The sequence below is a fragment of the Anser brachyrhynchus genome (genome assembly GCF_964034855.1).
Source record: "Anser brachyrhynchus genome assembly, chromosome: 1".
In the NCBI taxonomy this organism is placed as follows: domain Eukaryota; kingdom Metazoa; phylum Chordata; class Aves; order Anseriformes; family Anatidae; genus Anser; species Anser brachyrhynchus.
The window spans coordinates 141,721,062-141,793,150 of record NC_137694.1 but is presented as its reverse complement, the minus strand read 5'-3'; the positions used below and the strand labels follow the sequence as shown (position 1 = coordinate 141,793,150).

General features: G+C 42.2%; 2 long non-coding RNA genes across 2 annotated transcripts; both read right to left on the bottom strand.

The window, feature by feature from the left end:
* Positions 1-32,212: 32,212 nt before the first annotated feature.
* LOC308189558 lies at positions 32,213-50,596 on the bottom strand. The gene is made up of 3 exons (XR_013946435.1): positions 50,530-50,596; positions 36,882-37,038; positions 32,213-33,425 (listed from the first exon to the last, which is right to left on the bottom strand). It is a non-coding gene; the product is annotated as an uncharacterized lncRNA (long non-coding RNA).
* A 10,171-nt stretch (positions 50,597-60,767) lies between these two features.
* On the bottom strand, positions 60,768-63,331 carry LOC308189551. The gene is made up of 3 exons (XR_013946432.1): positions 63,184-63,331; positions 62,932-63,047; positions 60,768-62,832 (listed from the first exon to the last, which is right to left on the bottom strand). It is a non-coding gene; the product is annotated as an uncharacterized lncRNA (long non-coding RNA).
* Positions 63,332-72,089: the final 8,758 nt, after the last annotated feature.

Sequence of the window (72,089 nt, the reverse complement as noted above, 5' to 3'; positions counted from 1 at the left end):
CCTTCATCTTCCTCAGGTCCCAGATAAATGCTTATTTCTGCAACTGTAGGAATAGACGGGAAAAAAGTGCAAAGAAAAGACGGGAAAAAGTGCATCTCATTTTATTCCTTAAAATGAGATGAGGAAGCAAGCCTATTGCAAGCCATTTTCATGTTGTCTGCATCATTAAAAGATGCAAAGAAACTGGAGCTTTGCTTGCCATCACTTGCTTTCCTTTTCCTGGGTGATACTGTTAGGTTCTTGAGATTACTTGTCCTGTATAGCAGTTTTTCCTTCAAATTAGATTATAATACTAAACAGATGGTTGAGGCAAAGGCTTATTGCTGGACTGCAAGACGAGGATGTTTAATGGGTCATGCCAGTGTCTGAGGTAGAAGGCAAATACAAGGTCCAACTAAAAGTGAGACCATCTAGCAACAAAGGGTAGTCAGAGCTGGCTGTTAGTCAGGTTACACATCCTGGTTTGCAATTTGCTGAACTGTTCTAAGAAACTTCATGGAGACAAAAATAATAGGGTTATAGAGGAAGTCTTCCAAACACACAAAATGTGATAAAGGAGGTTTTCCTGCACAGAAGTTAAGCTAATGAGTTTGAATTTGGACAATCTGTATTTAAGAGTGACATCTAATTCCACATGGGGTCCCACAGCCAGTTTTGTGAGGTTGATAGAAACTGTGCCACAGTCTGATACGTTTCAAATACACCTCGAGACTCAAACTCCCATACCTGTAGGTTAATTTCTTACCAACAGCTCTTACTGAAGAGCAGACAGTTAACCAGGCAGCTTTTGTGAGGGCAGGGGGGAAGGAGGAGCTACTCCAGCCTCCCAGAATATTCAAAGCCCTTAACATGGATGTGAAGTATTAGGAGAACAGAGCCAGAGAGTAAGTGAGGATGGGGATTATTTAATAGGCACATCAGCAGCTTTCCTGCCTCAGCATCATGTTTCATGAAAATTCAAAAAAACCCTTATCACTCTCCCCCATGAAAATTCAAAAAAAAAGTTATTTTATTAAAAAATTATTTTACAAAAATTCAAAAAAACCCTTATCACTCTCCCCCATCTCTGGCAATTAACTAGCCCACACAGATGAAATTCAGGTAGTGTTCCTCTCCTCTTTCTATGTATGTTCCAAAACCACAACAGTACACTTCTAATTATGGAATTCAGATATCATACAAAAAACAGTACAAGTAGAAAGGTAGAAAAAAGAAGGATGGATAAAAGTTCGGGTTATTCAGCAGGATGATCTAGGTTGCCAAGATAGGACAGAGATATTTGTTGACGTTTTGTCTCTAATGCCCTCTATTCATTCTTGTCCTGGCTGTAACTAATCATTGTCTGTGTGGAAATCTCTTGGGATATAGTCACATTATTATTTTTCTGCAAAACACTCAGAGGATATAAGGTGGTATTCATGAGCTGTTTAGGTTATGGGAAGGTTTTTCCCAAGTGTTCTTTGGAAACTTAGGAACATCCCACCTAACTGCAGATATAAAAGACTTTTAACCATGATACCAAGGTTTTAATTGCTCATGCAAGAAAGATAGACTTGAGATATTTTATAGCAACACAAGGAATTTGTATCAGTCCTGTTGCTCTCTTCTGTCTGTCACTCAGACAGTGAGTCTGGAGACTAACTGTTCCTGTTTTGGTGCCTAAAATTAGCTGGAGTAAGCTCCCTTTGGATACTATCTGGATGACTTAATGTTGAATCAGTTTTTCTGGACTTTATTTGTTTTTCCCCTCCAGGACCAAGCCCATTGTTTCTTTCCTTGCCCTTTTTCCCCTCTCTATATGCGGCATGCGGATAGGTGTGCATGTTTTATTCATATCCCGGTGTTACCCTCCTTCCAGTACCATTCCTCCCTTTCTTTTTTTCTCCAGGCCTCAAGTCAGCGTACAATATCAAGTGTGTCTGTTGTTTATTGATTTATGCAGTGTTCTGAGACTACTCTACAGAAGCCTTTCACATGCAGGGAACACTTCATTTATAACTAAAATACGGGGACCTCTCAGCTGGAACACAACAGCCATATAACACCGGCAGTAACACAACTCAACAGCTCTCAGAGAGAAACTGAAGAATACCATATCTAATTGAAGCAACAAGGGATTTTTAACTACTGTGGGGAGAATGTAATTGCTTATGCTGGAAACTGGCCAGGACACTAGGGTTAACATTTCTCCTCTTACAAAACACATACTGGGACCTTTAAATGACTAACACTAATTATCATTACCCCAAATAACATTGCTTAAACCACCTTTTACTACCACATCACACCATCAACTTTATTATTATTAATGCATCTTTCAGACTGCTCTTTTTGCAGTCTGCTACACAACAAAAAAAGTCGGAGAATGCTAATAAAGCTATACCCAAATTGCTTTAAATCAGAAGATTGAGCAGGAAAAAGTCCAAAATGTATACAACTCTCAGTTTCAGATAGTTTTTATTTGTAGTAAAATTTAAAACTGTCAGTGATTATAACTTGAAAAGAAAAGTAGTGCAAGTTGGCTTGTGAATTTAACTCTACAGTCCTGAGTTTGTGAAGAAAAAAAAAAAAAATCAGAGACAAATCTCTCCCCTAATACATTGTACAGTGGCTGAAAAAAAAAATCTTGTAAACCTTGGGGATGAGGTATTGAACCTTGTGACCTTCTGAATTTTATCAGTTAGTTCCCTAGCTCTTCCTACCCGTGTATGAAGAAAGGAGTTTGTGCTCTTCTCAGGATTGCTTATAACCAGAGGAGACTTTGCTTTTTAGCTAAGTTTATCCATTTAAAATTACATGGCCAAAATGGCTGCATTTTTGTTAACTACCAGTCAGGTTCAATTGAGGGAAATTTGACTCACATCATGTGAGATTGAAAAGTAATCGCTAATGGCACACAGCAGATGCCTTTAACTGTATGTTTTTTATGTTTCTCCATTAAGCATCGTTTAATGGTATATCGCATATTTTTAGATTTAATTAAAAAAATTGCAGCTCTTGAGGTCCAAAATATCTGTCAGTTATTTAGAATAACAGCCTATGCAGGAAAGAGCTGCCCAAAAGCATAATCAATGCCGACAGAGATGTTGAAGCATATAACATCACCACATTCAACTCCACAATTCCTACGACTTTCACCTAAAGCTTCAGTGTTCGATACCTCTGGCTGCAGGCTCCAGAGCTGATGTGATGGGGCTTCTGTCAGACCCGGGGCGGGAAGGGCAAAGTTCACTGCCCCGCTGTGATGGGGGACCCTCGCTGCCTCATGCGCCATAGCAATTCTAGCTTTTAAAACCTTTTAAGGCCTGATTTGGGGGGGACACCATCAAGTAACTTCATTTTGTCCACAGGCAGTGCTTCAGGGTCTGTCAGGGAACCAAGCTGCATGCTCACAGTTAGCAACACTGCTCTGTGTATGGTTTATTCAACTTGGGTTTGATTGCCAGGCTGGTCCGGGGCTTCTGCAGGAAAAGATGCTCGACACGAAGCACGCAAGTGTACGTGTAGGCTTTAATAGTGCCACTCACATGCATGAAGTTTCGTGTGTCTGTAACCAGCTGAAGGAACAAGGCCTTGAGTTTTAGTTCTGCAAGGATGTCAGTAAAGGCTTCTGCTCAACCAAGGGACTGGAAGTCAGGGTGCTGGCAGCCCCTCCAGTGAGTCACCACCACAACTTCACCAGTCACGTCCCCCAGCCCAGTCCCTGCCCCTAAGAGGAGCACAGTAAAAGCTCGCATCTTCCTCGCACACAGGGAAAGCAACTCCCAGGGGGTTGTTTTTATTTGCATTGATCACATTGCATCTTCCCCCTGAAAGGGTCTCAGCCTACGGTATTGTCTCATGTCCTCACAGACTTTCTAAGTTGTGGGCTTGCTTTTTTTTTTGTTTTTCTTGTGTGTGTGTGTTTTCATAAATGATTTCCTTCATTTCTGCAGAGCTAAGGGAGCTCTGTGGTGAATAATAGTACTGCATTTGCAGAATTTATATTGCCACCATTTAGATCTGGGGGAAAAATGGATGTTCCATTCTGCTGAAGATTCTGAAATCTGATTTTCTTCTGAAGAGGAATGAACTTGAATGTTTTAAGGCTTCACAAAGTCTTTGTGAAAGAAGTACTTCGGAAAAAATATTTTAGATAAATACGGTTCAACAGAGTGCAATATCTTATGTCAATGCTTACTTGTTTTTCTGTGTTAAAATATATATAAAGAAATTATATAAATATCTATATATAAAAGGTAAACCTAATTGGAGGGTAAACACATTTATGCATTTAATGAGGCATTTTTATTAATGAATGCAATAAACATGAGTAAAATATAACATTGCGTAATCCACAAATAAGTGTCCCCATCAGAGTTTCTTTATCCAGCTCCCTTAGGAAAGATGTTGAAGCCAATAAATAATCTTAGCCTCAAACCCACAGCTTGCCTGAGCTTGTGGAGATGAGAGGCTGTTCAAAGCCCATTCTTTTACCAGTTAAGCTGAACCTGACTTGGAATTCCCTAAGACCCCACATCCATTGTGTCTCGGGGACATGGTGCCAAGCATGGCAACCTCATCTTTTCAGGCTGGGCTTCGTATAACCAGCTGGCACCTCTCCCCGAGCTGGCACGCCACCGGGGCATACTGCTGGTGGCCATGGAGGTTGCTTTCCTGCCTCCCACAAAATGCCCACCTTCTATGTTATACGACCGTGTGAAAGATGCATTCGAGAGGCCGTGTGGCTTACACCGTGAAATTCACCTAGCATATATCCCTGTATCTCAAAAAAAAAGGTGAGTTTTCAGAAGAACACAGATGTTTGGCCACTGATTTGCGCTGCTGCCTGTGATTCCAGTGCATTTGATGGGGACCAGCTGAAGTTACTCTAGCAGCTGATTCGTGCTGTCCCTGGCTGTTTGGAGCTTGCTTTCTGACTGACATGCTAGTAATTTTATATTGTTTTTCAATTGGATTTGTCTGGCAGTAGGATATTATGTCAAAAATGTCTTTAAAAACATGCTGCAAAGCTTCTATTGCACAAGTTGGGATCAGGTTGCTTTGATGCCTGAGAAAGGTGGGCTAAGTAACCTCATCTGAGTGCCTGAAGTCTCCAGGAAGCAGGTCGTGGTCCTAGTAAATACCAACCACTGTATGCTGGGTTAAGGCCGAGACATTAATTCCTTACTGTTCAGCGTAGATTTTATTTGATCTAAATCCCTATCTAGAAAATATCAGAAATAATTTTCTCTATAATAAAATAGTAGAAGGCATCAAGCGATCCCTAGACACTAGCGCAACAAGAAAAAGAGAAGAAACATTAAAACAACCTATACGCAATAAGTCACACAATGCAAAGTGTACGATGTCTCTGTATATAAACTAAGACATTTAATTACTGACTGAGTAGATTACACTGAATTGCAAAAGTCATCAATACTTGTGGAGATAAATCGTGGCTTAGTTCTCTGCAATAACAGCTATAGAAATAAGGTGATGAAACCCACCTGCATTATTAGATCTTACGACATTTGTCATCAGAGGTGGCTGTTTGTTATTCTAAATGAATCATTAACCTGACATCTCCACCAATACAAAATGTAAATGTTCAGGGGAATCTCATTTTTAAAAGCTATTTACAGCCTTAAATTCCTTTCAATTTCCAAGGGTTTTTTTGTCATTATTATAAAGTGCCGGACAGAGCATGCATACTCAAGAAGCGTGCAGAGCCAGGAGGCAGTATCACAGATACCATTCCTCCCGGAGGGTGGTTGCTTCAAGCTGAGGAATCCCAGTAACCAAATGAACATAACCCAGCCATTCAGAAACCTCAGGCTTTGCCGGGATTTCTCTCCCTTCCCCACCTCATTTTTATATTTGAAGTTTTGCAGACAGGATATTTACATTTCCAGCTGATTCCTGGTGTGGAGGTAATTTGGGCAGCGGGATAAATGATTGCTCTGTGTATAGAGATGTGTGTCGCAAAATGAGCTGACTATCTTCTCAGCAAAACCTTACACAAAGGCGATTTCTCTACTGTGAGGAAAAGTATGTTTTGACCAGATAGCTGTCTTGCTGTAAAATGAGGAGGTGGGGACATAGCACCGTGGGTCTGTGGGACACATGTAGAGGAAATCAGCCCCCTGGGTGAGGGCTGCCTTTGTCAGGCTCCATCTGGGTAGGTTCTCCCCGTACCTCAGCATCACCACGATTTCACCACAGGAGAGCCAGCTTCAGCTACTTCTCTCTGTATATGCTGTCATCTTTTCTGGCAGGGGAAACACAGCTGAAGTTGCATTCCTCTAATCCACTAACCATAGTGTGGCTACATGTATTTTAAATCTTTCATCCATAGCTTGTCTGTAGGCTTTCCTCTCTAACTTCTTTCACGGAAGAGTGATCTCCATGCTCTTGCTGCTGCCTCCTGCGCTCCATAACTGGGCTGAGGTTTTAAGGTTTTTGCATATGAACTGTATATTTTCCAGGCATTCACCTGGAAGTCACTCAGCAAAGTGCTTTTTACTATCCTATTTTCAGCTGTTATTCATTCACGTTTTCATTTTGCTGCTCCTAATAACTTTGGAGATCAATACATATTTTGTAACGTTGCCTCATTGTCTGCTCTTAAGAATCAGCAGGCAAAGGTTACAGACCTCTTTAAAACAAGTAGGTCCAGGAAACTTTCTGCCAAAGGCTCAGCATGGAAGAATCAGCTGCAAAAGCCTTTTGACTGCAATGCCACCATCTGCAGACAGTGCCAGCATCTGGGGCGGTCTGGCAGCCCAGTGACCCAAGAGAGCACAGAGGTCTCCTTGCGGGCTGGGTGGGGATTTAGCAAGGAAGAATACATTTTGCAATGAGTCTGTATGGGACCCTGCAGTGGCTGTGATATGTGCTTTTGGTGTCTCTGAAGGGGAGCAGAAGACCGCTGGGCAGTGCGGAGTATACCCAGCTCTCACTGCCTGACCTGAGACATGGAAGAGGCATGGGCTTTTCCCTTTGCCATCACCACAGGTTGTCCTGTGGGGCAGGGATGGGGGACTGGAAAAGGACAACACTGAGTGCTTGTAGCTTTATTCCCATAACTGTTTAAGAAAATGGGAAATGGTCATCGGGAACAAAAAGGCTCTCCGGTTGTTTCAGTTCATGTTAGAGGGAAAATAGCCACTACACAGAAAGGGGCTGGGAAGGAGCTCTGCTCCTCTAACTCCCTCCAGCAAATTCACCTCTGTACCTCTGCTTCATGAATAAATTGATGTTGTAATAAAACCCATCTGTCTGTGTCATCGGTTTCTTATCCAAGCAGAAAACATATTGCAAAGACCCAAATTCAGCTATTGTTTTGTTTATAGAACAATAATACGGATCACGGCTGTAATTTTGTGTCCGAGGGTAGGTAGAGCATGCCAATTAGCTCATGCTACTTTGGGACTGGGATATGCAAGCATCTCTTGGGCAAAAATCCTACAGATCTCCTTGGTGAGGAAATGCCAGTGCCCTCAGTGAAAAATAGGTGGCAGGTAGTGTGAATCTTGCTTTCTTCAGACAGCTAGAAAGGGCAGAGTCAACACATTCATATCCATAACACCAGGTAGTTTCTGCACGGCTTTGTCAACAGTGACTTCATCTTTTATTCCAGCTAGTGTCTGGCACCTATAAGGGACAGTCATTTCTGCCTAAATTGCTCCTGTTTGGTTACATAGCTTGGATTACAAGTACGCAAGTACACACACAACTTGTTTCTCTCTCTCTTTTTTTTTTTTTTTTTTTTTTTTAGAACTTACAGGAAGTCTACCCACTCACGCTTTAGAAGTACTGACGGTATTTTTTTTTTTTTCGTCACATCATAGATTGAAGATCAGAAGGTACCAGTGTGATTATCTAGTCTGGCTTTTTGTGTAACACAAGTCAGAGAAACTCAGATGCTGTTTCCTTATGAGGCTCCAAGCGTCTGTTCTATACATGAGATGTTTTTTAGAAACAAATTAAATTAAGGATCACACATGATGAAGAATCCATCAGAGCACTTGTTAATTTGTTCTATAGTTAATTCCCCTAATGCTTAAAAATGTGTCTTATTTACAGCTTGAATTTATCTAGTTCCCATTTAAAGGAACTGGAAATCAGCATGTTTTTTCCTCCTGCAGTATGGAATAGTTGTCTACAGGAAATCTTTCTCCTGTAAAGATACTTGTAGATCATGAACAACACCTCTTGGCCTCTTAAATAATCTTAATAAATAGAGCTCTCTGAGTATCTCACTAAGTTTTATGAACAACAAATTACTTTTGTGGCCCATTTCCGAGCTTTTTCCCATTTTTCAACATCATCCTCCCAATGCATATATAGAGTCCAGACATATTGGCTACATCTAGAGTAGTAAATTAAACAGGAAATGTTTCTGGGCACTTGAACTTGGTTGCCCCTAGTGTGAAATTGTTAGCATGGGCTCTGGTGTGGTTTTGGCCTGGATCAATGAGACAGATTGGCCTGGGCCAGACAATGTCTCAGCACGGTTTGGGGTTAGCGCAAGCCAGCTGCCATTCCCAGTGGGCAGCTTGTTGCAGCCACTGTGGTTTAGAAATTAAGATAGTTTGCAGGCATGGACACAGACCATTTCACGCCAGCCATCCTCAGTGCAAGTGGCTCCTTATAATTTACGAGTAGAGACATGGGCAGTCAGCCCTCTGCAGTGGCCTTACTAGGTTGTATTTTGGGAAGGGAATACCACCTTGCCGTTCCTTTTTTGTTCTGTATTGTTCATTTCTCCATATCTGCACTCCTCAGTATCCAGTTGCCTTTGAAGCTTGTGATTTTATTATCTACCATGGTCTCCAAATGATTTTGTTGCCCAAGGATATCAGGATGTGGGATCTTTCTCTTACAATAGGAGGTAACAGGGGTAAATTTTTCATTTTAGAAGACATTTTGGGGGGATTTGACTACATATGATATTTATGAATGTCTGTAAGTTTTCCTAAACAAATATTCTGCTCTCATCACAATATATCACCATTTTTATGGGGATCTATTTTAGAATTACTTCCAGAAAGTAGTACTAACAAAAAAAGATAATGAGAAACATTACACCAAGAAAAGATCTATTTGGTAACTCCTAGGAACCCTAACATTTGTGTAGGGCAGTGTTTTGCCCTTTGCATTTAATGTTTGAGATGTAGCAGATTCCCTACAGTTAACCCCTTCCTTTGACTACACCGATACCACATAGACTCATGTCATGATCAGACCATGATCAAAGGGCTAGAGCATCTCTCCTATGAAGACAGGCTGAGGGGGTTGGGGTTGTTCAACCCGTAGAAGAGAAGGCTCTGGCTAGTCCCTGGCACGGGCTGCCCAGAGAAGCTGTGGGTGCCCCATCCCTGGAGGTGTTCAAGGCCAGGCTGGATGGGGCTTTGGGCAACCTGGTCTGGTGGGAGGTGTCCCTGCCCAGGGCAGGGTTGGAACTGGGTGGTCTTTAAGGTCCCTTCCAACCCAAACCATTCTGTGATTCTCTGATTCTATGGCTGTGGGTCTCAGCTTGGCTGAAGGTGCTCACGTCAGTGATTTCCAGCCCAGTATCTCTGGAGAGCTTGTCAGCAGCACCGCTTGAGCCATTGCCCGAAGATGGGCTGAATGAGGCAGCACTGCTTAAATGGTTGCTTTCCTCTAGCGCGAGGATAGTCGCATGTCTGTCTTGTGATGGTCTGTCCCAGGAGGAACTATTTGAATTGCCTTTTCTGTGTGGCTGGGAAGGGAAGAAAATAAAACTTTTGAATAAGGACACTATGTAATAGAAATAAGCTGAATCTGGCCAGCCCTGGATTTCAACCCTCTGGGAGACTTTCTCGATCTCTCTGTGCCTTGGGAGAAAAGTATGTGGATTGAAAATCCTCCTGCATTTGTAGATGGGTATTTTTAGTGATAATCCAAACACATTTTATCCTTCCAGTTGCAGAAAAAAAATGCATTCCCAGCCTGAAGCATTTTTTCACTGGTACTTTAAAGATCCAAGCTACATTTTCATCATTCATCATCTCTTGGAAGGTGCTTTTGTTGCAGCTTCACACTATTCCATAACTGGTTAAGTCAATGCATATTTCTTATAATCTCCTGATAGTTTTCAAGCTAGGATGTAGGATCTTCTGAGGTTCTTAATGGCTATAAAATTTGTTCACCTCAGCAATGAATTAACTCGGCAATATGTTGTCACATCTCCTGTTAATGCCAGACCATACAATGATCTGTGGGATCAAGATCAAAGTGGGTATGCCTGGGGACAAAGTTGGTGCTCAAATTAACCTATTTTTACTTCACATTGGATTACAAAAGCTTATGGAATTGGTCCACTGACTGTTGGCAACTTTAAAAAATGTTAACCACTGATTTTATTACTTACAAACTCATCACCATACCATAAAACATCTTTGTGCAATGTCTCTGTCTGTATCTAACCTGGATTATTGTTGATTTATGAGGATAATCACGACAGATTGGGGTGCGTATGGAGAGGGAAGTGTTCAGATAGCAAGGTTGCAGAGTGTAAAGAAGTTTCCTCTTCGTAACTGGCAGTGGTGCAGCATCTGCAGTGCAGGGATCACATCAGAGATCCTTATATTTCTTTTGCTGCTGGCAGAAGCCCTGTTCCTCCAGGATGGGGAGGGGTTACACTGGTGATCGTTGAGGAGGGATGGTCTGACCTGCCTGCCCTGACAAGAGCTGAGCTGCAGCTGATACAGGGACATTGCAGGAAATGTCAAAAAGACCTCCAAAGTGGGGGGATCCTGAGCTCGTTAGGGTTTGAGAAGCCTTGCCATAGATACCAGACATGTATTTCTGTGGGTTTCCTTACCTCAAGCTGCAGGACTTTTCTATCCTCTTCCTCATTCCACTTCTTTCTTTCTTTTTCTCCCCCGCAGGCTGGCAGGCTTTTGATTCCAAAGGTTGCTTTTTTTTTTTTTTTTTTTTTTTCCTTTAAATATATTTCTTTTCTTTCTGTTCCCCACCTATGCTGCCTGCTCTCTCCACCCCTTCCCTTCTCACTGAAAGAAAAACACAGCACAGGGCGTGCGGTTTAGAGGTATGGAGCTCCACTCCAAGTCGGTGCTCGGAGGTTCACAAGGGCCTGGTGCCTGCAGCAGGCAAGGGGCGTGCTGAGGGGGTGTCCCAAGGGCAGAACAAGCAGCCCCACGACACTTCTTCAGGAGAGCATTTTTGGGCTGATGAAGCGTTCCGGCAGAAGGGATTGAAATGGGCCAGGTTTTCAAGCTACTTTTGGGTGATAAAGGATTCAGACAGGCTCTGGGAGATTTGCAGAAGGAATTGGCATTGCTGGGTGTACTGAGCAGAGCTTGGTATGCTACCGAGAGAGGAGCACCTCAGGATTTATTGTGCATGTCTGCAGACATCCAGGAGGGCACCTGAAAGCCCACCTAGGAGCTTCTAAAACAGCGCCTCATTGTCAGCAAGCACGCAGCCCCCTCCAACCAAACCAGGGGAGGTGGTGCTCACGTAGTGCCAGCAAGCGATGGCCTTTTCTTGATGGTACATTTTTGTTTCCTACTCGTGAAGCTGTGAGAGGAAAATGCATCACCATAACGAGGTGTGATGTACCACTCATGTTGCCCAGGGAGCAACTCGCCCCTGTATATGGCTCACCTCGCACCCCGGAGGGGCTGCGGCTCCGCAGAGCCAGCCTTGCGAGAGCAAAGCCTGCGGGCGGGGGTGGTGGGGAGGTGGCAGAGTTTGAACAATTAAATAGCACCATCTGCAGGCTCTGCACGCCCCGTGGTCCATGTCTGAAGATGTTCATGGAGGTGCCGATGGGTTGGTAGCTGTTTTGCTCATGTTCACGTGGGTATTTTATCCCTGGTGCAGGCAGTGAATGTGGCCACGGAGTCATCGCCTGAGAGTAGGCTCAGCTGGGGGGTGTTTGGCTGAGACCTTGCAGGCAAAGCACAGCTGAAGGTGGAATTTTTGAAGGAGAAATCTTCTCTGGGATAGCCATTCACTGGCAAACATCAGTAGGGGCTTTTTTGGCTTCCTTTGCCCAGAGGTCCCAGGAGTGCGGTGCCGTCACATCGGGGATGCTGCCTGAGCTGCCCCTTCCCAGAAAAACACCTTGAGGGGAAATGTGTCCGGCAGGAGGTGGGAATCATCCCCTGGCTGGGAATGTACTCTCAGACTCACTTTTCTACCAAAAAAGAAAAAAAGAAAAAGAAAAAAGCACTTCTGCACTTCACAGGTGAGAGAGAGCAGGAAAGCAAGAAAGCAAGTGAGTGACAAACTGATGTTTTAACGTTGATAACTTTCCCTTTAAATCACAAACTTCTTTTATTTTTAAGCCTTCTGCTGCTGGCACATTAAAATGTCTGCTGTATCCCTGACTACTCTTAAATCATCAGCACTAGGTTGTGAACATTTTTCTGCTGATACTTTTCTTTTACTAATAATATCTCTGCTGTCTTACAGGAATCTTGCTAAAAGAACCATGACTGATCCCTCCTCCCCCCCCCCCCTTTTTTAGTAATGCTTCAGGTCTATCTCTTTATTCTCAAAAAAAGCACTTTCCTGAAATTCACTGCGGGAATTTTGTCTGCCACCCAGCTGCATCTTTCTGACAAACAGGCAGAATAAAGGCAAGTTTAGAGTGTCCTGAGGGTGTAATGCCAATACTTACCTTAAAAAAAAATAAAAAAATCCCAAACCCACCAAAACCAAACGCTTTTAAAAAGTTGAGTACTTTAGAAAAAGCTGGATGAAGCAAGGTTCTGTGCAGAAGAAGAGAAACACCTACAGCTGAAGGTTAAAGACACTTTGCTTCGCCCAGCCTGCCCTCCCACCCGCCGTGGGGACAGGGGACACCCGCAGGGATCCTCGGTGGCAGCAGAGCCTCTGCCTACAGTGAGGGCAGCTCTGGGGCTCGCTGCTGAGATCTCCAAACTCCTCCTTGTGTCAGCGCTGACACCCTGTGACCAAGGTCACAACAGTCTGGGTCTTCCCTAAAGGACGGTAATAATGCCCAATTCAAGGGACGTGGAGGTGGCATGGTGACTGGTGGGTGACCTGCTGCCAGCAGAGACAGCTGGACCTTAGCTGCTCTCTGGGTACTGCCCTGAGGCCTCAAGCACTCCCAGGACTTCCCAGCTCAGCTACATGTGATTGCAACCCTCCGGTCCACAGCAATACATAAGCCACAGAGCTGTCCTTCCCTAGCACCCTGGGAGTTGTATGCTCTGAGGATGCATTATCGTCTGAGCCTGCGACCTTGTACAGTCAGGCAAATCAGAATTATTGCTGCACATAATGAAAATATCTCAGAGTAAGCTCCATCTCTAACGACCTTCTTGCATGAAATCTAAACGAAGGCCTTGTAGCAAAAGCTGAAAAATAAATTGCACGCAATAATAATGGCATTCCAGCTTGGCTGGGAAGCAAAGAAAGCATTAATGCTATTGTGCAGGACTCTGGTGTGACCTTCTGTGGGACACGGGACGCAGCCATGGCCACCGAGGCTCGAGTAGGAGGAACTCCAGCAGAGAAAGGGAGCCATGCAGGGGCTGGAAATGCTGCCGTGCTGGTGGGGAGGCAGCATGACCACAGGAACCTGCCCTGTGTGCCTTCACTGTACAGAAAGGAAGAGAGAAGGGAGGCTTGCAGACTATAAATAAAGCAAAGCAGAGGAAAAGCTCTTGTTAGAACTGAAGAGCAGTGTGGCACGCTAACTAATGTGATTAATTCAGTTTTTAATAAAATTTTGAATGGAAATAACCAGAATAGATTTAATCTCTGGAGCAGTGGGACGGTGTGGCAGCCCTCAGTTACAGGGCAGTGCCAGTGGTACTCGAGGTGTTTCTCGTCATCTATCCCCAGCAGCCACGACAGGGATTCCTGCTCCTGGGTCCCATAATTTACCATTTACTAGCACACTTTAGGACAGACAACATCTTCCACATCTTCATCCAGGGATGGACATTCGCTTGACTGCCTGGTCCCAGCACAGTGTTGTTTCTGAGAGCCCTGTGAGGCTGAAGGGAATCCCCTTTGAGTCCCCCACATTGAGCTTTGTGGCCTTCCTCATATGAAGCTCACTGGGGAGCGTCCTTCTGGAGACCGTCACCGTCCGTGGAGCTGGAAGAGGGTACGCAGCAGCAAGCTCTGTGCATGTAAGGCTGTTGTTTCCCTGGGACATTGCTGCTGCCCACTGCCCTCCTGCCAGGTACTGTCACTCAGGGCAAACACAGCTCTACCACCGGCACCCCGACTCGGGCGTTCATCAGTCTTCGTGGGGAGACTGCAACCAGCAGCCTGGTGTAGCCAAGGAGTAGTGACTTATTCCCTCCTTCTCCTGGCGTAGGACATCTGGACTTCCCTTGCTGTGCCAAAAGCGTCTGACTCACTTCTCAGGGCAGTGCAGGCCTGTGACGACTGCTGTGGGAGTTAAGAGATGAACTCCCAGTGTGCGGCCTGGGTATGCAGATGGGCCATTAGCGTTTCCTTATTTGTTCCTCAGAAATGAAGACCTGACCTCTGAGCACAGTGCCGATCGCTGAGATCTGCGGCAGGTTCTCTCAGTCCGTGATGTACTATGTTTTTCTGGAGGAAGGGAAACATCCAAGAGTTGGATGTTTGTGTACTGGGCTGGGCGGACGCAGGCCAGCTCAGGCCCCGAAGGTGACAGCAGTGTTAGAGTGGTGCTCCCAGCAGGTCTGGCTGGCGTCGATGTAGCTCCATTTTAACCTGGCTTTCCAGAGTGGAGCTGGCTCAGGCTCAGACAGCTTGCAGACCACACAAAGGCAGCCTCGGTCTGTCTGCATCCATCTGAGCCTATATATAGCCACAGAACAGAAACCTACGTGAACAGGGAGTCTAACGCTCATGTCACCACCCTCCCCACAATGAATACGTGCTATGGAGAGGTCTCACACAGGAAACAAACCTTGCTGGTGAAGCTAATCAACATTGCTAATGCAAGTCAACAAAGTACGCTTTGTTTATCAGAAATTTGCACAACAGCATGTCTGTTTTCCAGTTAGGATCCTTCAAAACAGGCCCTAAATAGCTGAAGAGGAAAAGGCTTGCTCCTCAGAAAGGGATATTTTGCTTCTTGCAACGCCATTAAGAGTTGCTGGAAAAGATTGTTGCCCATTTGGAAATAAAAATATCGTGACCAGAATGTGATAAAAACAGAAATAGCACTGAGTTGCAGGAGGGTTAAACCAAGATGAGGGGATTTTGCAGCATGCTTTTGCAGAAAAACAGCAAACTTTACAGCAAACTTTTACAGCAAAATGATTAGAAATGAAATAGAGTAGAGATTTTTCTAAAACGGACCTCAATCTCTGCTGAATATTTAAAAGGCAAAGGCTGTGAAATTCAAGCACCTCCAAAGTGTATGGTTGGGTTCTGCCTTCAGAAATGCCCAATGGCAAATTCTTTTTCTTTTGTAGTTTATGAGCTGTGATGGCGCTTTAGACATTGCCAAATACAATATTGCAAGAGTGTAGAATTGCATGTTCTGTGACTTAAAAGACTGGGAAGGCTGAAAATATTAGCATTTATTTCCTGTTGCACCTGAAGGAATACAAGCCTCTGCATTCATGGGGCTGGCACAGAAACAGGGAGGGACTCAGACTCCTAAACCCTACATGATTTTGGAAAAAAAAAAAAAAAGAGGCACTATTTCAGTCCTTGTTTGTTTTAGAGAAAAGAGAGGACTGAGGTACCTGTAAGAGGGTTGGTTTGCTATAGGTCAGCCTCCACACCCTGAGCAGCTGCTCAACTGTGGAAAGGTCTAAAGCCTATCACAGCTTTGGGTCTGCTCATGCAGAGACGTGGCCCAGCCTGAGGCCCTCCAGGGGGACCCCCAAGAGATTCAGTCCCCAGGGAGGGAAGGGAAAGAGCAGTGGACTGCAGCCTCTGATCCTGTATATCCATTTTACATTAAATGAAGGGAAAACAGAAGCATTATGGGAATATGTACCAACTCCAAGGCCTTCTCCTCCCACAGACATGCCCCAAACAACTGAGAGGTTGGCTGAGAGAGGCTGAGGCGGGGCTGTGAGCCAGATTTCTCCCTCTTGGAGAGATGCTCCAGCCTCTTCCTCCTCCCCTCCCAGGCAGTCCTAAGAACATGGTGAGCATGGTTCTGTTTGTTTTCATTTCATTTTTAAAGAAAATATTTGTGCCTGCCCCATGGCCTTGTTAAGCTCAAACCTTTCAGCAGTCTTCCTTCATACGCCTGAGTCCCAGAGAGAGGATGGCTTTTCAGATGCAAGGTTGTGCTTAATATCACCTGTTTGCTAGCTCTGCACCACAGCTTGTTCAGCACATGGGCTTTTTGGGTTGCTGGTTTGAGGTGGATGCCAGCCTCAGTGAATGCCTGCATCTGGATTTCTCTCACAGGGAACGAGGTGCCAAGAAGTTGGATTTAGCAACTCATGCTTAGCGGATACAGGAGTCTTAGCTGATAGGGCCTTCAGCTCTTGTTTTGGGCTGTAAAAGACCACAAGGAACAAAATGGCAGCAAAACAAATTATACATAGAGAGGAATTTAGCAGGTCTATGTGGGAGGCAGGTACTGGGAAACTCAGGCATTTGAACTGGACCGTATGTGAATAAATGTCATCCACATTCTTTGCCATATCTGGCATGTTCTGGTGCCAGAATATCAGGTGGTCTTTTTCTTATAGCATAAGACTTGAATGTCTACCGGGAATTAGCTGAAGTTAGTCATGTTGCTCAGTGCACAACAGGAAGGCTCAGTGGGATTTTAACGACAGGACAATGGAAAAAAAAATTAGAAAAAAGAATGGACTGAGTTACAAGCAAAAAGCAAAGAAACCAGATAGCAGAAGGCAAGAAGCCAGGACAAACTACAGGGGCAGATATTAAGGTTACAGAAGGTGATATTGATAAGTACATTGTTGTAAGGCATGTATGTATTGGATAAGGGAAGACATGGCTGCTATGCCACAAAACCTATGCCACAAAAAGGAGTGCAGTACTAAGTTCTAAATGCACTGAGGCATTTAAATTCATAATTATTTGGGCAACACTGATTTTAATGGATTTAGGGCACTTTGCAGAGGGCTGAAACCCACCTACTTCTGTGGACATAGCCACAAACCAGGCTATGTAATTAATACATGTACGGTGAGCAAGTACAAAGTCTGTGCACTATATGTAAGTGTGAAGAAAGATGTGATGCTTCACACGTGCAGTGTACAAGTCTGAAAGCCCACTGAAAGCATACAGTTTTAAGCACACTTTGAGAGAGGTGAAATTCACTGCAGAAGCAAAGAAGCCACAAAGGTATCAGTTCCCATTTGAAAGCTATGCTCGCATACCTCTCTGGTGCTCACATTGGTGTAGGCTGTCCTTACTGCCTGCAGAGCAGGACCAAATAATCTCAAGAGGACACTGATATCTGGGGACACGTCAGGTTATCAATATGGGTGCAAGGTTGGTTCTTGTGTGATTAAGCATGGTTTTTCTTTGCCTACAAAAACCTGAGTTAAAAAATACACATTTTCATTAGAGGAGCAAAATGGAAGTATTGTACCTGAAAGGTTCCTACATGAAGTTGCACGACATATGAGCATGGCCTGGTCAGAGAGGTGCACCTCTTTGGAGGAGGATAAAACTAATGGCCAGATGCTGCTGTGTGTTTCTAGCTGTTCCCTGAAGAAACACTGGAGATGGGGGTGAAGGACAGCAAGCAGGGTAAGGATACCAGAATCTGAGAGACACCATCTGGAAGCTGGCAAAACAGCAGCCCCTTTTCAGCGACAATGAATTATGCAAGATTGACTGACTGTATGAAAAAAAAAATAGAAAAAAAAAAAAAGACATGCCTATCAGTCAGGACAGTTCAACACCCACCTAGGGATGGCTGCTTTTCATTAGCTGCTAGTGGTGACACAGATAGCAGTCTCAGTGGAAGAATTAGACGGGGGAGAGGGCTGCAGCTGGCTGTCTTGTGAATCCTGTCAATACTGAATGCAAAGGAGGAACAAGCAGGATTTTGAAAACAAACTTTTGGCAGAAGAAATGTTAGATTCATGTGATGTGAGGCTTCACTGAAAGAGGAGCTGGTATGGGTTGGAGAGACTCCAATTAATCCATAGGGAAAATAGCCTTCTGCTAGCATGATTAGAGGGAAAAGGCTTAGAGTGAAGACGTGGGGGGAAGATATTGCCTCAAAAGATAAATGTGAAGAGGATGTTAAAACACCAGTGTTAATGTTATATACAGGACAACAGAAGGAAATGAAATCGGCTCTTGAAAACACAAGCTGTTTTGGGTTTTAGCTGTCCTTCTTCCAGAGAGGCCCAAGGGGATGTGGAGAGCCCAGGTAAACAGGTTACTGCACAAAGCCAAGCCTCTCAGGTCCAAGTTCATGGTTCAGACATCTCATGGGTTGTCACTGTTGAGAAGTTTTTCATCAGGTCAGTATAATTGAGAAATCATTCCAATAAACATCTTCTAAGCTGTTATAACACAGGTTGCTTGCTGTTTTCAGCAAAGAATCCATGGACCAGGAGTTATGGGTGGACATTTTATGCCCAGGGTAAGACACTCTATGCTCAGACCTCTGGCACAGTTAGGTTCACGTTGAGAGCTTGGACTTCTGCAGCACAGTCCTTGAATGAAAGACTTGTGTCTTTTTATCTTGGAAAACGGAAAATTTTTGTTTTCAGAAGATATACTGAAAATCTGCATTTCCCAAACACAATGTTCTCTTCCACCAACATTTTTTTAAGGTTCAGACATCTGCCTTACACAAGGGAGACTGCAAAATGTCTCATGGAAGGGCTGAGTCATAGAAATTCAAACCAGATCAAAACAAATCTCAGCTAGATCTCCAGCTCCCCTTAGTTCTTCAAAGAGGGCTCTTTCTGCTTTGTTACCTCTCTTCCTTCTGGATGGCCCTGGGAAGACCAGCTCTTGTCCACTTACCGTGGAACATTTCCCAGCCTGTTTTCTGAGCCAGGAGCCAAAACCGATACCATCCAAAACTTCAAGTACGCTTGAGATGTTTAAAGCACAAATCAGGCTCATTTACCCTGTCAGATGAAGTGTATTTAATCAGCACGGGGTCTTTCATGGTTAGCTGTGTTTCATAATAAGGTAGTGGTATGGGATGACAGGGCGCATATACCAAGCTGGGCTTGTTCTAGCAATGCTGTTGACATTGGCAGGCATGGGAGGAACCATTAAAATATTTGGGCAGTGCAGGCATGCTTCTCTGAAGCTGTTGCTGTAGCATTTGTGGTACATTTAGCACAATTTGGGAAGCAGCGTACTAAAGGAATATGAAACGAAATTCTGTGCACAGCTAGGTCATGAATAGTTAATGCAGACGGGTGGAGAATGGCAATTCTGTTTCACGGAGGAGTTTGATATTTGCTTTCATTCACATTTAGAAGCAAAACTAAACACCCTGCAATTCTCCACTCGGTGTTACAAGGAGATCAGGTTCTGGCTGGGCTGCACAGCAAGCTGTTTGGGAAACACTGACCCCGACAGTCCTGCTGCCAGGAGGTTCAAGACTTCACATTCTGAGGACTGACAACTTTATTTTTGCCTGGCTGTTTAAACAGTAATAAATAAATAAATAAATGAAAATCACGAGAATGGTTTAGCTAGCCCAATATTCTTCTATTTTGATGGTCCACTGCACATGCCTTGGAAGATAAGAGCAAGGCAAACGTCGTACCTCCTCAGTACTCTCCTAGGCTTCAGTAATCCCAGAATTAGGAACCTTGTGCACCAGAAGTGGCATCCTTTTCCAGGTGGTCCTCGGTGCATTTGTCCTGGTGATTTTTAAATCATGCTAACATTTAGCTTCTACAAGGTTTTCTGTAGCTGAATCGCAGCTTTTGTGGTGAACCATTTACCTCTGCTTGTGTTGAACTCAGTGCTGCCTGCAATGCTAGAATAGCAACTGTGCTGGTGGGAGAGGAGAAAACCTGCTGGTGTGTGACACGGTGCAGAGGCCGGTCTCAGAGCTGGGTGCGTCATCTCCACGTTACATACTTTGGGCAGTCTATGGTTCATTACTGAATATGAAAAGGAGTATATTGTAATTTGAATCTGTGAGCTGTTTTTCTACAGAAAAACACAGAAAACACAGAACGTGTATTGTTTTTACCATTTTTACATTCTTGTGGCGCAGGCAACAAAAGTAAAACCATGCCAAGGTAAAAGAGAATAAGAAAGAGTATAGGGAAAGGGAAGAGAAATGGAAGGGAAGGGAAGGGAAGGGACATGGAAAAACAGCATACATTAAAATAATAAAAAAAATCTACATTCAAAGCATTCAAACAACAGTTTACATGAAGTTATCCTGTTGACGATGTATACGCAGAGCATCGAAGAGTTATCTGAAAATTTCCACTGACTGTTTTTTTGTTTTGTTTTGGTTTGGTTTTGATCACATCACTAACCAGTTCCTGTACCACCAGAAACTGCACCAAATATTTCTTTGCCCTCACATAAACGTGTGTTCTCTGGTTAATTCACAGGCAAGGGAACACTGCGGGTGGCTGGGTGAAATCCTGGCTTTGCTGGAAGCATGTGGAAAGTGCCGGGCTGGACTGGTGTGGAGGGGGAAGCTCTAGAGATCATCTCTTCCCTGTCACTTTTAACAGGAGGTCACTGTTGTTTCCCTGAGGCATTTGAAAATCACAGTCTGCTGCTTCCAAGATAATGGGACTGGCTCACTAAGGTTTTTAAAATTATTTTTGTTCTGTTGTTTTTTTCTAACGTGCAAGTGCTTTCTGGACATCTGTCGTGTGCTTACTTAACATATTTTAGCTTTACTCTGCAGTTACAAGGCCTAGAAAAGGAGGCCCTGTCCAAATAGCACCCGAGAGCCTCCACCTCTCTCTGGCATATCAGACCCTAAGACAAGCAGAGAATAAGTCTGTGATAAACTTGTGTTTTACCTCTGCTGTGTCCTCTGTGTGTGTTCAGACGGAGCAGATACGCATTCCCTTGGCCACATGGTCCAGGAGGGATGCTGGTTACCTCCCGGTGCACTGGGCCCTACAAACCCTCCCAGCTTCCTACCCGGGCTCCTGCCTGTGGCAGAAGAGGCCGTGCAGGGCTGTGCCCAGGCAGCTAAGGCCGTGTCTGGCTGCCAGGAGGCAGCCAGGACACTGCTGAGCCCTCGGCTGTGGGAAGGGAATGCTCTGCTTGAGCATGGATGTCAGACATACGGACATGCAGGATTTGGCTTTTGGGCAGAGGGTGTGCATGACTCCAGAGCAAAGACTCTTAACCAGCAGATCTCCAAAGTGAGATGATGAAGCTATTTCTAATCCTTTTTTTAATTTTTTTTTTTTTGAGGAATATGATGAAGCAATTTTTACCACATAGACAACGAGCCAGCATCTTACTGCAAAGTCCCGTTATGAATCAGTAATCTACATCAGAAACAGTATAGATGTGCCAAAACCTTTATCAAGAAGATGAAAATTAGACCTGATGCTCTGCGACATTTCATCTTACCTCTTCACAACAGGTCCATTTTCCTACTCTGGCTGGGTGTAGAAAAATAAAGTTTGATTGTAGGAACAGCTTGGCTGAGTGGGGAGGGAGGTTATTGAACTGCTTGTTGGTAGTTATTTTTTTGGCTGAAGTGGATGTAAAAGTTAATCTGCGGCAAAAGGTCTCACAGCAGGAGCATGTTTGTGAAAATCACTGGTACCAATTAATTACTGAAATTCTTGTTGCAGCATAATTTTTCTTCTCAGAGTGAAGGAAGAAAAACAGTTGCTGCATTCACCATAGACTCATACATATTTGGGAATGTGCTGGATTTTTTTTTTTTTTTAGTTAAAACTATAACCAGCTCACTGCTACAAAATAAAAGAAATGTAATAAAAAGGACAGCAATACAGGGAAGTGTATTCTGGACAATGAAATTGAGTGGTTGCTAACAACTGAATTGATCAATGACAAGGAAAAAGGTGTCAATAAAATAGCTCATTACTTCTGAGTTGACAGGGAAATCTTGATTAAATAACAATTCCCTATTTAAGCAAGCAAAGAAATAGATCAATACCATTGGCAAAAAATACACTTTCTTTATCAGGAAAGAAAAGATGTGTCAGATGTTATTTCTAAATACATTGCACAATGCCCATGCAGCTGGAACAATATACACAGCTGTAAAAGAAGAGATTTTTTTTTTTTGAGATGAGTTACTTTTCTGGGTGCCAACTGCTGTCTCTTTGAAGAGTCTATATGGTCACACACGGCGATTTATAGAATCATAGAATCACAGAATATTCCGAGTTGGGAGGGACCCATAAGGATCATCAAGTCCAACTCCTGGCACCACACAAGTCTACCCAAAAGTTTAGACCATGTGAATAAGTCCACAGTCCAATCGCTTCTTAAATTCGGACAGGCTTGGTGCAGTGACTACTTCACTGGGGAGCCTGTTCCAGTGTGTGACCACCCTCTCGGTGAAGAACCTCTTCCTGATGTCCAACCTAAACTTCCCCTGCCTCAGCTTAACACCATTCCCGCGGGTCCTGTCACTGGTGATTATGGAGAATAGGTCACCTGCCTCTCCACTCCCCCTCGCAAGGAAGTTGTAGACTCTGATGAGGTCCCCCCTCAGCCTCCTCTTCTCCAGGCTGAACAGGCCCAGTGACCTCAGCCGCTCCTCATATGTCTTCCCCTCTAGGCCCTTCACCACCTTCGTTGCCCTGCTCTGGACACTCTCCAACAGTTTAATGTCCTATTTGTACCATGATGCCCTGAACTGCACACAGTACTCGAGGTGAGGCTGCACCAGCACAGAGTAGAGCGGGACAATCACCTCACTCGACCGACTAGCAACGCCGTGCTTGATGCACCCCAGGGTACGGTTGGCCCTCCTGGCTGCCAGGGCACGCTGCTGGCTCTTATTCAACTTGCTGTCAACCACAGCCCCCAGAGCCCTCTCTGCGGGGCTGCTCTCCAGCGTCTCATCGCCCAGTCTGTACATATAGCCAGGGTTGCCCTGTCCCAGGTGCAGGACCTGGCACTTGCTTTTGTTAAACCTCATGTGGTTGGTGATCGCCCAGCTCTCCAATCTGTCCAGGTCTCTCTGCAAGGCCTTTCCACCCTCATCCGAGTCCACAACTCCTCCAAGTTTGGTGTCGTTGGCAAATTTGCTCAAAACACCTTCTAGTCCTACATCCAAATCGTTTATAAAAACATTGAAGAGGACTGGCCCTAAAATGGAGCCTTGAGGGACCCCACTAGTGACCATTCGCCAGCCAGATGTGGCCCCATTTACCACAACCCTTTGAGCCCTGCCCGTCAGCCAATTGCTCACCCATCGTATGATGTATTTGTTAAGTTGTATGCTGGACATTTTGTCCAGTAGGATCCTATGGGAAACTGTGTCAAAAGCTTTGCTGAAGTCCAAAAAGATCACATCAGCTGGTTTCCCTTGATTGACTAGATGGGTGATCTTATCATAAAAGGAGAGTTAGGAGAGTTCATTAATATGCTGCCCTCATCCTTCTTCTTGTCAGCTTCTCCACCACCGTTGTTCTCTCTAAATTGAATGATGCTGCAATGAATGTTCTCTCTATGTTACAGTATGTACCTGTAATTTGAGTACATAGCCTTGGGCAATATCCCGGTGGGCTGAAAAGTCCTGCCGTACTTGCCTTTTGATGAATGCTTCAGCAGTGTTGGCTTAGGGTATATATATGTAAGCATAACTCATTGTTACTTGTGAAGCTAGGGAAAGCGTGCTTTCAAGGATGGTTTCAGAAGTCCAAAGTGTGGGGGTTTCCTTTTGCTTTGGGTTAGTTTTGTGGACATGGAAACCAATGATGCTACCTTTTTTTTTTTTTTTTTGTATGAAACAGAATTTCTAGAAAAGATGAATTAGCTTCAATAACTCTGCTGCATAGGCTGAAGAGGAGCTCTGGAGGCCTCAGTAGGCAAGTGCCCAGGCAGGTGAGCCAACTGGGAGTCTCCAGCTCCTTGTCTTAGCAAGAAAGGCAGGAGACAGAGAAACAAGCAATTAACTTGGCAGGACTCAGCACTGAGCCTTTCTGCTTTGCAAGGAATGTCCCAGCAGAGTCTTTTATGGACTCTTGGAACTCAACCATCTCCTTGAAATGTTTTTGGGTGTTTAGGAGACTCAGCTATTCCCTGCCCACAGGAGGGACTTCAGATTTCCTTCAGCTAAGTGAGATCAGCCCCCCGTGGCTCTTGAGATAAAGCAGGAATGATGCAGCTGAGGAGGCATATATTAGAGACACATTAATGACATCATATACAATAAATCAATGCTGGAAAGGATGGTTTGCTGTATGTATTAGAAAAATTATAGGGAGTGCATCTGAGATTTCAAGATAAAGTAATCTGAAAAGAAATCAATCTATACATGATTTAATGGTGGCCTCTCATCTATAAAGCTATAAATAGAAATATTAAAAAGGGAATGACAACAGGAGCCAGTGGAGCTAGCAGAAGCTCAGGGATCCGTGGTGTTGTGGAAGGGTGAAGGCTCTTCAAGAAAACCTTTCAGTAATACCTGTGGACACTATGGAAGACAATAGGATTTAGAAAATGTCAACGAGATTAAAAGAAAATGCTCAGCCACTTTCCTGAAGAGAAGAGGGTGCTCAAGGTTAAGTGTATACCTGCAAGGTTTGCTCATCCGAGGCTTTAAATCTCTCCCCAATGTGCTTCCCTCTCCAAAGACCATAAACATTACAGATTGAGAGAGTATTCGCTATTTCCTTTAGATGGATTAACTCAGGCTAAACTTCAAGGCTGATCCTTCATGATGACACAGGGATCTCTAGAGAGCCTTGATTGCTTACACTGCAGCAAACCAGCAATCAAGGCTCTCTCTCTCTGTCTCTCTGTCTCTCTCTCTCATCATCTCCTTTTAATTTATTAAAACAAAGTCCTGCCTATTCTTCCCATCTCTTCCCCACCACGATGATCCTCAAAGCCCTGGCCTTTTAAAAGAGGGGCAGTTAATTATCGGTGGTCGTTCACCCTCCTGCTGAGTCCTTAGCTTAGCTCTCGTGTCTGTGTGTTGTCTAAAACTCAATACTTTAATAAAATATTAAAAATAAGCCATTAATAATGCCAGTAATAGCAAAATCACTACCGTGAATTCATAATCAGTACTATTTCTCTAATAATCTCAGAGCAGAAATACTTTAGGTTGAGAATGATCCTGCTTCCATGGAAATCAGTGGCAAGCCCACAAGCGGTTGCTAGTCTGGTCTATGGAAACAGGGTCTTACTTCTTTTAGGAACAAGGGGAGCACTGCTACTGGGATACCTCTGACAGCTGGAAAAGCTGTTTCACAGCACGTATCTGCTGGCAAATTTCAACCAAATAAGCAGGTAATTTTCCATTTATTATTATTATTATTATTATTATTATTATTACTATTACTATTACTATTACTATTATTATCATAAATGTCTGTTGCCAGAAGTAGTGAATGGAAAAAATACTTGTCCCACCTGCTTGTGTTAGGTATTCTCAGTAGTGTTACTGCTTAGCTGCTATGTGGACAAGACCAACTTGCTGCATTTCACCTCTGTTGAGGTGAAGCTGTGGAAAGCTCCTGTTTTGTTAGGAGAGGCTGTCCACAGCGTAGACAAGATCGAGGGATTCCTACACAGAGCCTTGTGTATTCACCCTTGTTAGGAGATCTTTTCTATTACATACTCCTTCCTATCCTTTTGTTATGTGTGATCCTTCTGCTAAAAGTCCTTCCGGGGGGAGCAGCAGAGTGACTAGGATTAAGTGTTATATAAACCGAATGTATGCACACTGAAATAGCTAAGGAGAGAAGAGGAAGATCATGCATTCTCCGGTTCTAAAAGCTTCACTCCGTGTAGTGGCTTGGTTTTGAAATGCATTTTCTATACGCCTAATTGAAAGAAACATTTTATTAATTTCTGCCATTAGATGATGCTTGCATTCTATCAGGATTACCAGGGAAACAGATAGCTGTAATAGCTCAGAAGGGTATGCATCACATTCTTCAGAAATGTCGATTACAGAAATATTTAATCTCTTGGTTCTCCTTGTATTATGATTAATATTTACTCTTCTTTGCTAGTACACACACACATATATATAATTATAATCTTGGAAACTACATCTTTGTTCAAGAATATGTCTACATTTTTAGGAAAAGCAATGCTTGCTGCTGAAAAAAAAATGAAAACACAGCAATTTTCTCCATTTTCCTAATAATATTGAGAAAAGAAACAACTTTGAATGCAGCTCACTGTGTTAACTTGCAAGTTTACTTTAAGACTGATTTTGTTTTAAAAGCAAATAAGTAGTAAAGTAACTTTGACAGAGCCTCTTTCTCAAAATCTTATTTTTCCAGAGGAGCTGATCAGCCCCTTCATCTCTTTAAACAAAACGAGGCCTCTCTGAAGCCTTTTTAGGCTTTTTGCAATTCATTAGACGCAGTTGCCTAACAGTAGTACTGAAATGCTATAAGCCAGCGTTATAAGCAGATAACTTGAAAAGGAATAAAAGAAGAAAAATAAAAAATAAAAAATAAAAGAAGAAAAATAAAAGCAAGGGTAAAATAAATCAGAAATTATAAAGCAAAGCTCTAGGGATGGGGCTGTAGCTGCACACTGACTTGAGCTCCTGGCTACTATGGCTTTCTCAAGTTTTCCTCTGCAAGGGGGCTGCAGGCCACAGGAAAAGGAAGTTGTGATAGATCTTGCTACTAGACTTTGGTAGGGCTTTGGTAGCCCCTTGAGCTTTCTATATGCAGCTGCAGAGCCTGCAGGCTGGGTCATTTGCCCTGGCCTGGCTGTGGACATGATGGCCACCATCCCAAGAGCCCTTGGAGAACTGTGGTGGTGGAGGGCAAGAGGCGTGCACTGCGAGTCACCGCGTGGGTTTAGGCCCAGGGAGTTGGTGGCAAGGGGAGTGTGGTTTATGGAGCCTGAAGGCAGAGGCCATAAATGGAGCACGGGCAGAGCTCTCAGTCCAAGCTAATTGCACTTGTCCTCCCCCAAAATCAACAGAAAGAAACAGGCACCTGTGAAAGGATTCACACATTCCAAGAGAGGTGCCTAGGTCAGGTCCAGGGGATCGCTGTCTGAAAATGCCCACTCTTCAGAGGCAGTCTGATGTGACTAGATGAGATTTAGACCTTCAACTCTTAGGCAGCGAAGAGAGATTACATGAATCTTCCTGTAGTTCTCCATGGGTGGCCTCGTGGTCTGCTACTGCTAATAAGAAAACGTGGTCCAGATGAGCTACCATGTGGTGAGAGCAAAGCTGGCCTGAAAACTGTGGATCTAGGGTAGTGAACATTGACTCCTTGACACTGTAAGCACAAATCTCCAGTACCCCAGATGGGGTCTGCCCTGGAACTGGTTTCATTTAATATTTCCTATAAAGCTTTAAAAGATGTGAGAAAGAGTAAGCAAGCTGGGAGACTACGCCACGTTAGGGGGCTGCAGGGGTAGGGAAGAGGGAATAGCAAACACGCTGGAGGTTTGGATCATACTTCAGAGTGTTCTTGACAAACTGAACAATTGAACAAATTGGTCTGAAATAAGTGGGATGCTACTCAATAAGGAGAGGTGAAAAGTTCTGCACTTCAATGGGAATAATCAACTAACTGCCAAAATAGAAGACAAAGCACAGCTGGCTACAGAAAAGGAAATGAGATTTCAATGAAATGCTACCTGGACGTGATTCTTACAACATTACACTGCTGTGAAAAAAGCAAACATTCTTTTGGGTGTATAAGCAGGCAATGTTACATATAAAACAAGAGAGGTGATTTTTCCTTTGCTTCAGTCTTTCGTCTTTCTCAGAAAGCAGACTGTATCCAGCTTTTCTATACCTTTTCAAGAAAACTGTGGATAAAAAAAAAGGAAAAGATTTTGGAGGAAGACAAGAGAGATCAGGTCAAACATGTGATATATGTGATATGTGAAGAAAGACTGAAGGAACCTTAGTGGTTTTCAGTATAAGGAAGATTGACTGGCTGGAGATGTCAAAATAGCCTCCAAACATGTGAATGTAGCTGCAGAAAATGAAAGATATAGCTGTGGACAGGACAAAAATAAGAGGGTTAAACATCAGGAGAGGAGATTGATTTTAGAAAAAAAAAAAAGGTATTCTAACAATCATGCTAAAGAGTATGTTTTTTAGGGAGGTATGGATTGCACATCAAATAATATCTTAAAAAATAAATTAGCCTAAGAACTGTCTGGAAAAATACAGACTCCTCCAGTGGGTTAGTCAGGACATATAATTTGAGCCCACGGCCCTCTATTAACTATACAATGAACCAGGAGAGACTGGGCGCCTGTCCCAGTCATCCCACATTATATGCTTAAACTTAGGCACCGCAGTGCCCCCAATAACAGCATAAACCAAGAGAATTTTTCGGCATAGTGTTACACCCCATACTTAGTACTCTGCACCCTGGCAGGAGTGTACCCTGTTCAGAATGATTGCATCTGGAAAGTCTGCAGCATTAGTCTGCTTCATTAATCTGGTGTAGCAATCAAAAAAGAAACCATAAAAGAGTGATGTGCAGTAAAGGGAATGCAAGTCTGAATCCCCCAGCTGGAAAGGACACTGGGGCTGGCAAGCAACTTGCGCGTGAAGCCAGACTTCCCCTGAAATAGAAAATCCAAGACAATCCAAGGGAATCTCATAGAAGAATAAGATTAAATTTAGTTGAATACTCCAAGAATATTTCCAGCACAACACATATACAGCCTCAGTGAACTCAGTCACCTGTAAACCCTGATGCTTAATCCCTTTCTCAGAGTTGAAATTAAATTCAATTTAGCTCTATTTTGTGCAGAATGAGGAAATGATGGTTTGCTTGTAGACAAGCCTTTTGCTGGTATTTAACCGTTAAGGTCTTTTCTACTCATGGGATGTCCCTCAACTCCATCAGCCTTAGGCCACCAGCACAGATGCATCAACACAAAGCTGGTGGTAGAGGAGTAACCAGAAGTTTGCATTGGTGGGGCTCTTTTCTCCTTTCTTGGAGGGAAGAAATCACAGCAGCATAAATCAAGTTCTCCCAGCCTCTTCCCTGATAAAATCCTTGTGAGAACAACACATGATTTCCTGGTTCCAAGGACATATTTGTTTTCATGGATCTGTCTCATGACCAAGTCACAAGTCAGGACAGGAAATGGTGGAAATGCATTTTAAATGTAATGCAGCACGGACTGAGGACTGAGCACGAGGTGTGCTCAGCTCAGCTTGCCACTCGGCGTGTCTGCCTCTTGTCTGCCTCAGCAGCATCTCTCCAGTGTGGTGAGCTTCATCCAAACGCTTCATCCAAACGATTCCCACAGCACTCACCACAAAAGGCAGTGTTTTAATAAATCTTACCTGCCTGGACAGCCTTTCTTCAGGTGCGTTCAATATTGATCCAGTCAAATACAGAGGAGCTCAAAAGGGAGTGAAAGGACACCCATTGCCTCTGGTTTTAAGACACTTTCAGGGTATTTTTGGCACTTTTGAAACGAATTTTATGAATCATCTACTGAATTTGGTTTAAAGCATGTTCTCTTTTCTGTGGCCTATGCTTGCCTGAAAGCTCAGTTTAAAATGAGAAAGGAGAGAAAAAAATGTACTAATTTTTGTTTTGGGCATTTTAGGAGATCACTTTAAAAAGGTGCGTGCTGCAGGCAGCCAGCCTTGGTGGCACCACGAGCTACACAGAACTGGCTGGATGCAGTGGCCAGTGGCTGTGGGAGCATTTCAGTGTCGCCACCTCGATTCCCTCTGGCCCTCGAGACCACCAGGCCTGGGGGCCTGAGGCAGCACCAGGCCTGCCCAGACCAGTGCACTGGGGTCAGAAAGCCTCATGGGAACTGGTCACGGTGGTAGGCCACGATTTGCTGTCCAGAGGATGGCACTGCCTGTCCTCCTCACCTCCACTTTAGGGCAGCAGCGTTGCATGTCTCCTAGTTTGGCCAGAAGGGCCTGGGACTTAATTTGTGTTCTGGAGTCAATCCTGATGTGACATTATTTCTGTTGCAAAACACTACCTGACTTTTACGGTCTGAATGATGTACTACAGAGAACTACTTGCTTTCGGCAAGGCTTTGATTTGAACAAAGTTTCCTTACAAACCCAGCACACTGTTACCCAGAGATCACCACAGGACTGATATCCCAGGAAGGCAGGACCCAGGAGATGGTTTCTAACCTAAGAATTGCTACAGATAATGTCAGCATTGACATTCACCATAATATTATCTATATCTATATCTATATCTATATCTATATCTATATCTATATCTATAACATTAATATAACATTATTTTTTTTTCCAAATGGATATGAACAGAGCGTGCACAGAGAATGATAGGGCATGGCATTTGACTGTAACATGTGGACAACAGAAAGTTTGGGAGCGTTGCTCTGGGTGGGATCAACTGAGCATCAACTGCACCGTGGCTCACAAGCCCACTTTCTTGCCAGGCTGCTCCCTCCCTGCCTCCCTACTTCTGGGTGTAAGCAACACCCCACTCTCCCACCCCATCCCTCAGCTGGGCATGTCTGCTGGGCCGGGCACCACGGCTGGGGACCACCAGCCCACCTGCTGTCCCATTCCTCAGCCAGTCCAGCTCTCCTCTTGCATTTCCAAGATGCAAAGAGTTTGCATAGGGGGTATTTTCAATCCTCAGCAGAGGGCAAGCCTGGTGGAGCCTCAAGCCCAGTCTAGATACTACCTGGTTAGAAACATTTATGGAATATGAAGATTTGTTGTTGATAGCTTGTAAGTGCGCACACCAGAATGGTAATTTTCTTTCCTACTTATGGATAATATTTTAAAGTTATTTTACACAAAAAAAAAGATGCTAATTTGTTTATAAATGCACACTCCTTTTTATTTATAAAACGGGCATCAATTCCTTCAGAAGAGGTCTTACAGCGTAGGCTGTTCCTGCCGTTTGTTGTTTTTGTGATGAGAAAATGTGCAGTAATCTTATGCTTGCTTTTAAGAACTTCTATTTTTTTTTTCCATTTTAATTTTCTATTATTTTTTGCTACTTAATTCTGCTCCTGCTAGTCAGATCCTCCATCTAACTATGTGTAATGCAACAGTAGCTCACTAATTTGCAGTAATGATTAAAAACTCTTCTGAAAATAATTAAATTTGCAAATTAACAAGTGGATAAACAAAAGGAAATGTGTAATCAGTCAAAAGGTTTGAGCAGCTCATTTATGTTGTCATCAGCGATTTGCTATTTATGACAATGCTCTGTATTCTAGCCGTTGTACTAAGGCAATTCTTCATGGTATACTACCTAGTCCATGCTCTGTAGCTAGAAGAAATGATGCTATTAATAGAAGACTGCAGTACCTTCCATTAAATCTTAGCTGAGAGGTGGGGAGAGGCTGCCAACTTTTGTTGCAGATTATAAAGTGTGCAGTCTAGCAAGTGCATATTAGCTAGATGCAAGTGCAAATATATTCCCATCTACGCCGAGCCCATTAAAATGTACAGACATTTACTTTTTTGCTGTTTCTGCTGCCATAACAGAGAAATAAACATGAGTCATTTGAGGAAGCCATAGCAATGGTAAAGACTTCTATCTGTACTGTCACAGCGATCTGTGGTAATAATTGTCATTAAACAAGCCTAATTGCAGATTTCTGTCTTTGAGCAGCAGCGGCATCTTAAGTGTGCTTCAGCTAATGATATAAATGAAGGCAGATTATGGCCAAAATGGACTGCCTTTGCCGAGCTACCTTTCCCGTCATGCAGGGACGGGCAACAGTGCCGAGTCCCTGCACAGTGGTGGCAAGGCCTGCCCAATGCAGATGTCCTGGAGGTCTCGGTATGGTGGTGAGGGGACACCACAACGGCAGCACTACCACCTCTCTGCCAACAGCCAGAAGCCACTGCTCATGGGTGCCCTCCAGCCATGTCAATGCTCCTCCTGCAGTGGATCCTCTTTCTGCTCCACGAGCTGACTACAGCCATTGCCATCAGCATTGCCAAAGTCACTTCTGGCATCGTATGGGTGTGGGGCATCGCACCAAGTGGGGTCGAGCTGCAGCAGCCGTAGGGCTGGGCTCGTTTATCACCACTGTTCAGTGACTTGACAGTGCCCTGAAAACTCACCTTGCAATCATCTCCTGAAGGTTTGAGCAAGCTTCAAAGGCAGTTAAAGGACTGCAGAACAGCACACATTAGCTGTCTTTTGCTGAAACACAAAGGGATGAGAATACATGGGGTAAATTATGTGCAAACCCCCCTGAGTTTATTTATGTATGGCTTTTAAGTTGGGAAGCAGCTCTTTTGTGTCAGGTGCTGCACAAACTCATAGAAGACTTAAAATCTGTTTTTGTAAACAGTTTCTATTTTCGTACCATAAAAATTGATTCAGGTAATCTATAAAATACAGGTACATATTTTCTAAATATTTTTTTTTTCCTGAATAAACTATTAGATTTATTACTCAGTTTACATTTATGGGTTAATCCCTTACCAGGGTTGAAAAGTTTTGTTGTTTTAAATCCATCCTCTAGCAACTATTGTCACTTTATTTTTACCTGGGATACTTTACTCTTTCTGAAATAATGACGCTGACAGCCGTTATCCACTCAGCATCCAGGTCACTACTCCACTGTCCCTCTCTCCTCCTCCTTGTGCACCATTCCCTTCCAGGTGAAGGTATCACAGAAGCACCAGTTAATGCTCTGACTTTGAAGTAGGTCCTGCTGTGAGCAGGGGTTAGATCAGATGACCTGAGGAAGCCCCTTCTAACTTAAATTGGTCTATGATCCTTTGATTAAGGGACTCCCCTCTCCCTGGAAGCAGTAAGTCTGTAATCGCAGGCACAGATGTCTCAGCTCCTGCATTCAGGATCGCAGTTGACTTTTGCAGCTGTGCCTGTTGGCTGCAGACGTTTTTGACTGAGATCTGGCAGTTGTAAGCTCACGTCAATGCTGCTATCCAGGGCCCATCCACTGGAGAGTGGACAGGTCTCATTGCTGGGAACACGGGAGTCTTGGAAACTTCTAGCTGTTAAAGTAATAAAACGTGCCATGATAGATCCACCAAAGGACTATAGGACCAGCAAGGGGAGGACCTGTCTCCTACCTACACTGCTGAGAGGTTGGGTGACTGGCTGTGGCATGCTTCGCACTGAAACTCTTGGTGGAAGAGCGTGCTGGTGAACCCACCCTGAGGAATCTCCAGTCATATCATCGCTTTTGTAGTCAGAGATTCAAACACAACTGAACAGATACAAAAACTTTCCTAATTTATTTATTTATTTATTTTTAAATGAGTTTGTTATACAGAACTGCTGTTCAGTATGTTCAATGTTACCAACATTGTTTTAATACATTGACAAAACCTGTGAGACTTTGGGCTTGATCACTTTGCTGAGGAGGTGGAGGAAGCCTTTAAACCTCTGGCCCTATGAGGAAGAATAATAATAATAATAAAAAAATGTTGGGTACTCACTGCTCTGCAATTTTAAATAAGGTTAATATTTTGCTAACTGCTTATTCCTTATCTTTGCATATGAGAAAGGTTAATGGGATCATTGCAAGATCAAATGTTTATATGGCAGTGGATTAACCTTTACTACTAACTCAGTTTCTTGCAAATGTAAACTGTATTCAGTATGGATACCTGCTAACCACGCTATGGCAATATGGACAACAGTTCAAGCCTTCATTAACTGTGTGCTAAATTACAGTGATAATCATGTAATTTTCAATCATTTCAATCCCTCTATATTGCTCATTACAACACAAGCATAAATGGCACATTCAAACTTCAAAAAACTCAAGTGAGAAATAAGAATTACCATTTAAACCCACCCTGTGAAGTTGACCTTGATATAATTTTATTCTGCTTTCCACTAAGAGTATTATAACTATCTGGGGAGGCAAAGAGTTTCAGCTTAAAAATATGATTTAGATGTGCCACCTTTATTTCTTATTTAGGCTGGCTTTTTTCTTTGGATTGTCTCCAAAATATATGCCACAAGGCCAAGTTTTGCTGGAGACTTTTCTGCCCTTTTCCTGCTTCTGCATGTATCTGAAGTACACTGTGGCAGTTTGGTGTTTTATTACTGCTAAAATGCATATCTAGAATGGGACCGGCCACCAAGAAATGTATCATCCTACAGCTGAAAAGTACTCGGAGTAGATGGCAGGGGAACACCAACATAGCGCTCACGTGCAGTTGGCCCTCCTCTGTATTTCACTGAACTCCGATTGCTGCACTTGTTTGCTGCAGTCATGGGGAAGAAGCCTGGATGTATTGATCAGGGCTTGAGGCTGTTCTCTGTTACGTCAAGTTTATGAGATTACAATCTTTTGATCTTTGTGAATGTGCTGTGTGGTTATGGACTGCACTTTTAGAGAGCTCTTTTGGAAGTTCAGCCCATTACTTTTCTCCGTATTTTCATTAAAATGTATACTTGGTTTAGAATTAGGGAGGAGAAGAACAGGATTTAGATAAGAAATAAATAAAGAATAATCTTTACAAGGGCTTTGTTCCACAGTGCCTCTATCCAGTCTCTTTTCTGGACACCCATGCTCAAAGTATTACCCCAGAACATAGTCCTGGAGAACAGATGTTGCTGAAGATGTGGTGGAATTAGACAGGAGGAATCTGTTTCCTTGGCTGTTTGAAAGGCATTTCTGGTGTGGCTGAACCTAAACACAAAAGTCACAAAATGGCTTGCATACATTTTTGTGGTCAGTTGTTAAATAGTTTTATACTGATGTGAAGGTGGATGTATTGGCCAGTGTCTGTTTACAAACTTTGGATTATCAGTGTTATGTTTTTAACTCTTTCATATGCCAGAAAAAAGAATAATATATATATATAATTTCCTTCCTTTACATAAATAAAATGAAGAAAAAAAACAAAAGGATATGGTCTTGTTCACTTCCAAAAAACTGTAATGAGAATGAAGCCAACAGGGTAAAAGTAGTTGAAAAACAATGCTCACCAGCATCAGAAATGCCATGTTGGTTACCTTTTTGGCTAAAGTCTAGACACAGAAAAGTAAGTACAACTCATGAAATTTTAAAACTGTTGTGCAACTTCAGTCAGGTACTATATTCTACAACTTCCAGTGTTATTCAAGAGCCTTACTTCAGCTCCATTTGTTCATTGCCAAGTGTTAAGACATATTTTTATCAGATGAAAACTGTCACTGCATGAAGCACCTAGGGAACATACCAAGGAGGCTAAAGGGAAGAACCTGCATGTGTATTTATGTAGTTCATCATTCTCAGCTCTGCATCTGATGTCAGGGCAAATATTTAGCTGTGGATTGTACTAACTGACAATACTGGGATTTCTCCAGAGGAAAGGTATTTCTCAGTGAAGATGCCAAAAACAGTTCACGAATGAGCCTAAAGAAAACCTTGCCCTTGTGTTTCCTTAGTGTGCTTACAAGACTCTGCATTTGCAAGAGGCTTAGGACTCAGATTCTTTCTTGGCTTCAGATTAGTTGCAACCTTGAAAAGGTTAAGTTCCCACAGCAGAAGACCCACTGGGGATTTTTTCGTGCTCTTCAGGGATAATATATGGCCTCACTATCCTGTAATAACCCAAGAAAAGTTGCAAACACTACCGATATCATATTTCCAGAGAAATATTTCAAGCAGAAGCTGGTAAGAGTTGAGATATTCCTTAGCTCCTCAAATTCTTTGTTTCCACTGTTTTGACTCCCTGTAAAAGTATTGTCTTCTACATAGCCTTCATCATTATTATGGCGTTTCATCATACCACAGAAACAGCTGGCTAAAGATGTAATTTTAAGGCTCTAACTAGCCTTTAATGTATCTTAGACATAAATTAAGGATTACATCAAAGGTACCATTACTGATTTTGAATATGAATCCATGCTCTTTGAGAAGCTCTGCAGTGCTTAGAGCATTTGAGGAGATGGGCTTGTTGTATGTTAGACTTCCTAAAGAATAAGGTTGTATTGCTGGCGATGTTCAATTGCTAGAGTGTAGAAGGTCATTGCCTTGTTTGTATGTGTGTATTAACCAACATCTGAAGATGTGTAAGGTCACATAATCATGAGGGTGGAAATAATGGAGTGCTGTTGGTCACAGCAGTTGACAAAATGGGCACTGTTGTGTGAGCACTGGGGAACCACCCAGAATATTAATGGAGTACAACCTGACCCAACTACAGGTGGTGTGAACATAGAAAGAGGAGCCTACGCTGGGCCTGAGAACTCATCAAAAATTTTCTTCCACTCACCTGGCTAACTCAGGTTTGGCTCAGGCATCTACTCTTTATCCATCCTTCATCTTGTCCAGCTACATAATCATCTTAGGACAATTGTATTTGTATCATTTCATAGAGATAATAAAACGTCTGAGTTATCTCCATATAAGAGGGAGTCAAGCTCATATTATTACTACTGCTTTTAAGACTTTGAGAATGACCACAGAGATAACTGGCTAACCTTCAAGTCTGGCTCTTCTCTACCATCTACTAGGACAGGTTTATAATCTTTCATTTAATATGGAGTCTGTACTGGGAAGGCTACACAGAAGAGTTTCTTAAATGCTCTCCAAAGGATATTCATGGGCACTTAACCACAGAACAAAGACTTGGTCAGCAGATATTGCCTCACCTCAGTTTAAAAAAACATATGTCAAGTATTGCTTCAGATTTCATTAACTTTTGTAGACATTTCATTACTCTGTATATAAGGAGATTTGCAGTAGGAAAGCAATCTATTCTAGATGACTTTCTGCTTTGGGAATTTCTGATCCTAGAGCTCCTTTTTTCCTACAAAGACCACAAGAGAAAGCTGGAAAACACAAAAGATAACAGTCTAGTAAGAAATAGTCTTAGCATATCCTTCTTCTTCTCTCTCCTTACTTACCATTCCCTCTCACCACTTCTGATGGTGTCCAGAGCAGGGAGATACTGGATTTTCCTATCTGTCCAGGATGGGTGAAATCTGTTTAAATCTACTCTCTTCTGTATTTCTTCTCACTCTTCTGATTTGGAAGTGGCAGTTTGTGACAGCTGCTAGCATCCTGCAAGAGAAATAGGATTTATACCAGTTGAGAATTCTTTCAGGTAGTTTGCTGCTCTTATTATACCTAGGTCTTGAGCTTGACTTTTTTTTTTTTTCAGAAAAACAGATGAAGAAGGTCTTTCTGTAGTACTTTTTTTTTTTTTTTTAATAAGAAAGCTCACTTTTAAAGTTTTTTTTTTTTTAATTATTTTTCATTTTTGTTTTACTTTTGCAAAAATATTTACTGGTTATTTTCCACACAGTATCCACTTTAAATATATTTTATGAACATAGGTCAAAATCTCAAAATCATGACTATTTAAAATAAGATATAAAACCCCAGAATCTTCATAGGTATAAATGACTTGCTCCATAGCCTCTTTAAAGCTGCTGAAAATCATTGGACATCTCCTCTTTGACTTGAAACCAAAGTCCCCCCAGGTCAGAGCATTTCAGGTTTGAATATGGTTTCCTTGCCAGAGTGCTTATGTACGTCTCTGCTGCTTAAACCCTATGGGCACCTGGCAGGGCACAAGTTCCCTTTGGAGGCCAGCACGGTACTGCATGTGCACAAAGACTTCCACACAAAGACTCAGTGGCCATTTAGCTTTTAAAATGTGGGTAGATGAAGAAGAGTCATTCCTTAGTTTTCATATAAGATACACCAGTTTCTCATTACAGGAGTCAAATTCCTGACAGTGTGCCCCAGCCCTGCTGTCTATAAGTTTTCCTAACCACTGCAACTTCATGTTTCTAGCTAGACCCTTGTGGAGATGCTCATGCCCTGAGACAGTTCTGATATCTAAGAGACACTAGGGTGGGATTTTCTTAGAATTATAACGAAGGTCAGTGTTTAGCCCACAGAAATGAGACCATGGTACATAAGTTCCCTAGGTAACTGAAAATAGCCTGTGTTTGAGTAGCCTACAGAACTGAGATCCACATAAAATGCAAAATCAAAGGGATTCTTGCTATCTACTGATTTCCTTCACTCTACAAATGCACTGGTGCACTTTCCCACCAAACTATTCATCAATACAAGAGTATTTTATCACAGGTCACACATATGCAGAGCTTTCCATGCTGCTTTGAATAATCCTTTTATCATAGTGTTTTACTGGGAAAATTAAAAAAGTGAGATGGCTGATGAAAAAGCTTAATTGATTCTTAGAAATATCTGCTGATTAAGCTTGTGTTGTTTTGCAGTTGATGTGATATGTCAGGACAGCAGCATTCTTGACTAATAGTAGCAGCTGTAGCTCACAGAAAGCGTTTATTATTGTGGAAGGATCAAGGCTAGGCTGCATGATAGCCAGTGGGTTTGGGGGATTACATTAGGGTGATAAAACGTAACAATTCACAAGGAAAGTAGGAAAAAGGGAACCATTTATCCTCTAGAGACGGCCACACAGAAGGAATGAGGAAATTCAGCATTCACGTGATTTCAGAAACAGGGGGTAATTCCTGGAATCACAGGATCAGGGGTCACCTGGTCCAACCTCCTGCTCCAACAGGATAAGCTATGGGATCAGACCAGACCACTCAGGGATTGTTCCAGCTGAGTGTTGACAACCTTCAGAGAGGGAGACTGCGCCTCTTTGGATAGCCTGTTCTGCTACCCAACCATCCTCGAAGAGTTTTCCCTACTAGCCCGTCTGAAACTCTCACATTTCACTCATGCATATTTATATCTCATTCTCTCTCCTTACACCACTGTGAGGGGTCTGGCTCCATCTCCTCAATGACCCCTCACAGGCACTGTGGCGGGCTGGTAGGTGCCCCTGAAGACATCTCAGCTCCAGGCTGACCCAGCCCAGCCCCCTCAGTCTCTCATCATGGGACAAATGCTCCAGCCCCCACTGCTCTAGGGGCCCTCCATGAGCTCCCTCCAGTTTGCCCATGTCTCTTCTGCATTGTGGGGCCCAAAACTGGATGCAGGATCTAGATATGGTCTGATGAGTGCCAGGTGGAGAGAGACAATCATTTTCCTCTATCTAATGGCCATGCCTCTGTCCACACAGTCATGAGCTGATGGCTGCCTTCGGTGCCAGGTCAGACCATGGGTTCACATTCAGCTTGCTGCCTGCCACCACCCCAGGGCTTCTCATTAGGGGTCTCATTTCATTAGACCCCTACCTTGCAGGTGTTGATCTTTCCCACTGACTTGGGTGGAATAGAAATTTTCATCCTAACATGTGTTCCTCATAAAAGGTTAACTTAGTACCCTCGACTTCACTAGGATGACTCACGAGTCACGAGTTACTCATGTGCATAAATGTTTTCAAGATCACGCCTGGAGCATGTACCTGGGTTTGGAAGACTTTTGATTGACAAATTTATTCTGTTCTCTTTCCTTTAAATATTCATTTGTTAACTTAAAAATCTACTTATTCATACATTACTCATTAAAATATGAATAAAGTTAGTTATAAAAGGTCTAACCTAAAAAAAAAAAAAAAAACACCCTCTTTTTTCTCAATTCTGCTGCAAGCTCTTAGGAAGAGTGTTATTCCCATTATATTTGAGGGATGCTAATGATTAACAAGGTTCATTATTAGTGGTGTATGCTGATATTTTAGCACTTTGAAGATGAAAAATCTTGGCTTTTCATCAAAATGATTAAACTGTTATCTCTGTCCACTTCAAAATTCTTCTTTATAAAAGATCATTTATTAGTAATAGAGGATTAAGCTGCCTGGGAATGATGCAAAGACATGTTAATTTTCATTGCTTAATACAGCAAATTCTATTTTTCTCATTTTTTTTTCTTAAATTTCTATCAAGGTCTCTCTATAATTCACTTCAGCTGGTAGCTAATTCACCTCATTTATTGCATCTTCACAAGCGCATCCTCCCACCAAGCACTGCAAAAAGCTTAATATGCTGGGTCATCTTTGTGAGAACCTTTCAGAGTTTGATGATTTCTTGATCTATTGAAGCAAAATTTGCTGACAGAGAACGATTCCAGCTTTCAGATAAATTTACCCTGGGAATCTTTTGCATTAGTAAAGAAATGTGGGACTTGGCTTTTTTTTTTTCTTTTTTTTTTTTTCCCCCAGATAGCTTTCTTTGACTGGAGATATACTTTACCTTCTAAAATGAGGTCCAGGTACAGGATGGGCTTCATTTTTGCTTGTTTTTTAAAAAAGGACCATTTCCTTCCTTTTTTCCCCTCTTCCTCTTCTCAAAGAGTTTAACAGGAAATTAGAAAATTCGGGAAGTAAAGGGACTTTTACTGAATCCCGGAGCATGGAAAAAACACCCAGTGGTATCTCGTCAGAGAAGTTAGCCAGAAACAGACACTAGATTATGGAAATAGCCCTTCCCTTCCCTTCCCTTCCCTTCCCTTCCCTTCCCTTCCCTTCCCTTCCCTTCCCTTCCCTTCCCTTCCCTTCCCTTCCCTTCCCTTCCCTTCCCTTCCCTTCCCTTCCCTTCCCTTCCCTTCCCTTCCCTTCCCTTCCCTTCCCTTCCCTTCCCTTCCCTTCCCTTCCCTTCCCTTCCCTTCCCTTCCCTTCCCTTCCCTTCCCTTCCCTTCCCTTCCCTTCCCTTCCCTTCCCTTCCCTTCCCTTCCCTTCCCTTCCCCTTCTCATATTTGTGTTCCTGCACCGTGCTTTTTTTTTCTGAGCCGTACACTGAACTGCAACCAATGTCAGAGCTGGAACAGATAATTATTCTTATGCATCCTAGTCCAGAGAGCAGAATGAGAAATAAAGTATTGCGAAGAGAAGGAAGGAAATGGAAGGAAGTTAAAGGCTATGGAAAACATTTCTTAAAGTAGAAAGAACTGAAATAACCTTGTTTTTCTACATATTTTACAGAAGAGGCACATAAGGTGATTTGTATGATTGCATGTCAATTAAATATAGCCATGTTACCCACTGTTACACAGTGAGGGAAAATTAATAATCCATATAAAAATTAAAATGTAAATCTTCATGACTTTTCTTACATGTGAAGTGCAAAGAAGGGTAATGTCGCGTCCATGAAATCTATTTGCAGATCATGACTACTCATTTAGCTCTTTAAGCACCTGCCTATCAACAACACCTTCACAGTGAGAACGTAAATTACTAGCTGTGATGTCCTACACGAGATAAAGCGTAGTGCACAGGTGCACTTTGAAGCATGGGGTCTGATGTCTGATGTTTCTGTATATGACAAAAGTTGGCCTCCTCAATCCTCTTCTGTTTGGGGAGGAGAATGCAAGCAGGGAAGCTGTAATCCTGACTATGAGTCTGATATGTGGATGCTTCATTGTACTGTCACGTTTCTTCTCCAGCTATGCCTGAGCTGAAGATATGTGATGAGGCACCTTCCTCTGCCCCTTTCTTAGCATTGCTTAGGGTTCCTCTTTATATACATACATATATATATATATATATTTGTGTTTTTTGATCAATCTCACTTAAGCTTTCTTGAGCCATCCACCTTTAAAACTGAGGCTCCCACTTTCTCTGTGGTGTTGTGGAAGGGAAGATAAAATCTACACGGATTTTCACATGGGTTTTTCTGCTGTTTGAGGGCTTTCTGCAGGAATGAAAAGTGCAGCCATTAAAATTTCATGATGCACTTCCAAGAAAAAATGTTCTCTGTTTAGTAAAATAATTAAAAGCCTGCATGGTCTCTGCAGTAAGTGGCTATGGAGGGATGAATGAGAGTGCAGCAGAGGAAATGTGCTTGCTTTAATCAGCATTACATCAACCAAGTGGGATCCATGCAGGAGAACTGCTAAAAATCTATCATTCAATAGAGCTGCACCATTTCTAGACCCTTGGGGAGAGCTCAGTACTACTTTGCATTTCAGACACACTGTGGTTGGGTCAGACCAGAGTAAATCTAAACCATATCCCTCCCCAGGGTGCTTATATCATTCTAAATAAATAAAAACTTCCTGCAACTGAGTATAATATATCAGAAAGCCGCCCCCTGCTCTGTCAGCCTTCAAGGTATTTCTGTCAGCCACTGTGCTATTTTAAGCTCCTATATAGGTGGCAATTGCTTGGCTTGGCACTGCACCTCAGCGACACGAATGCAGCATTTCAGCAGCAAACGCTGGAGAAAAGGAGTGCAAGGCAGCTATAGCGCTCTATTCTTCCGTACAGAGAAAATGATTTATTTTTAGATCCTTTAGCAATTCTCGCCTCTAGACCTCTCTGCTCCTTTGAATGCAGACAGGTTACTTTGGGGATAAGACTGTATGTGGTGGGAGCCAGAATCATACTGGTGGCCTTGGGGAGGCTCGCAACAGCAACAGATGCCACCATCAGATGCACCTCAGATGTGTCTGAGGATGCTTGAAAATGGAAGAAGAGGTTTGTCATCCAGCCCTGAAGCTCCCCAAGGTTCTTGGATGTAGTCCTGAGGCTATCTAGCTTCTACCGTGGCCTACTACAATGTTCAGCTGCCTGCTTTCTAACTTTGCCTATTGCTGTGTTCAGACTAATGACAGACAACGTGTTCCAGGGCTTATGTATCAAACTCTGCAATTATTCACCACAAGAGCTGCTTCCAAATGTCTTATGGATGCTACTGTGACAGTGTACAGCACAATGAATTTCTCATGCAAAAGTACTGCGTGTGTTTAAAACATGGGTGTGGAGAAGGGAAATACAGAAGAAGCCAAATTCCCAGCTCTGCACACGCCCTGCTGGAAAAACAATCACTTCAAAAAGCTGACCAGAGCTGCTATGAGAGGCATTTAGCTTGCTTAACTTGCAGAAAATCTATGCCTTCCTTGTGCAGGATGGAAAATATTCTGCTCTTTTTGTAAGCGTTCCCAGCTTGCCTACAAATAGGACATGAACCTGCAAAGGTCTTTGCTTCTGATGTCAGTAATAACTTTTAAGCAATCTAATGGTTAAATTTTGGTTCAACACATGAGCAGTCCTATTAAAGTACATATCCACATAAAGTAAAACTAATGATTAAGTACAGTTGTGCTCGACACTGTTATAACAAGAATCAGTCTGGTGATGTTTCAGATTTCAAGTAACAGGTTAGGAAAGGTTTTGGTATTTTATTTTTAATTTTTTTTTTTTTTTTGGGGGGGGGGGTGGCATCTTTCTAGTTATCGTTCTGGGTGCCAAGGCATGCTCTCTTCTGCACTTTCCTTGGTAAACTTTACAAGGTTTACATTTCCTGAAGGAGTTTTTTTCCAGTCACATTCTCATGTCACAGCCTAAAATTTCTGTTTTGGGCTCAGAAGCAAAATTCACAGTAATTGGACTGCAGCAGAACATGATGAAGATTTTAGGTCTGCTTCCCCTCTCTGTCACTAAGAACTCTTCCTCACCTGGCTTCAGCAATCTCTGCATCCCACGCTGCTTGTGGGATGCTAATTACACGCTGTTTTCCTGACCCTCATGAGGAGGGTCTAAAAAGGATCACCTATTCCAGTCATTGGTGAAAGCTGTGGGTGCTATATGGTCTGTACAGTCACACTGTTATGCTTAAAAAAACTGCATGGACAGATTCTGGGATGAGATTTTCCCTACAGATTTTACAGCAAAGTCTGTGACAGTTGTTGCATGGATCTTTGTGTGCAGCGAACTGTTTGTCTGAAGGGGAAGGAAATTTTCCACAAAATGTGTTGGTATAGTATACGGAGCACTTATTTATTATTAGCTATTGGAACTTTAAATTAGGCATCTATTTTCAATGCTGCCCCTGGCTATGTTCCCACTGCTGGCATAAGATACAGCTCTAACATAATGCCACATCTCTTAGCTATAGAGGAGAGTTAGTTGCTTGTATGCAGAGAAGAATTCAACAGCTTCAGATGGAGAGTTCTTTATCCTTTATTTTTCAACAGTGCCACTTTTAATGGCTTTGTAGTTCTTCAAGTGACTGAAGTGGTAAGACTCTTTTCTAATCTCAAGAACATGCATGCATTTTTCAAAACTTAGTTGTTAAGCAGAAGCTTTATGAATTCACAGAAATACTCTATTCATCCTAACAGTCTAGTATCTGTGGCCTAGAGTAACTGCATTTCTGTCTTTTCCGAGGCATCTCAAGACCAGGTGCAATGCCTGGTCAGAGACAGAAGCAAGCAGCTAGAAAGGGAAGGATTTTAGGTGGTTACATGATTCTAGAGAATAGACAAATATCTAGAAATTTGGTCTGTACAAGCAGGTAGCTTTCGTCACCCGGGTGCTCTGAACAATTCCTTTTACATGAGACCCTTTCTAGCTATAGTGGCACGTCTCTTACAGCAAATTCATAAATGTCAGTCCTTCTGGACAAATTATTATTGCAGGCTGTCTGCTGAAGAAGTAAATATTTTAAAGTTCATGGTTTAAAAACCCACAAACGCTGGAGTTATGCCTTCCTTCAAGCCATTCCTTATCTCACTACCTGATTCTCCTGACAGCCCTCTTGTACTCTTGCAGTGAGCACTCTTTTATGTAGACCAAAATACAGTATTCATAAGTTACTCCAGAATAGCTCCAGTTCTGTATGCGTGTTTCTGCCTGATGCAGCCAAACGCTTTAAGATACACTCAAGACCGTGTTGTTCATGGCAGGAGCCTAGCTTATTATTCAGCCAACTCATGCTAGCCACAAGGTGTTATTTCAGTCAGTATGCCTAATCAGTGCAAAGCCTGAAATAAATTAACCAGTCTAAACTCATTAAAGACAGCAGTACCAATCTTAAGAATATTTATGAATTCTTAAGATCTGCTTCTTTCCTCCAGATTTAATATTTGCTGTTTGCAAGTACTTTCTAAAATTACCTTTGGCACAAATATTTAGTTTGCTTTTGCTATGAAAACCATTTTCTAATGCCAACACGGATAACTATTCAGGGAAGGGAATATGTTCCTTAATCATCGTTTGTTATTTCTTTTCCATTGTTAATCCCCCCCTCTTTTCTTTTTATTTTTAGAGAACTTTTTAAGAACTATCCCAGTGGGTAGAGGTAGTAACCATCTATATCATGTAGCACCCATCTCAGTATGTGAGCAATGAACAAAGTGTGCAAAGACACCAGGGGCTGATTGTTTTTACATAAGTAATTCTGTGCGTATTTATGGAAATTGAATTGATTAGCAAAAAACAGCCTAATTTGCCAAGTTCTATAAGTGCAAAATAGGGCTACATGTTCTGGGAAATTTGTTCACAAAATTTCCTACTGCCTAAGTACTTTTTCTCACTCTTAGACTTAAAATAGGTTTACATTTGAAGAGGACTGTGCTGGAAAACAAATTGCTTCAGGTTCTTTACAGAAAATACAAAAGACTCATGTAATATTTGTGTCAGATTTATCACCTTTTAGTTCTTCTGCCCAATCAGGATGACACATCTAAAACCTTTATCACTGAGGGGTTTTAGCTGCAAAACATTTTATAATTGCAAGTGACTCCTAAATAAAAAGTGCACGGAGGCTGATAATTCTGTCTTGCTGTGACCTTTCAGGCTTTTATATTTGTCTTCATTTCTTATCAGAAAACCAGTAAACATCCAGAGTGTTTTCAAAGCATGACTCGTACTGAAAAGTCTTTTTTTTAGATCAAAGAAGTCAGATTCATAGATTAAAAACAATGTTTCCTTTTCTCTTTTTCTGTGGCCAGTTTGACCTCGGAATCCTCCCACTGAAAACTCTCCAAATTAAGAACTGTCTACAAAAGTTTTAGTTTAGCTGAAACAATAAAAAGTGCTTTGGTAGAAATGTCCTATTAGCTTCACTAAAACACCTGTGCGAGAAATATAATATCCTACAGTTTGTAGGTAATACAGACAAAATGTTTAAAAGATGAACATGAAAATTCAGAAGTCTGTATTTTTTTTTCCTATAGCTTACCTCAGGACATAGAGTAGTGGTATTTTTTATATAATACATTTCTTCACAAGAAAGATTACAGAAAGCTAAGACAATCTCTCTTGTGTCTTTGTATTAGCCATATCTCACTCTTCTTTCTCTTCATTGTTAATATGCTTGACAAATTGCAACCCTCTTTTTCCATCTGCCCCACAAAAAAATCCCCCTACTTCAGAAATCCTTTCACACTTGAATAGGAAGGGTAGTTTAAAGCATATGAGAAAATTAGTTATAAGATCTGGAACTTTTGGACTACAGAGATATTTCCAGAGTATGTATGTTTTTTAAAAAGTTTGCAAAAACATTATGGAGAAGTATTGTGCTTCATTTTCCTTTGGAATGTAGATTATAATAAATGCTGCCATTCTTTAAGGACACAAACAAAAAGCAATTATGTGAAAGTAAAGTAAGTGTATGGTCAGAGTCAAATTGCTCACTGATCTGGACATTAAAAATATCTATGTGCACATAAACTTGACAACTGATCAGAGGATATCATTGGCACATAGCTCCCTGCATTTCAAGTATTGTACAGCCATAGCTTTCTACTGAACCCACTGAAATGGCATTACTGCACGAATACATCACTACCACTCAAGCGCAAGAACATTACTGATCTGAACATTATTTCTGTCCTTCATTACTCATTCTGAACCCAGGTCGTTGAGATGGTGTGATTACAGAATGTTATGGTTCTAGACTCACCCTTAGAAATTAGCGATCTGGTTTTTATTTTTATTTTTATTTATTTTTTTTTGGGGGGGGTGAATTCTATTTCCATCCTTGTTTTATTTCAAATGATTGGTTTTATCTAATTTTGTCATCAGGGCAATCGTAAGTGATTACAGAGCCATACTGTATCTAAAAGAGCAAGAAAAAAAAAACACCATTAAAAAAGAACCACTTTCCTTTTGATCAGCAACCCATAGAAACCTGCTGACTTCTTTCAGACATTATAGCTCTTTTAATTAACTTACTACTGGCTTTGCTATTATACAGAACCAAACCACTGCAAGAATGTTAAGGCGATAATAAACATCTAATTTAAATCCACTAAAGAGAGAAAAAAGTAATTTACAGCAAGATTCCTGTCCTTAGTTTACCCTTTTGTGTCAAACATTTTGAGAACATTTGGGAACTGACATAGTTTTTCTTAGGACAGAAAGGAGTCCCTCTGGAGGAAGCAGGCTTACTTATAGAAATGTAAAATATTTGTTCTTTGCTGCCTAAAATCTTCTGTCTGTCTAAGAAGCTGAGATAGTACGAGTTTGCAAGATTTCCTGATTTTTGTATTCTCCTTTTAGTAAATTCAAACCCCAGATTTAGCATTGTAGTAACATTTTATTTTTGTGAATTAATTTCTCAGGTTTTTCAGTGTATGAAACTCAATGCACTGATGACTTCTAATCTATGGATTTTCAAAAAAAAGAAGCACAAAATGGTATTATTTGTACCTCTGGTACTGAGGAAAAAAAATAGTCTCGTTACACAAGCAAGCTTGGTGTTTACCTTTTGGAAAAAAAAAAGAGTTTAGAGAAGGCCTGGGAAAGAACATTGAAAATAATCCAGAAATCTCGAAAGCCTGCTTCCCTCAGCTGGGGAATTAAGAAGTCCATTCTTTTTTATTTTTTAAAGAGTAGTTTGAGAGGTGACTTAACCAAGCTTAGTCCGTGCCTCCACAAAGAAGCAATTGCTAGTGGTGCAGAGATGTTTCTTTCACTGAACCAATGGCAAAAGGCAGAAGTTAATGGAGTTCCAAGAGCAAAGAAATGTGAATTTCTGTCCATGACTGTAACAAAACAGAAACGGAGATGATAGAATACAGGTTGCCTAATATATGTAAAAAAAGAATGGATACAGTTCTCAAAATTACACTTTAATTCTGTCAGATTTTGTTGATGATGCAGACAAGCAGGCAATAAGATAAGCCATTCACATTCTGATGATACCTCCTACCACAGGACTGTCACTCCAATTCAAACGTTCATCTCACTTGTTAATATTTAAATTTAAGCTACACACTCAGAAGGAATTTGATTGTCAAACATGACCTTCAAAGTGCATTAGGTGTTTTTTCTTTTCATAACTTTATTCTGATTTTTCAATGGTATTTCTATACCTTGGCAGGCTAAATTAAGGTTAACGATCTATCCTTAAACACTGATTTGCAATGAGGAAGTCCTTACAGGGTGCTTCTAGATTTAGCTGCAGGTGCGTTCAGCAGCATCCCTCCCAATCCTATCTTCCATTCACCTGAATCAAGGAGCATTTCATTTCATACCACTTCCCTTTCGCTGACTAGCCTGGACCTGGTAACTTGGAAACATTCTCAGATGTTCTGGTTAGGACACAGTTAGGGAACAGAAGCTTGATCTGCAAGTACCTAAGCGTACTTACACAGTGTCTGCTATGTGGCAGAAGCGGGTGACTACCCTAAGAAGAAATGTTTTCCACTGCGTGGCAAAGATCCTTTTGGCAGTGATGCTCCTAGATGTTGGCTAACGAGAGACATCTCTTTGGCTGGCACCAGGCACTGCCCCTTTGGGGAAGCAGCGTGAGGGATAAGAAGGCAACTCAGGACATATTTGTTGCATAGCTCTTTGAAAGCTTTGAGATTTTTTTGTAAACTCTTTTCTCGATTATGAGTCATGCTAATCCGCTGAGGAAACAAGAGCAATCCTGCGTGATTTGGGACTAGTCTCAGCTAACCAAAGCAGTTTCAATTTCAGATTGAATCAGTTCAAAGAGGTCTGAAAAGACTTGCAACAAGATGTGCCATGTAAATCCCAACAATGAATAAATCAGAGGTAATTGTGAGCTGTGTCTGGATATACTGAAGGGGAAAAAAAGCTAAATTAATCAAGTGCACTATTCATTGCAAAATTATTTTTTTCACTCCTGATCATGAAGCATTGTACAGAGAGGAGCTGTTTGATCCTAGACCTTCTGGTCCTTAATGCAAGAGGTTTTCCAGGAATGTGGCAGGGTGCAGTTTTACCCTCGCTCCTCTGCCCCCACGTTGTTAGCCTAACTGCAGAACTGCTGTGTTTCCCAATGCCGTGTGTATAGCTTTCGCTGCTGCTGGCCTAAAAATAACACTGTACTTGTGCTTTCAGCTCTTCCATATCACTTGCCATAGCACCTGTCTACAAGCTGCTTGCTGAGGTGGAGGATGAACGGGGCTAATCCAAGCTCCATGGTGAGACACATACATGGACTCTACAATTAAATGTATTTTGAGTTCCTTCTCTTTGTATTTGCTGTTGTTTCAGAGAAAAGTAAAACTGTGATGCCCATGGTGATTATGGGTTCTTGTCTGAACAGCATGTTTTCCTGTTCAAAATTTAAAAGGAAGATTGTTGTTTTCAAAACCTGATGAGGATGCCATAATTATTTCACTCCAGCAGTTTCATTCAATTGAAACAATGATGAAACCATAAAAACATTGGCTCAGAGTCTTCGCTTGTATACATTAGCTCAAAAATTATAAGAGTTTAATGCACAAGAGAGTAAACGAATGTGATTAACTAAGTGTCTTTGTGTCTGTAACCACTTATAATCATGATAAAAGTAGAAAAAAATAATTTCAGTCCTATGCTATTTGTAGCAGTTTGGTATTATAATGGATGCCTGTTAATGTCTCCAGTTCTGTGATGCTGGACTGATAAACCAGCTTTCAAATCTGAGTACCAACCTGTGCTTCCAAGCTATTACTGAATGAAATGGCTATCTTCCTTCTTTTCATTTCAATGGGTCATTTGACCTACACAAACAAGTTACAAAACCAAAAGTTTTTACCTTATAAATTTGTTAGGAGGAGAAATACATGTGCTGTGTAGGTAGCTTAATTTGTACAGCTTTCCAGCATGCTTCATTGACTCCAATCCAGTTCATACTCCACTGAGTATGAAATAAAACCAGAAGAAAATTGGCATTTACAGTCACCTTTTCTCTTCAGAGGCCAACAGGGTATCCTAAATATCTCTGAAGACCCAGTAGTACATTAAAAGGACGTTCATCACAGGCATGAAACCACAGAAGACTTTACACAGAAGGTTTTAGTACTATAGAGATTATCTCTGTGGTATATACTTCTTCCTCTTGATAAAAAGGAGCACTGGAAAAAACTAACTGTGGATTTTATGTGAGGAAAGCAAGAACAGAAAAGAGAAACAGTAGATTGCCTCTCTGGCAACACATCATGTTTCATATTGGTGGTTCAGCCATGAAGGATAAAGCCTGGGGATGCAGAGAACCAACCATGAGAGCAAAAAGCTCTGTTCTGCAGTACTTCATGCCTGATGTTGGTGGTCCAGCCATGTGAGACCAAGCCTGTGGAAGCAAGGAGGCAGCCACAAGACCCTTCCCTGCAAAGCAAACCTCAGCCCTATGTGAGGGAAGCCTGTATGCATGAATAGAGCATTTCTATTTCTCTTTCTTGCTCAGTTTCAATATTTTATTTGGTTTGGGTTGGTTGAGTATTTCTCCTTCAAAAGCTCTGGCAAAGCCATTTCCAGGAATCACATGTGTGATGAGCTGCCATCCACCCCCCTGCCTGAAACCACCTGCATCAGCCTCAATGAAGTGGAGAGGATTTGGGAGTTGGGGTAGTTTTGGCATTCAGAGAGTGACAGGAATATTCACTGGCTGGTAACATAGATTAAAAACAGGAGAGTAAGAACAAGAGCCCTACCTTAGAAGATGCAACCAAAAACAGGGAAGTCGTTTCTCTTCTATACACCTTGTTATTCAGAGCTTTGCATCCAGCTTGCTCCTGGCAACTACAAAATACATAATACAATTAATAACAGTTCATTGTCACCAGCTGCTCACAAGAAACAGATGCAATTGTGGAGCCATTTAGTCAGCACTTCTTCCTGCCCAGTTATACTCCATCTTGAGCTGAGGATATTTGAATAATGAATCATGTATTGGACTATGAAGTAGGACAGATATAAATCAAATTGTTCTCCTTAACTATAGTGATTCACTAAGCACGAGGTCCACAGTTAAGCACAGGAGATTTAGGAGAAATACATTGGTGAGGAAAATTCAGTTTTGGCTTCATTCATCTGGAGGTATTTCCTCTCAATAGCATCCCATGTGAGCTATGGCCCTGTGTTTACAGGGAAGAAAGTCCTTTGCCTTGCCATGAGATGACTGCATTGGCACTCCATCTAGGGAATACTCCTGTAACATGTTATATTCCTAAATCTTTTGTTTTCTTCTTACAGCAAGGAGGCAATAGCACAACCAGTCCCGGGACCTCCCTGTCAAGGCTTTTCTCTAGAAATTTTCATTTGAAATATTGTGGATTCCCTTGCCTGAAATGTGATGTAACACTGGAATATTTCCTCTGCAGAAATATTTGCATGTTTCTAAAGGAAAATAACATGGATTTCTAAGCCTACTGAAAACATCACAGACTCACAGGATGGTTGAGGTGGGAAGGGACCTCTGGAGATCATCTGCTCCATCCACCCTGCCAAGCAGGGTCACCATGAGCACATTGCACAGGGTCACATCCAGGCGGGTTTTGAATATCTCCAGAGAAGGAGACTCTCTGGGCAATCAGTGTGAGTGCTCTGTCACCCTCAAAACATGTTTTATATGTGTCATTAATATTCAAGGTAAAAAACGTCCATTTGCCCAAAAGCGTGTTGAGAAATATAATGACGTCTGAATGTTGGAGCCAGCGAGCAAGGAATTTTTCCATTGGCCACTGACCTTTGTGTAAGGATTATCAGAACAGCTTGGTAAAGTGAGCCTTGGATAAACACTTTGAGAGACTTAAGAACTCCCATATGATGCAATTGGCAGGAAATTGATAGGTTATTCAAATATTAAATCTTAAATGAAAAACAAGTGGGGAGCACTCATAATTTAAAGAAAAACACATAAATCCCAAAAGAGAAAAGAGAAACTATTTTAGTCACATTTTTTTTACTTCAAATTAAGTAGTCATACAGTGTCTAGAACTATGTCTGTAACATACATCACAAAAATAAATAAATAATAAAATAAAAAATCTGACAGTAATACATTTAGACTGTCTTATTTAAAGAAAGAGAGAACTGGAAACAAGCAGTCACAGATAGAGATGAGCATAGTCCAGGTAAAAGATTATGGCAATGAAGAAAAAGAAAATATCAGGATAGGGAAGTTGTAAGTGGCAGCACTGAAGGTTGCTTTTCTTCAAATCTCCACCCCATGGCCAGTCAAGGAGATGTCAAGAAGGTGTGAGGTGCAGTGGGTTGGCATCATGGTGCTCTCAAAAAGGGATCGCCCTGAAGCTGAGTGCAGGGAAGCTTGTCCCCGACTCTGCTACCTGCTGCCCTTCTCCAGGACGGGACCTCAGGGCATCCCACTCGGCCACCTGCGTCCACAGAGCTTTTGGGAATTTTTGATCAGATTTGTTTGAAATTGCCCAGAAGGTTCAGACAGCATTCAGGAGGCAGGAGAGACACAGGTGCTTAGGCAGTGATATAAAACACCTAATTACCTTGGGAATGCAGGCAAAAAATTAATGCCTAAAGGAAGAATTTTATTAAAAAGCTTTTATACATACTTTGTGGTTGATTTTTATTTGAGCTTCTTGGTCTTGCTAAGGTTCTGGGGGGAAGGAAGAGCAAAGAGTTTCTCCTCTTCTCTGAAGCCTAGTGAAATCAAAGGATTCTGCCTCCTGTCTGCTGACAGAGGTGCTGAGCATGGGCATCTTCCAACACATTTCAGTAAAGCTTTTCAGGGCATTACAACTGCACTTTTATGCAAAAAAAAGTGGGCACTACTTTGTCTTTTTTCTTTCTTTCTTTCTTTTTTTATTTTTTTTTTCTCCTCTGTTTTACATCCTAGCTTACTCAGAAAAACAAAGCTTATGCAGACCTGTGTGTCCATGCACGTTTCCCTCATTTGAGAAAAGGATGTGGGTCTGAAAAGTAATGAAGTTTCTATTACTTTATAAAAGTCCATAGCCAGGAAGTAGAATTGTGAGGGTCCAGACATTTACACATTCATCCCACAGTGACTCACTTATCTCATTCTTTTGTTATCTTGCCACTTTTTGAGAGGCTCCAGCTGACTTCTGCTAAGAAAGACTTTTTTTCCAAAATTTGCTAACATCTGCATTTCAGGGTAACTCCAGCTATTTTTGAGCATCTCATTTTAGTGGGCAGGAGACACTCTACTCCACCCTGGAATAATGATTTCAACAACCAGGAGAGAGTGACGTGGCAAGCCAGTGTTATACTGGTCACGGTCAGACTTAGCATTAAGCAGGACTGAGAGATAAAGTGATTTGTTCATTTGGAAACACAAACTTTCAACTATGGAATAAAGTTACAAAAAATACAACAAAGTTATTAAATTTATGCTTAGCATTAAGTAACTTCCTGTGCTGCTCCAACACTGTCATTGCTTTCTGGGTCAGCCCAAACCAGAATTTGCAACTCACTCCAGGCTTGGCATGCTCTGGGGAGCTTCAGGAGCTGGGTGTTGTCTGGCTGAATGATCAGGTCACAATATTCTCCTGTCCTGGCTTAAGTTGGGATAGAGTTAATTTTCTTCATAGTAGCTGGTATGGTATCATGTTGTAGATTTTGTGTGAAAATAATGTTGGTAAAAACAATGCTTTGTCTTATGAGCGGGCATAAGCCTGAGGATTAGTTCATGCCCTCCTCCCTCCTTCTTAAGGCTGCAGTTATGATTCACATTTCTATTGTAAACTTTAAGCACCAGAAACCTGAGTTTAGCTATCAGGTATTTTTTTTTCATTTACCGTGTCCTTAAAATATGACAGACAGATACAGCACTAGATAGGTAGATAGATAGATAGATAGATAGATAGATAGATAGATAGATAGACGATAGATCAATACTGGACTGATCAATCCACTTTGCCACGGGACATGAAATGTTCAAGATTTATAACATTTTTCTGCTTATGGTCATCACATTGACTCTACATATGACAGTAAGCCTAAGGGATGACAAATATTACCCGGATGCAGGAGTGGAGTGCATCCTCAGCAAGTTTGCTGATGATACTGAACTGGGGGGTGCTGTTAACTCCCTGGAGGGATAAGAGGCCTTGCAGAGCAACGTAGATAGGTTGGAGCATTGGGCAATAATGAACAGCATGAAGTTCAACAAAGGAAAATGCCGGGTGCTGCTCCTGGGACAGAGTAATGCCAGACACAGGCACAGACAGGAGCCGAGTGGCTGAGGAGCAGCTCAGCAGAAAGGGACCTGGGGGTGCTGGTGGCAGCAGGCTCAGCCCGAGCCAGCAGTGTGCCCTGGCAGCCAGAGGGCAAACCCTATTTTGGGGTACATTAAACACAGCACAGCCAGCTGGCCAAAAGAGGTGGTTCTCCTACTGGATTTAGTGTTGGTGCAGCCTCACCTTGAGTAGTGTGTGCAGCTCTCGGCTCCACGATATATAAAGGGTGTTAAGGAACTTGAAAACATCCAGAGGAAGGCAACAAAGCTGGTAGAAGGGCTGGAAGGCACATCCTGTGAGGAGAGGCTGGGGACACCTGGGCTGCCCAGCCTGGAGAAAGGAGGCCGAGAGGCGACCTCAGCGCTCTCTGCAGTGTCCTGAGGAGGGGAAGCGCAGAGGGAGGTGCCGGTCTCTGCTCCCTGGGCACCGGTGACAGGACACACGGGAACGGCACAGAGCTGTACTGGGGGGGGGTCAGGCTAGGATTAGGGAAATTTCTTTCCTGTGAGGTTGGTCAAACACTGGAACAGGTTTTCCAGAGAGGTGACTGATGCTCCATGCCTGTCAGAGTTCAAGAGGCATTTGGACAATGCCCTCAATTAAATGCTTCAACTTTTTGTTAGCACTGAAGTATTCAGGCAGTCAGTTGGACCTGATGATCTTTGAAGGTCCTTTCCAACTGAACCATTCCCTTCTATTGGTTATTTGGATGGCACAGCATCCCCACAGATATGTAATAGTATGTAATAGTACAACACAGGTTAACCACTCTACAGCTAAGTAGTTTTACATCTGTAGTTAAAATGCAAATGCACAGTAATGGAGACACTTTTATACTTGTGGGCTTGAACAGATACAGACCCTTGATTCTCTATATAATAGTAGAATATATACTTGAGCATTAATTCTGCTCCTCACTATTGTTTGGACAAGACAGTATTACCAGGTTGGTACTTAATTGGATTTTAAACATATCATTTAGGCATAGTAGATGACATTTTCCTCAAAAATTGGCTAGAGAGGTTTACACTTAAAAATCTTTGAAAAGCATAAACATTGCAAATTATAGTCTTATACAACCATATAAGGATAGCTATAAATGCAGCTCATTACTAAATTCCTACAGAAAAACAAAACCAAACCAATACCACTGAATATATGTGCACAAGATAGGGTACTTTCTGTGAAAGGGCTTTCTGGGACAGGGTTATGCTGTGATTTTCATTATTAGCTGTTGACCCCATTGGCTGATTATGACAGCTCTCATGTCATTGCTGAAATCCTCTGAAGGAGAAGATTTTAGGTACATACATAAATATTAGGATATTACACTATAATTAATTTAAACAATGAATCGGCTGTCTGATAGCTGACTGATTATATCATTGAATTATAGAGAAACAGGTTCAGGGTAACTCCTGCTTGCTAGCTGGGGTGCTCACCAGTTAATGTAAGTGATGGATGTCACATTATCAGAATGGCTGCTCTTAATTTATGTGTCTGCTGGAGTGGGCTTCTCAGGACATACAGACACTAGGATGCCTACATATGTGTCCCTTGTTGGCTTCAGTTTCAAGCAGGTGCTGAGATACTCAGCCCAACAACAGTGTCTCAAGCCATGCAAAACTTCGGTGTCCCTGCACTTGAGATTTTTTGTAAAGACCACTCTTAAACGTAGAGTCCTATTATTGTTGCTGAACTTTCACAACTAAAAAAAAAGTACAAGAATTTAAAGGTATAGAGTATGAATTCAAGCACTTCATTGAAATGAATGAAAGGGTGGGCTTGAATGAGTGGACCTTCACAAATATCCAGTAATGGGATCTCAAGAAGTGTACAATTAATTGCTATATGAATTAGCTATCTGAACGATGAATAATTATATCTTTATTAATAACCACTGGCCATCATATTGGCTTGGAGACTTGTTGCTGCATGATGAAAAATGCACGTGGATCAAAATCCTGCCACTTGCAGAGATGTCATGCAGATAGATGGGGACACAGAATAGTTTTCTTTGTAATGGACCAATGTCAAACCCTCCAGCAGCCTACTGTTAGGCTGGTGGAAAGAAAACCCTGACAGATGGCTGGGCATTACCTATGCTGTGCTGTAAAAGGTACGGCACTAACTGGGTACTTCTTCCTGATAGTGCCTATCCCCAGCACGATGCCAGTCCCAAACAGCTCTGAAGCAGCACTGTGGAATAACACAGCTGCTAGGAGGCAGGCAGGGCTAACAGACCCAAATCGGCAGTTTCTTGCTAAAAATCACCATTTCAGCCCTCTGAAGGAAGGCAGCCAGGTAAACTGTTAGCATGAAATGTGCTGTACCCATACTTAGCACAGCGTGCTACAGTGACTTGGCGTTCCAGCCCTGAAAACAGAGGCAGTGTCTGAGAGTACAACAGCCATGCAAATTTCATGAGGAGGGAAACGACAGATTTACGCACTTCACATCCAAAACTGGCTTAGTGCATACTTTCACTTGAAAAAAGACGGAGGTTGGAAACTCAGACCTAGCACAACAAAGAAGCAGGAAGCCGAACTCGACTGGAAACTGGCATTTTCTGTATGTTATGAAATAACAAGATCATATCATACCTCTTCCAGGGACATCCTGCAGGTAATTACACACAGTCTATAGGGTGTTCCTGTGTGGCATAACCCTCTGTATTGGGTTTACATGGCAAAGATATGGTAGCAGGGGTGGTGCAAGGGTGGCCTCTGAGAGCAGAGCCCAGCAGCTGCCCCATGTCAGATCAGAGCCAGCTCCAGCCAGCTCCAAAAGGGACCCACCGCTGACTGGAGCGAAGCGCCAGGGAGCGACACTGGGTGGGCCCCTGGGAGAGCAGATTTAGAAAGGAAAAACTACTGTGCAACAGCAGCTGGGAGAGAGGACTGAGAAACAGCACCACAAGGGCTGCACAAAGGTCAGTGCAGCAGGAGGGCAGGAGGTGCTCCAGGCAGGCAGCAGCAGTTCCCCTGCGGCCTGTGGAGAGGCCCCTGGTGGAGCAGGCTGTCCCCCTGCAGCCCATGGGTCCCACACGGAGCAGATCTCCACGCTGCAGCCCGTGGAGGAGCCCCCGGTGGAGCAGGTGGATGTGGCCTGGAGGAGGCTGCGGCCCATGGAGAGCCCCCGCAGGAGCAGGCCCCGGGCCGGAGCTGCAGCCCGTGGAGAGGAGCCCACGCAGGAGCAGGGGGTCTGGGGGGAGCTGCCGCCCGTGGGGGACCCGTGCTGGAGCAGTTTGCTCCTGGGGGATGGATGGACCCCGTGGTACGGAGCCGTGTGGGAGCAGTGCTTCAAGAGCTGCTGCCTGTGGGCAGCCCCCGCAGGCTCAGTTCGGGCAGGACGGCATCCCGTGGGAGGGACCCCACGGGGAGCAGGGGCAGGGAGGGACAGTGAAGGAGCGGTGGAGACGAAGCATCAGGGACTGACTGCAGCCCCCATTCCCCGTTCACCTGCGCCACTTGGGGGGAGGAGGTAGAGAAGAGGGTGGATGGGGGAAAGGTGTTTTGATTTTGCTTTTAGTTGCTCACTGTTCTAGTCCACTAGTGATAGGTTATAAATTACATTAATCTCCCTATGCTGATTGTGTTTTGGCTGTGACAGTAATTGTTGAGTGATCTCCCTGTCCTTATCTCAACCCACGAGATATTTTTCATAATATTTTTTCTTTCCCTTTTCCTGTGAGAAGAGGCAGTGAGAGAGCAGTGTGGTGCTGCTTAGGTGCATGTTGGTGTTAAACCATGACACCCCAACCTGTAATACTGTATATAGCTGGGGCTGTTCCAGGGATGCCTAGCAGCTCCCAGAGGTTGGCCATTCAGGTCCACATGTATGAGCCCCAAACTTCTCCCTGGACCCAGCTCTCCACAGCAGCAGATCCACTTTTCTCCAGCTCATTTAGTCATCGATGATTGTGTGTCAGAATGATTTACTTAGCCAAACTCACTCAGTGATAAAATAGCCTGTGAGAACATGGTACTACATGGTATAGCATACCTGTCAACATACACCACGGCTAAGGAATGTACTAATGTAATTGTCTTAACATGTTTTCCTTTGTTTACTGATTGGTATTTAAATCTGTGGGAACTGTATGTGGACCTTTATCTAAGACTTCATAATAACCTTCCTAAAAGGTTCAGGTTACAAAAGAAAAGAAAAAGCCAGTCCTTGCCAAGGCAGTGTTGACATCTCTCATATACAGCTGATCAGCAGAGCAAAGAACTGACTGGGCAGCTTGCTCAAGGCCAGACATTAGTGCTATGGCTGTGAGTTGTTGTAATGGAGATCTTGAGGATTCCTGTCCAGCACAGCCACATCCCAGAAAATCAACAATATCATACAAATATATACATTAGTTCCAAATATTATGCAGGGCAGTGTGTGTGCACGGGCAGCAGGAACGCTATCCTGGAGCCTCTGGAGATATCAATGAGAAAAACAGATCTAGGAGAAAAAGAAACAAACAACCAAAACAAACAAAAACAAACAAATGAAAAAAATATATTTTTTTGTATTCTTTGTTTTTATAAGTTAGGGTTTATTTGTTTTCTTTCTTTTCTTGGTTTGTGTTTTCCCTGGAGTACTTTCTTTTTCTTCTTTTGTCTCTGCAACAGAACATTTAGGTTTCAATAGTCTCCAGTATGTGATTCCATCAATAGATATTTTACTCTCAGTGACTGAAAAGTATCCAGCAACAACCCATCGATCCTTTTTGTGCATGAGAAACTTCAGGATACTGGTCTTTCAGGGCACGAGCAGTTATCACGAAAAGTAAATACTGCTCCTATTTGACATCATTTTTTTTTGTTACATCTACGCCCAATTACAACTTGCGGAAAAAACATTGGAATTTGTAGATTAAAACCTAACAAACTTGAGGAAAATTTAGAAAGGAGGTTGGTAAGATCCTACAGGCTTTATTCTTGCACTCAGAGCACAGAAACACATAAAGGCTCTGCTTTACCTTGCTGTCTTTACTATTCCTGTCAAAGAAGTACCACTTAGTACCATCCCTTTTCTCCTACGTCTTGTTTATTTGCCAGCATTTTTAGCAATGCAAGTCTTGTTGGCAGCTGCGAGAAGAGCACAGTTTGAAAACTTGTGAAGAAAGTACAGTTTCTTTCTTTCCGTTAGGCTGTCTTTTCTTCTGTCAATGAACATTAGTTATGGAGGAAAGGAGGACACTTTCCAAACGCATTGGGTTTACGTGGCAAGAACTTGGTAGCAGGAGGGTCTGCAGAGGTGGCTTCTGTGAGCAGAGCCCAGCAGCTGCCCCATGTCAGATCAGAGCCAGCTCCAGCCAGCTCCAAAAGGGACCTGCTGCTGGCCAGAGCCGAGCCAGGGAGCGATGCTGGGTGGGCCTCTGGGAGAGCAGAGTTGGGAAAGGGAAAAAAAATAAATCCTGCTGTGCAACAGCAGCTGGCAGAAAGGAGTGAGAACCAGCTCTGCAGACCCCAAGGCCAGTGCAGAAGGAGGGCAGGATGTGCTTCTGGCTCTGGAGCAGAAGTTTCCCTGCAGAAAGCCCATGCAGTATCAGTTTGGGAAGGACATCCTGTGTTTGGGACCCCACGTGGAGCAGGGGCAGAGAGTGACTGTGAAGGAGCGGCGGAGACAAAGCGTTAGGGACTGACTGCAGCCCCCATTCCCCGTTCCCCTGCACCACACGGGGGAAGGATATAAAAGAAGGTGGTTGGAGGGGAGGTGTTTTTAGTTTGCTTTTAGATTCTGATTGCTCTAGCCTGTTAGTAATAGGCAATAAATGATATTAATCTCCTTATGCTGATTGTGTTTTGGCTGTGACAGTAATTGTCGAGTGATCTCCCTGTCCTTATCTCAGCTGCTGAACCCCTTCCATTGTATTTTCTCCTCTTTTCCCTTTGAGGAGGAGGAGTAAGAGAGTGGTTGAGGTAGAGTCCAGCTCCCCAGCCAGGTAAAACAATCACCTTAAAATATGCACACACACAAAAAAAAAAGCTGCATCAAGGTTACATCCTACTGTTGCTGTTCCGGCAGAAAAGGGTATGGTCGGTAGGGGCCCATGGAAATGCATTGAGTTCTTCAGAAGAAACAGAAATTACATGTTATAGAACTGTAGGAATGCATGCTTCCTTTCATTTTTGCTGTCATTGAGGCCTTCTTGAAAAGAAGTTATTATCATAAGTAACTTGAGTCCCAGGATGTCTTATGGAGAACTGTAATGAAGCTGTCTGTTTAAAAGCTCCTGTGGCCTCTAAGTAGCGCAGGTTCACCCTACCCCAGGGAGGCACAGCCCTGGCGACATTTAGAGACCACAGCTTCTCACCCCGCTGTCTGCAAACTGGGGACCTTCAGGCTGCCCACGTAGGTGGCTGGGTCTTTATCTTCATGGCTCCTTTACATGCCCCCATACAGATGTCCCACCAACAGAGCCGATGTCTCCAGGGCAGCCCTGTGGCAGCCCCAGGGCGTACGGTACCATAGGTGGCACTGAGAAGGGCAGCACCGATCCCCCTTGGGAGCAGGGCCAGGGTCTTCTTGCACCTCCTCTGACTTGGCTGCTGGACCCTGAGAGCATCTTTTGCTGAAGAGTTTCAGGGAAAACTCTTCTAAAGGGTGTTGGACAGAAAACAAGACACCTGTAGAGGTCTCTCTTCACTTGGTCAGAGAGAGATTTATCTCTGCTCCTCCAGTGCACTTGCCAACAGATTGCTCTGCGCTCTTCTCAAGAAAAATAAAAAACGGCAATAAAGCTTCCAGAAATATCATTTTACAGGTTTAGTTAATTCATACAGAATCCTTACTATTCAATTTCTTCTGCCATTTTTGGATTGATGAATTCACAACATACAGCACTAATTGTCAGGCAGCTACATCTAAACCCTGTAATAGCTAGATGCTCTAACGGGAATTGACAGATGACACGTATGGAAAGTGTTACTTACCATGGCCTGAAATTGAGGGAATTATGTGACAAAATTAAATGCTTACATGCTTGCAGGCAGAAACTCTTATTTTAGTAAGGAACAAAGAAATACAATTACTGCACAAAGATTTACTGCAGGTAAGTTTGATCAGGATTTTATATCTACAATATACCACTTCAAATTATGTCACCAGGTATGCACGTAAACACATTCATCTTGATGGATGTCACAGCTTGCTTAATACTGCCAACAACACAATGCCTTTTTTGCAGCAGCATCTTTGAGAAGAAAACACCCATCTTTTTTATTCTTTTCCACATATAGCCATTTACAAATACTTCTTTGTACAATTAAGTTTAATTAAGCATACTGTATTCACTTAGGAAAATTTTTCTTCCATCATCAGGATTTTGAAGGCAATTTTATCACACTAATTTGTTATTTCTGATCCCCCACCCCCTTTAAACCTTGTTATTATTTTCCTGTGAAGGCATTCATTTGTCAGACATTCTCCCCAACAAAATCTGCAGCAATGCTGTGCCTTGTTGAACGACCAGTATATTTCATCGGTAGAAAAGGTCTGTTGCTTTAAAAGGAATTCTCATAGGTCGACTACCCACTAATTAAGCAGAAAAAGAGGAGGAATTTGGTATATATTAGTTTGCTTTGCTTTCCAAACTGCCAGGTTAGTAAGGATTAGGTAATGGCATAAAGTTGTGTGCATTTTCAAAACATTTTTCCAGCAGGGGGATGTAGAATTCCAGTTTTTTTTATGAGTTGCAAGAATGGTGGGACAATTATTTTCCACGTCATGAGCACCAGAATGGTCCTATTTCAAAAAGAACAAAGTAAGAGAAAAAAGGCAAGAAAGCTGGTCTCAGGAGTTTCCATATCTGTGCAACTGTTAAATTGCTTCCCTGTTTGTAATCTGAATAAATGATGACCATGAACACTTTCGAATTACTTACCAGATCACTGCCTGGGAAATGACTGGGGTAAGTATTCCTGAAACTATTCAGAGTAAATTATGGGTGAAAAAGTGAGAGAGCATACACGTGATTTAGAAACTATTTGGCCAGTACGTGGCAGGCTGAAAACAATGCAAACTGTATCTGCAATTCCTCTGGAGCATGGTTTTCCCTGGTGCGAATCAAGTTAAAAATAAGGTAACACAACATGTAGCAATTAAAGAAAGAAAGAAAGAAAGAAAAAGTTGTTGACTAGGCACCCTAGAGCCTTTAGACCAACAAATATAATTTTCCTTGTTAAAATAGTTCAACACTAGTCACAGGGGGAAACCTGAACCCAGGAGCCCATTCCAAATAAAATACATTTGTTTAAATTTTGAAAAACAAATTGAACATCAGTGCCTGTCATTCAATTTCATCTGGACATTGACAGCCTACTCCAATGGGACCAGCCAGGATCCCCTGTCTTCAAGAGCCCACAGCATCTCCCCCCCCCCCTCAGGAAGTCACAGCTCTGTGGTGATGAGGGCACTCTCCTACCTGCTCTTCTGCACTGACACAAGAGGTGAAAGCTGGCTTGTCATTTAGGACAAAGGACCTAAATCCATTTAATTCACTGTGTAGACCTGCTGGAGCAGCTTGAGGCAGGTGGGAGCTGAGCTGTGAGATATCCCAGAAAACAGGATGGAGTCCTAACCTGCCACCTGTGAAGGACCTCAATTTCAGCTGGTAGCAGGTATCTTCTGATTACCAGCCTTGGTTTGTCCATCCCCCAGCTGGTATGAACCAACAGCATTACAGTGAATCACACAGGCTTCAGCAAAGTTGGCCTTGGCTCAGAGATGGGAGCATAGGTGCAGCCTTTTGAGTCTTTCATGTTTGCCACCCAAGCCACCAACCTGGAAGAGAAATAGACTGGGTTAATTCCTCTTGCAGTTCCAGTTCTCAGCCTGAATTCCCTCTTCATCACACTTCCCTCTATCCAGTCCCTCACCTACCACGTTTCTTTCTTCACACAGAGATTTCAGGCACACAAAAAGTAGCTTTTGCAGAGTGCAAAGTGGAGTTTGTCCTGTTGCCCAAAAGCTGCTTTATCATTCCTGCTATGTGTCAGCTGAGGAAGGAAACATTTCCTATTTAATTGTAGAAAATTGCATTCAGTGATACAGAATCATTTCACAAAACAAAATGCTGGTTAAGCCAATTAAGAGATTCTAAATTAAAAAAGAAACAAGCTGTTATCAATATACCAATGTCAGCTCTCTCCAGTGTTTGGAGTTATCCAATAATCAGGCGCTTTCAGGGGGTCCAGTCGTGCATCTATTGAAGTCAATGGCAAAACTCCCAATGATATCGGAGGAGCAGAATCCAGTTACTAATCTACAAGCTCAGTAAGAGTCATAGTAATTACGCAGATGGCCATATAAAGAAGTTCAGCTGAAAGTCATTTTGTGTTAAAAAAAGAGAGAGAAAGAGAGAGAGAGATAAATATAGAAGAGAAATTCTGTTGTAGTAGAAAAACTAGTGAAGTCTTAGATTTCAGAGCTAGCAGGTGATAAATCATTTGACATTGTAAAAGTGGTGGATGGATTGTAACAGATATCAAGATAGGCATGAAGAAAAGGTCTGTAAGAAATTATACCTTCATTTCTGTATTAAGATAGCATGTAACTAAGCCTGCAAAATTCTGAGTTTTAAACCATTAGAAGTGATTTATTTCATCAGGGCTGTGAAGTGTATGAATTAGTATATTACTGATTTATTCAGATTTACTTTCTTTGAAATATGGAGCTGGGTTCAAAAGAAAGGGAATAGCAAGAGGGAAATGTGTGTAGATCTCCAGGCTAGGAGGAACCATTTTAAATTGCTGCAGGGGAGTTTCAAATTAAATAGGGAAATAGTTTGTCTCCAGAGGCTGTGAAATCTTTACTAGTAGCACTCTTTAAGAGTGGGAGTTAAATAAATGTTTTTCAGGAACATCAAGAGGAGAAGCAGATCCAGCCTTAAGAAGGGAAGTTGGACTTGAGGATCTCTTGAAATCCCTTCCAGCCATCTTTTCTATGATTCTTTGATTTTTATTTTTTTCAAACTGATAATTTCCTTGACTCCCCTATGGCTTCTGTTTTACTTATAAGAGCTTTATAAAACAAATATTCCCTGTATCAAATTTATTATAGCAGTGCCTAATGACTAATGAAGAATAATGCTGCTATACTGAGTGTTACAGTAGACAAGTGCTAGATAACCAATGACTCTTTGGCTTTGGAACTAAAAATCCCTTGTTAGCTTGCTCAAGTGGTGAATCACCCTCATGCCATGCACTATATGCTGTATCTTTTTGCTTCATTTGGAGACTTTTGTTTAATTTCTTATTTTCTTCCTCTGTAAGTATTTACACTATAATAAAATCAACAGTTGCCGTGCTTTTGGTCAGTGATGCGGGTTTGAGTCTATTCCCTGAACATGTGCCACCTGCACTGAGATGCCTATGTTGGGAGGTTCTTTATTTCTTCTCTAGAGGGAAAGGAAAGGGGCAGGTAGTTTCAGGTGGTGATTTATATCTTATGTGGCCTGTTTTGCCTAGCAGAGGTGATTGTCCCTGCCCTGTGGAGTACACAGGGCACTTCAGATGTTGGAACTTGTAACCCAAGGATTTCAACCTAGTATTAGCTTTTTTCTTTTTAGATGGAGATCTAGTCTTTAACATGCCTCTGTAAGATGTTTTTTTTCCATTCCCTCAACATATTCGGTGGGTTCTCTCTTCACAGGTAGTGTTTGTATTGTCACTCTTTTCTCAGCAGTGTCAAGTGCAGCCTTTGTTTTTACCATGACTGTCATGAATACTCCACCAACACGTTTCTGCAACAAGTACCTTGAATAGTCATCTTTCCACTCATTGCCATTTACATTCACTCTTTGCACATCCTTTTTGGGTCTGGAAAAGGTATCCGTCAGGCAGGAGCACTGTATTTGTGATATAACTCTACCACCATGCAAGTGTATGATGGCAAGAAGAGTTCTTGCTCCCAGTGGCGCCTTATCCCTGTGTTAATGCCAGCAATGTGCCATTAATTTGGTATTTTCTTAAACTATGAAAAGGTTGTGATGATCTTCCACTATTGCTTTGACATTCAGAGTTTGATTTTGCTGTAGGAAATGGTTCACGGATAACCCAGTACCTCTATCAAATTTGATTGTGTGCTTGGTTGTTTTCCTTTAGAATTCCTTCTCCACTGCTCAGAAGGAGGGTTCCCAACTGAGACTCACCTTTTCTGAAGTTATTCATTTTTCCTCTTGTGGTCCAGTATGGTGAAAATGAATGCACAACCTCACAGAAATTAGTCTGCCATGAAACATGAGAAAATTATTTCATCGGCCTTGAAGTGATTCACAGATGTTTTTTAGAAATGCAGGCCAGTAGAAAGAGGACTGGTCAGGGGTCACAAACATGTAATAACCCATAAGGAATTGATTAGCACATCCAACAGATTAAATCAACTAAAATATTTAATATATTTTTTCATTTATTTGAAGTTACTGAAAATAATGATTTGTTTAAAAACAATAAAAATCTAGTGATGCCAAATTTATTTTCCCTACCTCCTACTAGTACGCACATTGTGCAGCACAGAACTGGTTTCTTGCAAATCAACCTGAGAAAGTCTGCAGCAATGCTTAGAAACTAGGGTGTTTACTGTTTGCCACAGTGGTTGAAAGAGAGAACTGCAAAGCATCGTGACCTCAAAGAAAATAAAATCAACCCTCTATTTGAAGAGAGGCAGTGGGAGCAAAATACAACAGATCAACTGTATTTAATAAATATCAGTAAAACCATAGTGGGCTTCTGTTGATAGAAATGTATATCTGGGCCAAGCTTGCAGCATGTGTTGATATGGTTTCACTGCTCTTAGTGCCTGAGCTTGGAGTAAAGATATTGCAGTTATACCTATCCATGCTGTGATCACACTCTCGAAGGCACCATAAAGCCTTCTAATGATAAAGATAACGAGCCATCGAAATAGAGTGGCTGGAAATTGTGAAGCATCCTTTGTTGAAGGTCTTTAAATGGAAGCTGAATAAAAAGCTATCTGGAATGATGTGGTTACAGATGATCATGCCTTTGGGCAGATAGATGAAGTAATTGACCTCTTGATGTCCTGGCCAGATGCATTTTTTTTATTTTTTTATTTTTATCTATATAATCTTGGATTTTCATTGGGCAACAAACCTCTGTTTTTCTGAGGCTCTTTTACTGCCTCAGTGCAGCGTTGATGCATCAGTCTTCAGAGTCACGTCTGAGCACTAGTAATGCCTACTATTAGGTTTGCTTGCAAAATTCATTTCTAAAATAACATTATTCTAAGATTGCTCTGAATGTAGCAAGTCACCTCACTTCTTGCCGCTGGATTCTGTAGATCTGTGGCTGTCCTTTGATCAAGAGAAGGCATTAAAATGTGAAGAGCTATTGGCAACGATGACAGCTGTGTACTCTTGGAATTTAATAGGAGAAATGTATTTCTATTGTATAGGATTTTGTTGGCTGGTTAGGTGTGCAAACTGCATGCAAAGAATCCCTTGCTTTTTACATTCTGCGTATTCCTGTCTCCAGCCTACCTACAGCATCTGCCTGTTGGCTTCATCTGGTTTTATAACAGGAATGGAGGTTTAAAACTACCATTAGGGTACGAATCTAGCAGATTTAGCTTTACTGAGTTCCACAGCACTTGTTCAACTGGATTTCCGCTTGCTATTGTAGTTAATGAATACTGTTATTTGGCTGGCAGTCCGGTAAACGCTTTCATAGAGCAATCCAGATGAAATAGATCCAGGGGCTCTGCTTTCTTCAGCTGTAGCCATCCATGTATAGGCATTTACCTGTCAGTGAATTCCTGCTGACTTCACAGGGAAGAGTGGCCAGCCTGAGAACATTGTGGGACGGTGACATTGGAGCATCTTCCATGCAGGCAGAAAGGGTGTGACTGTGTGGGGCCAGCTCTAGGCAGAGAGATAGAGGAAACTCTGTGAGTTTCTCCCCATAAGGGTGTTCAGCCAAACAGGGCTGAATTTACCCTTGGTTATGTCTGGCTTATTAGGCAGGGTATTTATTATATTGTATGATTTCGATGGAGCCTTTGAATAGAGAGAATGTGTTCCTGTCTCAGATTTGCTCTTTCCCTAGGCATTTTAAATAACTGTTAATATATAAATTTAAAATTTAAGTTAATATGGTATTGAGGATGTAACACTCCATTGTGGTTTAACCTGTCATTATGTCTGATTATTCCACTACGTTATGAGCTTACTCAGAGTAGAAGAGAAAAACATCTTGTCTTCCTGATGAGGCAAAGAAGAAGAAGAAAATAATTACATAAAGGAGAGCGCGGGACCCATTCTTCCTCCGTTACAGTGGACTTGCATCGCTGCTGTTCCAGGCATTTCAGCAAAGTTACTCTGAATTTGCATCTGAGTCACCAAGGGCAGGGTTTGGCCCACACTGTGTAAAGGCTGCATCCTGTTGTCATGGCAATAGAAGTTCTAAAAATTGTAGAGGAGCAGAGCACCGGGTTGTTGTGATAAATGATGCATTAAAAGTGACTGCTTTCTCATAGCTTCTTACTTTTAATTGATGCCTTTTTTTTGTGTGTGTGTGTGTAATCTATTTTTATTGATGGGTACAATTAGCCAAGATGCTCCTGTAGCAGCGTTGATGTTCCAGTGGCCGGATATCACACGGGAGATGCCCGGGTTATGTTTTATAGCAAGATGAGCGATCGGTTAGCTTAAACTTATGCGACAAACTTATGTTCTGTGCTTTCCTATTGATTTCTGCAACAGCTGTCATGCAGCAGTGGGAATCAACCTAAAGCTAATGCTATCACAGTGACAAGAAAGAAACCACATTTTTGACATCTGAAACGTTCTGTATTCTGAAACAGGCTTATGGGGAAAATGCATGTTTCTGTGAACTCCATACTTTTTTACTTTCAACGTTCCTGCAGGGAGACTGTAACTCATATAACGCTTTTTGATGGTCTTTCTGGTCTGTGCTGGGCTGAACTTTGAGGCCTATAGACCCATCCCAGCCAGTTTACAAATCATTGGGTTGGCTTTGCTTGATTAGCTCCATCAGCCCCTCCCTGATTCATCAGCTTGCCAGCAATCATGTCTTTGGGAGGAGAGACCTGATTCACTTCCTCCTGGGGAGTTATGGGTGGCACCAAATAAGAGGTGAGCACAGAAAGGAAACACTGGAAAGCTAAAGGCAGTGGTGAAAGAAAGCTGAATTCAAGTTTTAATGGCATAGCACATCATTGTGCATATAAAATGAGAGGTATTGCTGTCCCAGTTTACAGGAACCTGACTTCAGGTGTCTGCATATGGGAGTCCATGGGTGTCTAAACTCTCAGCATAGACAATAGGGTGGGATTTCTTCACCTAAATGTGGCACCTATAGTCATTTGAGATATTCTGGGATATCAGAGACATCTAGGTTATCTGGGAGGTTTATCCACTTTTGAATATGCCTAAAATGGCACCAACATTCAGGCAACTGAATCTTCCCAGTATGTAAACTGGACAAATACATCTCTCAGATATTCAGCTGATACTGATGCTGCATTAATCTGATGCCCACTAGCTGTAATGAGATCTTAACCATCAACTCACATGTAGGCACCTATACTGTAAATACATTGCTATCTAAAAATGGCTGTGAATTTCATAATTAATTACTGTTTTTCAGCCATAACCTTAACCTCAAATGAAGTAAGGGAAAGCAAGGATTTATTTATTTATTTATTTATTTATTGCTTTTAATTGAAGTCATATCACATTATCTCCATTGAAATCAGAATAAAATTTCTACTCATTTCAGAGGGGGCAAGAGAGAATACATGTGATTTATGAATATAGCTCCTTAATGATAACATCAGGGTGACTGTTTTTCCTGGTCTACACGGCCTTTCTTTGTTTAAGCTGTTTAAACAGACAAGATCTCAGGTAGTATCTAGACTCTTTATGTTGTCATTAAAGGGAGAGAGAGGCACCTCTACAGTGTCTCTTTCCAGTTATTAATTAGTGTGCCTCACTCATGACACTCATAACACGTATTTAAGTCCAGAATAACTCTTTGGTGATCAGAATTAGGCAAGATGAATTGCCCTGAATGATTGCAAGCAACTGATATGACAGCTATTTAGGTGTCCCCATAACACCTGTCTATAGGAAAGAGGGAGTAGATGAGATTGGCTCTGTACTTACTGATGCCTGGAGAAACAGCTGTAAAATGTTGACAGGAATTTCTGTTGAAGGGTTACATTACATATAAATATATAAATTAATTGATAAACTAGGTTTTTGGAGAAAATCACTGTTATGCCTTTTGTGCATACTGATGATTGGAAAAGGTATGTGATCCTTCTTTGGGGTTGGGTTAGTTTCTGTGTGTGTGTCCTGCAGTGATTTTGATCAGCAAATTTCAGGATACAGATCAGGATACAGGAAAGTACTAGGCACTGAACCTCAAATTCAGCAGGATTCATGTGCATAGGAATTATTTTTTTCTTTTTACTGGAATTTTTCCTGTGCTATAACTTAGGCACTTGCTAATCAGAGGCTAGCTTCCTACAAACTGTAATTTGCAGTATGACCTATAAGGTTGTTCTGCTTTTTAATTGCTCTGCTTACCTCATTCCTTGGTATTCACAGTAAAATGTTGCTGAGCTAAAAGGGAAGTTAAGTATAGCAGCTTTTTAGTGTACCTCAACCACTAGCTGTCTTGGAGGAAGTTTATTCTTGGAGGGCAGGCTTTGAACACCCCTCAGCAGGCTGTCGTGTCTGTGGCTGTGCTCTGGGGCTCACGGATGAAGCTGCCACCTGACCTGTGACCTTAATGTCTGCCAGAAGTTACTGCCCTGTTGGAAGAACCGCAGAAACCAGCAAGTCCCAGCTCCTCAGCCCCTGCAGTTCCCAGGTGTGGTCACCAGGACGGTGCCTGTGCACAGCCCCTGCTATCACTGCCAGGGTCTATGTGCTGAGCCCAGCTGGGGCAGGTGGCTGGGAAAACCACGGCAGGTCAAGTGGGAATGTGAGCGTGAACGGCTCTTGGGAGAATTGCTCTGGAAAGATGCTAATAACAAATCTATCAACCCCGTGGAGCTCAAGTGTGTGATTTGAGCAGTTTCTCCCTGAGACAATGTGTGCATGCTCACATATTCACAGAAATAACTCATGTCTTGGAAGGCAACAAAAATGAAAACTACATGGCAGTGAAAATAATAATGGCCAGGGGCTGCTATAGGATTATTATTTTTAGCTCTTAAACAGTGACAGTACTTTCTATGCTGTAGAGTGATGAAGGTAAAATGTAAGTCCTGCTCAGATTAAGTTGCTGGGAAGAAAATACATAAATCCATAGTTTTAATGAAAAGAAACAGCAGAGGAGGGTACAGTCAGAGGAAAAAAAAAGACAAGGGGGAAAAAAAACACTTAAAGGGTCTGTTTTTATTTTTTCTGGTCAAAATATAGGATGTAGATTGAAGAAGTTAAATCTCACAGGAAGCTAGTGCTGTCCTTTACTGCACTAAAGCTGTTCTCGGGTTTTCAGAGCAGGCAATGGCTGAGCTTATTTTTACCTGTGGAACGCCAAAATATGGCAAAATTATACAAAGCCCAGAGAACACACATAAAGCAACAGAATGAACTGCTGCACGTTCCTCCTGTCCTCACACTAAATTACATACATTCTGTTAAATCTAAGGTAGTAAATTTACCTTCTGATGTCTTAGTGGGAAGCAGCTCACTAGCTAAGGTGCTGCAGGTGTAGCTGAAGAGAAAGGACAGAGAAAAAAAGAGCAAGACTGGACTTGGCTAAAACAGCCTTCTGCGAGCCCCACCTCAGCAGCAGCTCTACTGAAGTTGTGTTTTTCAAGGATCTTTGCTCAGAAGGCAACAAAGAATGCAAATAGGCTGGAGTGGTTAGAAAAGTCATAATGTTCCCTTCTCCTCTGGCAAACAGTCAGAAAGGAGAAACGGACCTGGAACGGAGAGTGGACTTCAATGTTTCTTCTGTTCTCTGCATAATGGAAGGAGTTGATCAGGGCAGGGGCGTGAAATACTGCCTTGGCACACGGAGTGAGCATCTGAGCTGGTGGAGATCCCTCTGCTGAGAGCACAGGGACAACTTCATTCGTCAAATTGCGTAGAAAAGAATACAAAGAAAGAGTATATACTATTTGCTTTTATGTTTGCAGAGCTGTTAAAAATTCATGGCCCTGTTCTCCAGGAAATTCATCAGGCATGAGTGAACTGAAAAGTGTGTTTTATGTTTCATATGTGTGTCTCAAGGAGAAGTGGAGAGTGGTCATAACTCATGAACTAAAACTGACTTTGATGTGATCGGCGTACTACTACGCTGTGTGCATTTCCATGGAAGTATATGTGAAGATTAAGCAAATGGAAGAGCCTTTTAAAAAGCCCTTGCTGTCCCCCAGGGACTGTTGTTAATGAAGAAGGGGTTCAGCTGACCTGTTGCTTCTCAGGCTGGGTTAGTGCTGCAGACCAGACTGGAGGTAGAGGGGATGAGGATGGGAGATGAGGCACACTTATTTATAGCTCTTTGTCTGTGGCTTGTGAAAACACACAGGTAGGAAATGGAACTAGAGGATTACTGAGACCCTCAAAGGATGTGCATTTACAGCTACTGATGGGGGCAGAAGCTGATGCAACTTCCTCTTCATTGTTAATATCACATATCGTGATACAGAAATCAGGGAATTAATTACAGCACACAATATGGTACTTTCCTTATAAACCATGGCCATTTAGCAGTTAATCATTGGAACTATTAAAATGCATAAAAGCAGGCAATGATATATATTAAATTTGTACCATTTCAAAGTAGATTTATATTTCAAAAAGAAAAAATGGAATCGGTTTGCTGCCAAAACAAACCCCAAACTCAACAACAACAAAAAACACAAATCCAAAAGCAAACAGAATATCATGTGTTACTAAAATAGCTGGAAATTATATATTTTACTAAATTGTGTGTTCTCCAGTAAATTTTAGTTAATGAAAATATTAAGAGGATTAAATATTAAAAATGTCAAGCTATATAAATGATGGATACTTCTGAAAACAATAGCACAAATTATTT